Raw genomic sequence first — 60948 nt, forward strand, 5'->3', positions numbered from 1 at the left:
TTTTTCGGTGCTTAATTTCTGTGTATCCTAAATAATAAATCTATGTGAATATTTGTTATACATTCATCTCCATTGATATGTGCATTTTGAAAACCTAGGTCTGATTTTAGTGATTGTTTTCAAATGGTAACGGAAGAATGAATTCGCCGGTTTTGGTGAAATTGAGAGAAAGTGTGTGTGTTATGAAGGTGCGAAAAGGACGGCGAGGGTTTGACGGTCCGATTTGATGGTAAAAGTGGAGATTGTAATCAATGGCTGATATTGTGACACGTGTCTCGCGCGTGAGGACAGTGTACCCTATGCGTGTGGCTCCCACTATGTATTTGAAATGGAAATAGGAAGCATCGTGCCTTCGACCCATGCTTGGTGTATCTCATTTTCTTGTGCCAATGAATAAATGATACACCATCCAAAATAATTCATGTATTTCTAAATAAGTGTTGACAGTAAAAAATTTTTATTAAAAAATCTTTATTTATTTCGAGTTAAAATATATTTATCCAATTATTCGATTTAAAATTTATTTATTCAGGAGTATTAGTTTTACTTTTATATTTATGTAAGTTTTATTTGATTCTTACTTGCTTTTCAAAAAAAAAAAAAAAAAAGTTTTATTTGATTCTATTTATTTAATAAATAAATGACTAAGAGTCAATAATACATTTCTTTTTTGAAAAGTTATAAGTTTAATGATATTTAATATTTAAATTTTGTAAAAAAATATTATTTTGTGACAAATATAAATAGTAAGATTGTTAATGACAACTAGTGATAGAGCAAATGTCTCAAGGATAAGTAAAATATTTTATACAAATACAACCATATAACCACTTGTTAAAAATTCAATGTACAAAGTAATTACTTATTATAAAATTTGAATTTGCAACCTCTTAATTAACCACTATTTAACATATAGGTAAACCAAAGGCATTTGATTATTTGTGAATATAAAACTTTGACAAAACAATTGAAAACGAACACATACATAAAATGGAAAAAGTAACAAACAATATATCTTTAAGCGGTGAAAAATGAGACGAACCGTTCCTAATCTATAAGAACGAATACAATAACATATGATTACATCGCGAGGTATTTGACCTCTATATGATACATTTTACAAACATTGCATTCGTTTTAAAAGATAAACTTTCATTACATCGAAAGTTGACAGACATGCATACCATTTCATAATATCCATCTATAAATGATCTAATCTGTCATTTACTTAATCATAATCTTTACTGAACTCAACAACTTGAATGCAACGTTTTTTGAAATATGCCAAGAATGACTTCAAGTAATATCCTTAAAATGGACAAATGCACAGCGGAAGATTTCTTTCATACCTGAGAATAAACATGTTTTAAAGTGTCAACCAAAAGGTTGGTGAGTTCATTAGTTTATCATAATCATTCATTTTCATCATTTTAATAGACCACAAAAATTTCATTTCCAGTTCTCATAAATATACGTCTCATGCATAGAGACAAAAATCATTCATATGGTGAACACCTGGTAACCGACATTAACAAGATGCATATAAGAATATCCCCTATCATTCCGAAAAATCCTTCGGACATGATAAAAACAACATCGAAGTACTAAAGCATCCGGTACTTTGGATGGGGTTCGTTAGGCCCAATAGATCTATCTTTAGGATTCGCGTCAATTAGTAGACTGGTTTACTAATTCTTAGGTTACCAAGCAAAAGGGGGATATTCGGCTTCGATCATTCACCCATATAATGTAGTTTCAATTACTTGCGTCTATTTCGTAAAACATTTATAAAAATTGCGCATATATTCTCAGCCCAAAAATATAAAGGGTAAAAAGGCAAATGAAACTCACAATACTGTATTTTGTAGTAAAAATACATATGACGACATTGAACAATGCATGGTTGGCCTCAGATTCACGAACCTATATCATTCGTATATATATATTAAAACATATACTTGTAATCGAATAAATTTATATATATTATGATTAATAATATACTAATTATCTTATATGTTATTTAAATAATTTTAATATATTTAATTCATATATTTTATATAACTAATTTTTATCATCCTTTATATTATGTTAATAATAAAATTTTATATTAGAATTTATATATGATGACAACATATGTTTATATATTAATTGTTACATTTTATATATACAGCTTAGTTACTATCATTTTAATAAAAAAAATAGAGATATGTAATATTAATGTTATTGTAATGTATTGTTATGTAAAAATATCTATTTGTCATAATACTAATAACGGTAAGTATGATAATAATAATGATAGTAATAATAGTAATAATAATAGTAGTAGTAATGTTTATTTTAGTATAAAGGGTAGTTTTAAATAAAAAAAGATAATTTACTTTAATAATATAATGATAATAATACTTATAATAGTAATGAATATGTTAATTTTAATACAAACACTTTTGTTAAAAAATAATCATTGTAAAAAATGATAATACTAATAATGGTGTTAATAATAATAATAATAATAATAATAATAATAATAATAATAATAATAATAATAATAATAATAATAGTAATAATAATAATAATAATAATAATAATAGTAATAATAATAGTAATAATAATAACAATGATAATAACTATAATTGTAATAATACATATGTTAATAATAATAATAACAACAATAATAATACTAATAATTATAAAATGGTACTAATACTAATGTTAATGATAATAATAATACTTTTAATATTTCTTAGTAATCACAAGTGATAGGAATATTAATCATATAATTAATATTAACATAATAACAACAATAATTAATAATAATAATAATAATAATAAAGATAATAATAATGATAAGTAACTACCTCAAAATAGGCTTAAAAGAAAATAAACTGCCCTCGACGGGACTCGAACTCAAGACCTCTCGTTCACCCACCAAACGCCCAACCGTTCCTCTGTTTCTTATTATCTGTTTCAACTCCTAACTAAAACTATATATCCCGTATATCTTCATCCTAGTCCCATATTTCTCGGCCCAATCACAATAACGAAATGGCAGCCCAACAGAAAAATATCGGCCCACTTAGCTAAATTTCGGCCCAACTGTAACATCCCGTTTTTCCCGTACATATTGAAAGGTACATACTTAATCATTTGTACGTTTGTAACTCGCTAGATTATGCGTAATTGTATAGATATACGTGTAGATATATATATATATATATATATATATATATATATATATATATATATATATATATATATATATATATACTTGTTAATGTGTGCATATACAAGTTTATACATGGGTTTTAATAGCGTTAAGTCTTGTGAGACTATTGTTGAGGGATAGGCGAATATAGGAAGCGGGATTTAAGTGTAAGAATTAAATAAAATCGAAATGTGTTTTAGGTTGTCGAACTGTTCAGGCATAGGCTAATGCCGCGCCGCGACGATCTGGGCCGCGACGCGACAAACAAAGGAAACCTGGATCAGAAGTTGAGTTAAGAAGGGTCTATTTTCCTTTTATACGCTGCGCCGCGAAGATTAAGGCCGCGCCGCGACAGTTCTGCTGAACTGGTGTCGGACTTAGCTCATTTTAAGGGAATTTAAGGGGCAAATTGGTAATTTGACGTGTAAGTCTGATGGGAGCATTAAATCTCAACTACTTGTTCATTTAATGCAATTTCTTTTCTCTTTTCTTTCCATTTTCTCTCCCAAAACACAAAACCCATTTAGATTAAACTTAAGATTTGGAGTTGGAGACTTGTGAATCAAACCTAGGAGCAAGAATTAAAGTTGTTCTCCTTGTTACTAGCTACAAGAGGATAGTCTTGGTAAGTTCTAACTTTATGTTTTAAGTTTTAATTGGTTAATGGCTAGGGTTTTGGTTACTAGAGACTTGTATGACCCATTTGAGGGTAAAATGGGTGAATTTGGGTTATGTTGTTGTAATGAAACCCTACTAGCCACAATCTAGGGTTTTGGTCTTGTGATTTAAGGTTGTAAGTGTCAAATGGTGTTGTTAGTCACTAATACACTTTTAGATTAATGAAAGAAGTGTTAATGGGTGAGTTTGACTTGATTGTGAGTCTAAGTAATTAAAATGGGTCAAAAATGTACTAGTTGACCTAATTGGGTGAAATGGGTATGAAATGCCATAAGTTTGTGTTAGTTGAAGTTGGTAGATTTTAATTCACTAGCTTTAGTGATTAAAGTCGGGTCTTGGCCTTTTAAGGGCGGTTTTGGTGTGGTTGAGTCATTTAATGCGAATCGGGTCATTAAATGCTCAAGTATGTGTAATGTGGTTAATTCCACAAGTTGTGTAATTGAATGTGTACTTATATAATAGGTACTTTGCTTTGAAGCCTTCGGAAGCATTAAATCACCACCGAAGTGTTAAGGTGAGTGGAATAATTATATGCGTGCATATATGATGTATTTATTTGTGTAGTATGAGTTGTGAAGTGTCGAGGTGTTAAGACACCACTTCTCACGTGACGGGTGAAGCATCGAGGTGTTAAGATGCCACCTAGGGGTGAAGTGTCGAGGTGTTAAGGCACCACTCCGTAGAATAGATGGGTGAAGCATCGAGGTGTTAAGATGCCACTCGGGGTGAAGTATCGAAGTGTTAAGATGCCACCCGTGGGGTTAGTGTACGAGGTGTTAAGTGCACTAATGGTTGTTATGAACTCCAACGGTCTTTAAACACCGTTCCCTCATTCGATTGGTTAACCATGGTTGTGTGTGGATTGTAGCATATTATATTGTTTAAACTATATGCTATTGTTATGCTAGCTCGTATGGTGGAAGGTTTGGTAATATACTTGGGAAGGTATGATTATTTATATTGCTAGCATGTATGCGGTAAATGTGCAAGTGATTGCAAGTAAGTAGGTTGTATATGTAAACGTATAATTGTTGCACTCACTAAGCATTAGCTTACCCCTCTCGTTGTTTATCTTTTTAGATGCAGGTGTGGACAAGGGCAAGGGGGTTGTTGGGCACTAGGTGTCCTTTGATGATGTTATGCTAGAGCTTTTGGAAGTTGGCCTAGCGTTTTGAGTAGTTTAGTCCCAAACCATGCTCGATGTGTTGTTTGTCTTAAAACTATCATTTTTGTAATGGTCAAACTTGTATCACATTCGTTAATGGCCTTTGTGCCTTTTGTAAACACTAAACTTGTCGTATGTTTTAACGAAACGTGTGGAATGGTTTACATATTTAATTGGCGCGTAAATGTGTATTATTTAAAAAAAAATATTACCGTATGAAATACGGGTTGGGTTGTTTCAAGTGGTATCAGAGCATAGTCTAAGGAATTTAGGTGACTTGAGATAGGTGCCTAGACTTAGACTTTATTGTGTATGCGCTTTTATGCGGGACTTGTAGGACTTCGGGTCGAATCGGGAATTGTTAGTGCTTAGGTTTATGTGATTCAACCTTGCACTAATTGTCTCGTGTTGTAGTTGTAATCATCAAGCGAGATGGACGTTGTACTAGCGAGTTAATGCGATGTGCTCGCGTAGCAATGACTAGCTACCATTGTTACGGGCACAAATCGTGTCAAACAAGCGATGTACGACGATTGTCGAGCAAAATGGGGCGGTATGATGTATATGTGTATATGTATGTGTCATGTCTTTCGTTTCGTTGTTTAAATCTTTTCCGTTTTATAGAATGAAGATGAGAAACGGACACGACACCGAAAATGGGGGCACTAGTGAGGACCCCGAATTCACGGCCAAGGTTGAGGCCATTTTTCAACGTCAAAAGGCGGAATACCTTGTGGATATCAAGAAGATGTTCCTAGATTCAATCGACGAACAATTAGTCGGTGTGGTAAGAGAACTAGTTAAGGCCGTCCTACATGAAGATAATTTGGGCACCTACTTTTGAGGGCGAAAGAGGCCCGTTAAAGAGTGTCCGGTGAATATCCGATATGGAGGGGGCCTTTCGAACTTGTGAATGCCCGATTGATAAAAAGACAAGGTATGGTTGTAGCATGCTAAGAGGTGATGCGAAGCTATGGTGGGATGCAAAAATCCAAGTTTATGACGAAGAACAATGCATGGATTTTACTTGGGATGAATTCAAAACGGAGTTTTTCCAAGAGTACCGAACTTCGGCCGACCTTACTAGACTTAAGGACGAGTTGCGTTCCTTGAGGCAAGGTTCGATGGATTTGAATACTCTTAAATCCGTTTACTTGTCAAAAACTCAATTTTGCCCGGAGTATGTTGGGAATGATAAGATGTTGAAGGAAGACTTTTACCGAATCTTGAATGACAACTATCAAGAAAAGATTAGTGTGAACGTGGTGAAGAGTTTTGATGAGTTGTTTGATATGGCCAAAGGGTTCGAGTCGCTCATCTTGAGAAAGAGTGGCTTTACCTTCGACAAAAAGAAGTTTGAAGCTACTAGTCTTTCGAACTTTTCTAACAAGAAGCACAAGAAGGGCTCCGAGAGTGTTGGTAGTGTTAAGAAGGGTGCTTCCGGTGATTTTACTTATGCTTGCTACATTTGTGGGCAAAGGGGGCACATGGCTCGTGAGTGCCCAAAACAATCATCCACAACCAAGCTCACTTGTTTTAATTGAGGTAAAGAAGGGCATAAGAAGCCGGAGTGTCCCGACTTGCGCAATGATAATGTTAAGAGGTTAGAGAAGGCTGCGGGTACGGCCCGGGGGCGAAACTATTTGATGACCAATGACGAAGCCAAACAATCAAGTGAAGTCGTCTCAGGTACTTTCATGGTTAACTCTAATCCGGCACGGATATTATTCGATAGCGGTGCTAATTTGTCTTTTATGTCACCTCGATTTGTGCCTAAACTTAATAAGCCATTAACTAAGTTAAGTCGTCCGGTAGAAGTCGAAATAGCGGACGGCAAGACGGTGCTAGTGGTCGACGTGTGTAAAAATTGTGATGTTGTGTTTGGTGCCGAAAACTTTAAGATAGATCTCATTCCGATGACCTTGGGCGATTTCGATATTGTTGTGGGTATGGATTGGCTCGATCATAATAGAGCCGATATTGCATGCCATGAAAAATTTATTCGTGTGAAGACCCCAAGTGGGGGAGAGTTAATTATTCACGGCGATAAACGAGGAAGACTTGTGCCGATATGTTCTTTTGCACGGGCACGTCGTTCTCTTGTTAGTGGTGGCATGGATTTTCTTGCCCATGTTGTTGATACTCGTGATGAGCCACCACCTATACGTGAAATTCCGGTGGTTGGTAAATTCGAAGACGTTTTTCCGGACGAGTTACCGGGTGTTCCGGCGGAAAGACAAGTAGAATTTCGCATTGAGTTGGTTCCGGGAGCTACTCCCATTGCTAAAACTCCTTATCGTTTAGCGTCAATAGAAATGCAAGAGTTGAATGCCACTGGTAAGGCGTCTGCGCCATACAGTCCCAACAACTTATGCTGAGGCGCTTAATGAATGCCACGACTATATGCGGAGTGGCGAAGATAATGACATCCCAACAGCTAGCTCATGCAACGAGAGGAAGGACGATGATGATCGTTCGCGCGATCAAAATCGTGGTAACAACTCTCGCGAAAGGTATCCTAGCGGTGGTCCTATCAGGAATGATAAAGGGAAATCAAGTGGCAATTATCGAAACAATAATCAGCGCGACATCAATAATCAGAACTATGCGCTACTCAAAAGTTTGTCCAAAACGCCCAAGGAAATTTTGGCAACGGAGCCAGTATGCGCGACCTTCGCGGTTCCAACTCCGCTTACAGAATTTGGCAAGCGGGACAAAACAAAGTATTGTGAATTTCATGACGATTATGGTCACGACACCAATCGGTGTAAAAACTTGATGGAACGGGTTCTGGAAGCGCTTCGCGCGGGCAAATTGGATCACCTAAAACCACCTAAAAAGGACAAGGGAAAGGCCGCAGAAGAGGCTTCGAAGTCTAAGACTTTCGCGTGGCAGAAAGTTGACAAAGCGAAAAATGCCGACTTAACCATTAACATGGTTGACGCAGAGAAAATCAACCAGCGAAGAAAGTACAACGATCACCAGGATTGGGAGCTTCTCCCGATCACTTTCCCTCCTGTAATGTCAATTGATTCTATTAATGAGCCCATTATCATCAAGTGTCGCATCCCCGATTGCGGAATCCAGGTTAAGCGCATGCATATTGACACTGGCAGCGGTGTCGATATTATGTATGAGCATTGTTATCGTTTCCTTCCGGCAGAAGTCAAAGCGCAGTTACGCCAGCCTGATATTACGCTATCAGGGTTTTCTGGAGAAAACTCGTGGCCGCTAGGCCGAATAGAGTTAATGATAGAGCTTGCGGATGACAGGAACCCGCAGATGATCAGGCGTGAATTGGTCGATTTTTATGTGGTTCGTTCAACTTCACGATATAACGCACTGCTAGGGAGAAACTTCATACGGCGTTTCAACATCATACCATCGGTAGTGCATGGCTTGATCAAGTTTCCCACAATAGGAGGCGTTGCCACGGTTGCGTTACATCACACAACCGAGTTGTGTGGCTCAGTTGCGCCTATAAGCACTCCTAGCGTGGGAGAACAACTGGCAAATTGTGCAGTCATAGCAAATCGCTTGCATCCGGATAAGCGAATTAAAATCGGCGCAGGCTTGTCAGCCGAAACAAAGGCCAAATTGCATGGAATTTTGTCCGTAAGCGCAGATGTTTTCGCGTGGCGTGAGTCAGACATGACTGGGGTTCCGCGTGATATTGCGGAACATAAGTTAAATGTTAATCCATCATTGACACCCGTTAGGCAAAAGAAGCGGCATATGGCTCTAGATCGCAGTGATTGGTTGTGCGCAGAGGTGGACAACCTTGTCAAAGCAGGCATTCTACGGGAAGTGCGTTATCAGACATGGGTTGCAAATCCTGTATTGGTAAAAAAGGCTGACGGTAACTGGAGGATGTGCGTTGATTTCAAAGATATTAATAAGGCATGTCCCAAGGACAATTACCCTCCCCCGGAGATAGACTGGAATGTAGAATCACTGTCGGGATTTAGGTACAAGTGTTTTTTGGACGCATACAAGGGTTATCACCAAATCTTAATGGCTGCGGAAGATGAGGACAAGACTGCTTTTCATACGCCGCAGGGTATTTATTGTTACACAAAGATGCCTTTCGGTTTAAAGAATGCTGGCGCGACCTATCAGCGTGTAATTGACGCAGCATTCAAGCACCAAATTGGTAGAAATCTTGAAGCGTACGTCGACGACTTGGTAATTAAAAGTAACACCGAAGAAGACATGCTCACGGACATCCTAGAAACGTTTGCATCTCTGCGCAGGATCAACATGAAGCTTAACCCGCTTAAATGTAGTTTTGGGGAAGAGGAAGGCAAGTTTTTAGGTCATGTGGTGACAGCGCGGGGTATCAAGGCCAATCCCAAAAAGATTGAAGCCATTGATAATTTGCCATCTCCAAAGACAAAGAAAGATGTGCAGAGTCTAACGGGGAAGCTTGCGGCTATCACGCGGTTTCTGTCGAAAGCCGCAGAACGACAGTTACCATTCTTCAATACTTTGAAAAATTGTTTGAAGAAAAAAGACTTCGTATGGACTCAGGAAGCAGAATCAGCCTTTCAGGAGATGAAAAAGGTGCTTGCAAAATTACCAACACTTACTGCGCCAGTATCAGGAGAAACGCTAACGCTGTACCTCGCGGCATCGAAGGAAGCTGTCAGCTCAGTCCTCATCGCGGATCGCGGAAAGGTAATCCATTAATTTACATGCTTTATTTATATCGCAGAAATTTAACGACTGAGGTTTTTTCTCAGACGCAAATGCCGGTCTACTTCGTAAGCAAGACGCTGACATCAAGCGAAGTAAACTACTCACCAATAGAAAAGCTTGTATATGCGCTGGTCCATACGGCGCGGCGTTTGCGCCGATATTTTCAAGCACATCCAATCGTGGTTCTAACTGATCAACCAATCAAACAGGTTGGTAAACACCTACTTTGCGGCAATGACCGGGGTTACCGCATTGACTAACGCAATCATTTTTCTTTCAGGTGTTATACAAGCCTGAGATTTCTGGCCGAATGGCTAAGTGGGCAGTTGAATTAGGTGAACATGAAATAAATTTCTCTTCACGCAGTGCAGTTAAGGGTCAAATACTCGCTGATTACCTAGCAGAATTACCTGCGGATGTCGAGGCATCAGCAGAACATCAGGATCCACCTGCACCAACTTTGTCACCATGGGAATTGTACACCGATGGTGCGTGCAGCGCATCTGGTGCAGGTGCGGGTGTAATTTTAACAGGCCCGGATGGCGAAGAGCATACATACGCACTGCGGTTTAATTTTGCTGTTACAAACAACGAAGCAGAGTATGAGGCTCTGTTAGCAGGTATGCGCATTGCGCATAAGTTAAATGTTAAAATTTTACACGCTTATGTGGATTCAAAGCTAGTATGCAATCAAGTCAGCGGAGATTTCGAAGCGCATGACATAGCCATGCAGCAATATCTATCGCTTGTTCACAACCTCACTGACCAGTTTGAAGCTTTTCAAATCTCCCACGTAATGCGGGGGCAAAATAAGAAAGCGGATGCGCTAAGCAAACTGGCTGCCTTGGCTTTTGATCATATGGGAAAGAAAGTTCTAATAGAAGAACTCAATGCGAAATCCATTGTTATGATGCCTTTAGTGGCACCAGTTGAGGAATCAAACTCAACATGGATGACGCCCATTGTGGCTTTTCTGCGGAATGGCACTTCTCCTGCAGATTCCGCTGACGCAAAGAAAGTCCGCGTTAAGGCACCGCTGTATGCCCTTGAGGGTAACGTCCTATATCGAAAGAATTATTTGGGACCGCACTTAAGGTGCATTGGCCCGAAAGAGGCGGAGGAAGTTGTACGCGAGGTGCATGAGGGTGCATACGCACTCCATTCGGGGCACATGTCCATTGTGTCAAAAATAATGCGGCTAGGATATTATTGACCCACCATGTACGCGGATACTGCGCGCATAGTTAAGCAATGTGAATCATGCCAAATACATGCACCAATTAGCAGAGCACCTGCGCATCCAATGATACCAGTCTCCTCACCGTGGCCATTCTGCAAATGGGCAATCGACATAGTCGGACCATTCCCAAAAGGCCGAGGTAATTTTATCATTTATTTTCTAAACATGTTACATACATCAGTACCTTACGCACATTCTGCACACGCAGGAAACATCAAATTCTTGATTGTTGCAATCGACTATTTCACAAAGTGGGTTGAAGCGAGACCGCTGGTAGCAATCTCAGGAAAAAGGGTGCGAAATTTTGTATGGGAAGATATCGTCTGTCGATTTGGTATACCAAACGAAATTGTTAGCGATAACGGTACACAGTTCGCGGGTGACCCTTTTCACAGCTGGTGCACGGAGCTTAATATTAAGCAAACTTTTACATCTGTTGCGCATCCGCAGGCGAATGGCCAGTGCGAAGTCACCAACCTGGATATAGTAACTGGAATCAAAGCTAGGTTGGGTCATGGTCGCGTTGGTTGGGTGGATGAACTACCGAAGGTTTTATGGGCACATAGAACAACACCCAAAGCAAGCACTGGTGAGACCCCGTTCAGTTTGGTCTATGGATCAGAAGCTGTTGTACCCGCAGAAATTGGGGTACCAACGTTCCGCATACAAAATTTTGATGAGCAAAATAACTCTGAAGCTTTGCGGGAAAATCTTAATTTGCTGGAAGAGCGCAGACTCTCTGCGGCTGTCAACGAAGCAAATAACAAGCAAAAAATTGCAAAGTACTATAATCAGCGTGTGCGTTCGCGCTCTTACAAGTGCGGTGACTTGGTTTGGCGTCAGAACGACGCAAGTCATGCGGAGGATACTGGGAAACTGGGCCCCCGTTGGGAAGGTCCATACAGGGTAGCGAAGGCAAGCAATACGGGGCGTACCATCTCGAGACATTAGATGGAAAACCTGTGAAACGCACTTGGCATGCGACGTTATTGAAAAAATGTTATATGTAGCTAGGTGGACCTGATCACTCCAGTTTATTGTAGCACATTATTTTTTCTATGTATTTTCCGTCCGTTTGGATGTGTCGCGGTTGTAATTGTGATTAATGCCAATTAAATATTTACTCGCGCATACTTTTGTTGTTTAAATCTTTTTTGTATGCGGTTCCTGCCTACTTAAGGGGTGTCCTCTAGCCCCCGTGCGGCAGAAGCCTATTTGGTTACAACGCTAGACGCTAACGGCAGGTAAAGGGAATTGGTTTTCCCCTAGCCAAGCGCCACACAGACTAGATGGCTGCAAAGTCGACTTAAAAAATTACAAGCATTGGTTTGCTTGTGCGTAATTACTCTCGCATTGGTTTGCTTGAGGAACTCAAAGCTAAAAACATTGGCTTGTTTTTAGTTGCGTTGCTTACCATACAGGTATAGTGCACCTCTAGTACATGACAAAGCGATAACGCAGTAGCTTTCGAGTCTAAATTATTAAAGGGTAATTGTTAAAGTATTGATTTATTTTACGCAGTAATACCCGCATACGCATGAGTTTTGGTTAACTATGCGCATGGGCATGCGGTTCACCTTTTGTTTTGATTCGCGATATATAAATAAACAAACTACGCATGCATAACAGTAAAATACATATACATTGAATTAAGTGGTAATTGTTTCAAATGCCTGCCCATCACGGGACCTATGGCTCAAAAATTGTATTCACAATTGCCTGCCTAAGCATAGGACTTACGGCGCAAACTATTACAACAAACTAAAACTCCTCCTTGAGGAACCCATCAATCGACATATTAGGGTCCGTGGAAAACGCATTAATTAGGGGGATCGGGATGGCAGTGATGGCTTCTTCCGCTTCCATGAGCACCGCAGCCGTACCCTCCTTCAATTTTTTCTGCACGACGTCGGGGTACGGCGGTGTGATTCCGCAGGCTTGGATCACCTCTAGCACTGCCTTGTTAATTTCGTGGTCTTTAACCGCGTCAACATAGGCGTTAAACTTGTCGGACACAGGCTCGGAATCCATTACTTTCTGCGCAATGGTGGGAAGAGCGGTGCGGAGTTTTGTCAAGTCCGCCTCCGCTAGCTCGCGACCTGTAACTGCGTCATCCTTTTCCCTCGTCACCCTTTCCAGCTCCACCCGCAGACGCTCCGCCTCCCCCTTGGACTGGTCAACCGCACCAACCAGCTCGCGGTTTTTCTTTCTCTCTTCAATCAGTGCAGTTTTGGTTTCCGCCGCGGTTAACTTCACCGCCTTGCGCGCTTCTTCTGCGGCGTCCCTGTTTTTCTTCACCTGATCAACCCCCGCTTGCAGCAGCCCTAGCTCTGTTTCTTTCCGCAAGGCCACTTGATACAAGTTAGTCGAACGGCGGGCTTGATCTGCAACCATGCCAAAAAAGACAAGGCCGTTTTGGACGAAGGCGTTGAGCGCCTGATTAAAAGGCAGTGCGGCTAGTTGGTTGCGGAACTCAGCCGGGAAGATTTGTTGGAGGAAGGCGGACTGCTCTGCGGTGTTTTCCGCTGATAACTGGGTGAGCTGCGCCAGGTTTGCCAATCGGAAGTTACCGTGTGGCGGGGTTGGTGTGGACTCGGAGTCCAGGTGTATCGTCTTATCCTTTGACTCGGCAGTAGCTTTGAGGTCCGGATTGACCCGCGGTGGGGTGTGATGAGTTTCTTCCGCATGCCCTGCGTATTAATAAGTGGTTATATAAATGCAAACTTAAATGTGCGGTATGCGCGAAAGCTGAACTCTTACCAGATGGGGGAGGTAGATCCGCAGAACGGGGTTCGATGGGAATGAAGTTATCGTTCCGCTTGTCCTCCCTCTGTTTAGGAGTGAGTTTCTTCTTCTTCTGTTGGGATTGGGAGGCTTCGGCGGCCTTGCGCTTATTGCCGGAGGTGGCAGGCGCATTCTCGCCAGTCTTCTCCTGCTCTAACGGTTGGTTCACATCCTGTTTGCGGAAGGCGATGCCCGCAATCTCCTCCGCAGTCAGTACTCTCTTCATCTTCATCTCTGCAAACATGCACGCATGCGTTAGAACACATAAATAGCAAACTGTTGTTAGTACGTGATTATACTATTCCTACCCTTTCCATCCGGTCCGACTATGGCTGGACGCACATCCTCCCATGGCCAGTGTGCGGATATCTTCCCTAGCCGCAACATCACGTTCCCGTTTGACCGGTGCACCAGCTGTGCGTTAGCGCACTCTGCTAACAGCTTTGTTTCCTCGTCATCAAGGACCGGGGTTTTGTTCACATCCTTTTCCACCTTCTCGCACCATATAAGCGTTTGTGGAAAAGCGGTACCAACTACAGTTTGGTCAATGAAAAAGAAAGATTCTTTCCAGTTACCCGCATTCGACTTTGGGGTTTTGGTGAAATTTTGTCGGGCGAAGAAGGTGAACCAGGATTTGTGGTGATTGGCTAGGCGGTATAGATGACAGAAAACTTTAACCAACGGTACCCTGTCGATTGCGGCGCACCACATTTCAAAAAGAACTATTTTGCCTATGGCATACGGGTGTAGTTGCCCTAATCCCACTCTGAAGTGATCTAATACGCCTAAGAAGTAGTCAGAGGGAGGAACCCTAAAGTTACCATGCTTGAACGCATGTTCATAGATGGCCACTTTCTTCTCCGGTGGCTCGTGAGCACGCTGATGGGGTAGGGGTGGCACCGGATTGTACTTGGCTAAGGGAGGATACTGTTTCACTAAGTAATCTATGTGCTTCTGCTCTATAACAGACTCTACGCTATCTACATACGTCTCGTTAGCTTTAGTCATTTTCTAGGAGTAATCGGATGAATACTAACCTTTAAATGGTGGCCGGAATGTTCGATTTTTGATCGGAATTCAAATTGGCAGCGTAACGAGGAAGCTTGAAGCAGGAAAGTGGAAATGAGCTGCAAAATGGGGTATTTATAGGGAAGATTGGATGGAGTGGTGTGATCGTGGCTGTACACGTGTTACGCAATCGACGACCAACACTTTATTTATGCGTTTGGATGCCAGTTGGGTATGATTACATGTACGCGCGTGGTTGGCACGCGCCTGACACACTGCCACTTTATGTCATGTCCGCCGAATGGGCTTCTGCGATTGTGACAGGCATTTAATGGCATCGAGGCGCACGCGGAATATTAAATGCTAGTTGTTTTCTTGTTTTTTCTTTCGCTTAATAGTTTTATATCATACACCTCGCGCCATATAACATCAAACTGGGGGGACATAATGATACCGCAACCCGCAGGCGCACCGCAAATGTATGCGGACAATCACTATTGTGCGTATGCGCGTTCTTGTGTGCGGTATGCGGCGTGCGAATGCCTTTGTTCCCGGTACGGCGGTTGCTTAGCTGTCAAGTAAATATCTTTTCCATAATTATATCCGTGATTCGGGGGAGTCAGTTATGGATGAGATTATCATGATCTGGGACGGTTCTAGAATTAGGGTTTGCCTATAAATACAAACCCTAATGATCATTCACCGAACACAGCACATTACGTAACCATCACATACGATACACATTACGCAGCATCATTCAGCATCTTTTCAAGGTTAACAGGTTAGTCTTTTGTAAGCTAGTACCTACGACCTTATTTGGGGCCTCTTGATCGACGACCGTTATCGGAGGTGGACTTAATCACTTGGCCACCCCGCCGACATCATCATGTCGGCCAGGGTTATTCACGGTAGCCGGACCGGAGAGCCACGTTCTAAGATCCTTAAACCCCTCTTTATGTATTGAGCAGGCATATTAAACCCCACGGTTAAAATATGCATGATCATAAATCAAACCCAAGAGTTGCTTGAAGAGGGTTTCATTCGACCGAGTTCCTCGCCATGGGGTGCTCCGGTTTTGTTGTGAAAAAGAAAGATGGAAGTATGCGGATGTGCATCAATTATAGGGAGTTGAATAAAGTGACGATCAAGAATCGTTATCCATTGCCTCGGATTAATGATTTGTTTGACCAACTCCAAGGTGCGACATATTTTTCTAAGATTGACTTACGGTCCGGCTATAATCAAGTGCGGGTCCGTGAGGAAGACATAGAGAAAACGGCTTTTCGAAAGCGTTATGGGCACTTTGAGTTTGTAGTTATGCCTTTTGGTCTTACGAATGCACCGGCGGCATTCATGGATCTTATGAACCGAGTGTGCCAACCTATGTTGGACAAGTCGGTAATTGTGTTCATTGACGACATACTTGTTTATTCTAAGAGTATGAAGGAACATGAACACCATTTGCGTGAAGTGTTGAAGACATTGCGAAAGGAGAAATTGTATGCTAAGTTCTCCAAATGTGAATTTTGGCTAAGGGAAGTTCAATTCCTTGGCCATATTGTGAATCAAGAAGGTATTCAAGTAGATCCGGGGAAGATAGAAACGGTGAAGAGTTGGGGAAAACCGACTACGCCTACGGAAATCTGAAGCTTTCTCGGATTGGCCGGTTATTATCGTCGGTTCATCCAAGATTTTTCTAAGATTGCTTCTCCTTTGACTAAATTGACGAGGAAGAACGTAAGGTTCAATTGGGAGAACGAGCAATAAATCGCTTTTCAATTGTTAAAAGAGAAATTGTGTCAAGCTCCGGTGTTAGTGTTGCCGGAAGGGGTAGAAGACATGACCGTTTATTGTGATGCTTCTTTACATGGGCTCGGGTGTGTTTTGATGCAAAGAGGTAAAGTCATCGCTTACGCCTCTCGACAATTAAAAGAACACGAAAAGAGATACCCGACTCACGATCTTGAATTGGCGGCGGTGGTTCATGCGTTGAAAATTTGGCACCACTACTTGTATGGTGTCAAGTGTACGATTTATTCGGACCATAAGAGTTTGAAACATCTCTTTACACAACGAGATTTGAATTATCGTCAACGTAGGTGGATGGATGTGGTAAAGGATTATGATTGTGAGATACTTTACCATCCGGGAAAGGCGAACGTGGTCGCGGATGCGTTGAGTCCAAAGAGTCAACATCCGACGATACGAGTAGGATCGTTACGCATGATTATTACTAACGATTTTCTTGTAAAGCTTGGTGAGATTCAAATAGAAGCGTATGTTCACAACAAGCATGAAGAGCGGATTGTGGGGCAAACGGAGTTCATTACTATGGGCTCGCGTGGTTTGTTGTCGTTTCAAGGAAGAGTGTGGGTACCTAAGATGGGTGGTAACCGACAAGTGCTACTAGATGAAGCACATAAGTCAAAGTATTCCATTCATCCGGGTGCAACAAAGATGTACTATGACTTGAAGAAAGATTATTGGTGGCCCGGCATGAAACGTGATGTGGTTAAGTATGTTGACCAATGCGTCACGTGTTTGCAAGTTAAAGCCGAACACCAAAAGCCGTACGGTAAGTTACAACCCTTGGAAGTCCCGAAATGGAAATGGGAGCACATTACCATGGACTTCATTACTAAGTTACCGAAGACGGCGAGAACCCAATATGATACGATTTGGGTGATAGTTGATCGATTGACGAAAAGTGCTTTGTTTCTTCCCATTCGGGAAATGATATCATCGGAGACTTTATCCAAGTTGTTTATCAAGGAGGTGATATCGAGATATGGGGTTCCTATATCTATTGTTTCGGATCGAGATACTCGTTTTACGTCCCGGTTTTGGAACAAGTTTCATGAAGATATGGGTACTCAATTGAAAATGAGTACGGCGTATCATCCTCAAACGGACGGTCAAACCGAGTGTACGAACCAAACGTTGGAGGATATGTTAAGGGCGTGTATTATTAACTTTGGTGGAAGTTGGGATGAACACTTACCATTGGTGGAATTCTCGTACAATAATAGTTACCACACTAGTAATGGAATGCCACCTTATGAGATGCTTTATGGGCGTAAGTGTCGAACTCCCATTTGTTGGGGAGAAGTGGGTCAAAGGGAAATCGGGAGTTCCGATTTGGTCTTGGAGACAAATAGTAAGATTGAAATGATTCGGGCTCGACTTAAAGCGGCACAAGATAGACAAAAGTCTTATGCCGATAAGGGTAGGAGAACGATTGAGTTTCAAGAAGGTGACATGGTGATGCTTAAGGTTTCTCCATGGAAGGGTGTTATTCGGTTTCGAAAGCGAGGAAAGTTAGCCCCTCGGTTTATTGGTCCTTTCAAGGTTTTGGCACGTGTTGGTGAGGTTGCTTATCGACTAGAGTTACCCGAAGAACTTGCGGGAATCCATAACACGTTTCATGTTTCCCATCTTCGTAAGTGTCTTGCGGATGACTCGACTTGGGTGCCTTTAGATGAGATTACTTTGAATAACAAGTTAGAATATGCGGAAGAACCGATTGCGATCCTTGATGAAAAGGTTAAGATGTTGCGAAACAAGGAAGTTAGAACCTTCAAAGTGCAGTGGCGACATCGAAAGCGTTCCGAGTTTACGTGGGAATCCGAAGAGTTTGTTTTGGTTTATCTCCCGGCTTGTCATGCGGATTGGATCGCGAGGACGCGCTCTGATTCAAGTGGGGGAGAGTTGTAACATCCCGTTTTTCCCGTACATATTGAAAGGTATATACTTAATCATTTGTACGTTTGTAACTCGCTAGATTATGCGTAATTGTATAGATATACGTGTAGATATATATATATATATATATATATATATATATATATATATATATATATATATATATATATATATATATATATATATATATACTTGTTAATGTGTGCATATACAAGTTTATACATGGGTTTTGATAGCGTTAAGTCTTGTGAGACTATTGTTGAGGGATAGGCGAATATAGGAATCGGGATTTAAGTGTAAGAATTAAATAAAATCAAAATGTGTTTTAGGTTGTCGAACTGTTCAGGCATAGGCTAATGCTGCACCGCGACGATCTGGGCCGCGACGCGACAAACAAAGGAAACCTGGATCAGGAGTTGAGTTAAGAAGGGTCTATTTTCCTTTTATACGCCGCGCCGCGACGATTAAGGCCGCGCCGCGACAGTTCTGCTGAACTGGTGTCGGACTTAGCTCATTTTAAGGGAATTTAAGGGGCAAATTGGTAATTTGACGTGTAAGTCTGATGGGAGCATTAAATCTCAGCCACTTGTTCATTTAATGCAATTTCTTTTCTCTTTTCTTTCCATTTTCTCTCCCAAAACACAAAACCCATTTAGATTAAACTTAAGATTTGGAGTTGGAGACTTGTGAATCAAACCTAGGAGCAAGAATTAAAGTTGTTCTCCTTGTTACTAGCTACAAGAGGATAGTCTTGGTAAGTTCTAACTTTATATTTTAAGTTTTAATTGGTTAATGGCTAGGGTTTTGGTTACTAGAGACTTGTATGACCCATTTGAGGGTAAAATGGGTGAATTTGGGTTATGTTGTTGTAATGAAACCATACTAGCCACAATCTAGGGTTTTGGTCTTGTGATTTAAGGTTGTAAGTGTCAAATGGTGTTGTTAGTCACTAATACACTTTTAGATTAATGAAAGAAGTGTTAATGGGTGAGTTTGACTTGATTGTGAGTCTAAGTAATTAAAATGGGTCAAAAATGTACTAGTTGACCTAATTAGGTGAAATGGGTATGAAATGCCATAAGTTTGTGTTAGTTGAAGTTGGTAGATTTTAATTCACTAGCTTTAGTGATTAAAGTCGGGTCTTGGCCTTTTAAGGGCGGTTTTGGTGTGGTTGAGTCATTTAATGCAAATCGGGTCATTAAATGCTCAAGTATGTGTAATGTGGTTAATTCCACAAGTTGTGTAATTGAATGTGTACTTATATAATAGGTACTTTGCTTTGAAGCCTTCGGAAGCATTAAATCACCACCGAAGTGTTAAGGTGAGTGGAATAATTATATGCGTGCATATATGATGTATTTATTTGTGTAGTATGAGTTGTGAAGTGTCGAGGTTTTAAGACACCACTTCTCACGTGAGGGGTGAAGCATCGAGGTGTTAAGATGCCACCTAGGGGTGAAGTGTCGAGGTGTTAAGGCACCACTCCGTAGAATAGATGGGTGAAGCATCGAGGTGTTAAGATGCCACTCGGGGTGAAGTATCGAAGTGTTAAGATGCCACCCGTGGGGTTAGTGTACGAGGTGTTAAGTGCACTAATGGTTGTTATGAACTCCAACAGTCTTTAAACACCGTTCCCTCGTTCGATTGGTTAACCATGGTTGTGTGTGGACTGTAGCATATTATATTGTTTAAACTATATGCTATTGTTATGCTAGCTCGTATGGTGGAAGGTTTGGTAATATACTTGGGATGATATGATTATTTATATTGCTAGCATGTATGCGCTAAATGTGCAAGTGATTGCAAGTAAGTAGGTTGTATATGTAAACGTATAATTGTTGCACTCACTAAGCATTAGCTTACCCCTCTCGTTGTTTTTCTTTTTAGATGTAGGTGTGGACAAGGGTAAGGGGGTTGTTGGGCACTAGGTGTCCTTTGATGATGTTATGCTGGAGCTTTTGGAAGTTGGCCTAGCGTTTTGGGTAGTTTAGTCCCAAACCATGCTCGATGTGTTGTTTGGGTTAAAACTATCATTTTTGTAACGGTCAAACTTGTATCACATTCGTTAATGGCCTTTGTGCCTTTTGTAAACACTAAACTTGTCGTATGTTTTAACGAAACGTGTGGAATGGTTTACATATTTAATTGGCACGTAAATGTGTATTATTTAAAAAAAAATTTTACCGTATGAAATACGGGTTGGGTTGTTTCACCAACAACGTATTTTTTTCCAAGTCTAATTTATACAAGCCCAACACATGTTTTAATTTAAACTGAATGATAAATTATTGGCTTGTGGGGTTCTTGGTGTCGGTAATAAGGGAAACAGAAACAATTACGGCATATATCATTATCATAATTGCTATACATCGCCTTCTTAATCATCATCTCATCTACATCTTTCTTATTCACCCTCTTCCGTATGTATGTTACTGTAAATCATCATCTTTATTGCTCGAACAAAATAGAATGATACAGTAGCGAACAACAATAACCCTGGTGCAGGTCGAAAACAGAAAAGAAAAAAAAAACGTTGCAACAGAAAAATAATTACGCGAAGTGGGTGGCTATGGTGTTGGAGATCGATAGAAACAGAAAGTAATGCAGCTGTAGGTGGAGTCTTGGATTGGAGACATTGATTTAAATCATTAAATTGATTTAAGCAATTGGTGGTGCGGTGTTGGGTAGAAACAGAAGTAACCGTACAGCAGTAACGGTGTGTGGTCGTTTATCATGAAGAAGAAATAGAAGAGAGAAAGAAGCAACAAAGGTGGTTTTGAGGAAGAGAGGGTAGTGATGCCAGTGGCGGAACCAGCATGGGGGGGGCAGATGCCCCCAGTCGATTTGCAATTTTTAGTGTAAAAATTTTGGGTTTTTCGATTTTGCACCCAGTGAAAAAAATATTTTGCCCCAAAACCACCATATTTTGCCCCAAAACCTCCGTATTTTGCTCCAAAACCTTCAAATTTTGCCTAAAAACCTCCACATTTTGCTCAAAAATCACCATATTTTTCCCCAAAACCTCTATATTTTACCAAAAAAAAATTGATACGCTTTAAAAATTTTTTCGCCCCGGGTGAAAAAAATTCCTGTTTTCGCCACTGAGTGATGGTAGTTAACCCAGCTGCTACCGTGATATTCATGTTGGTAATTTAAGGAATTGAGGGTGGTAAGGGTGGTGTCATGGGTTTTAAGTGGTGATTGTGGTGTGGTTTCGAAACAGAAACGATTGCAGCAAAATAATCGAAGGTGGTGGTGATTTCTTGGAGGTGATGGGTGAAGAAGAAAAGGGTGTTGGAGATTGGTTCTTGATGAAAAAGAATGATGATGTTTGTTGTTAACGAAAACGAGAAGGGAAGAATTCTAACATCGGGTTATACGGTTTAATGGGTTTTGATGGTTTGTTTCTCATGAGGTGTGAAGTGGTGGTTCGTTGTTCTTGGTGAGTATGGCCGATGGTATGAGCCAAGGTGGTTCTTCGGCTACAACTGAGAATGAAATGTGATTATGATAGGTGGTGATGGTTCTTAAAGTAGAAGTAGAAAGCAAGAAAAGAAAGGAAATAGAAAAAAAAAAAAAAAACTAAGTGGGTTTGAAGTGGTGTTCGTATGAAACAAGAGGTAGAAGTTATTCATGGTGGTTTGATGAGATGCAAAATATATATATGCATATATAATGATACTCTGTAAAATATTACTTGCAAAACAAAAAAGTAAACTTAAATACTATAATAATAATAAGTATCAACATTATTTTCAATGAATCAATCAAAAGCAAACATAGTAACCATCCTCGTGACAATTTGTTGGGTGTATACTACCGACAGTTTTAACAGACAGCTTCATAAAAATCCCATATTTTTAAATTAACTATATTTATTTATTTTGGTTATTATGGTATAAAATTAGATCATAAATTATTAAATAAAAATTACATTAATTATTTACCCCCAACCCCTAAGTAAAAAATAATCACTCCTAAAATATAAATTTTTTTAAAATTAAACAAATAGTTCCTAATTATATTTTTAATAAGCCTATAGTTTATATAACTCATTTTCGTATCACCGTTTATTTTAAAATTACGTAAATTTGAATTTAACTTGCTTAATATCAATCAAAACATCAAACGAGTATTACAATTATTTAATATTTATTTTTAATATACATTATTTATATATATCTATGTTTTTAAATAATAATTATTATGATATGCTATTTTTATTTTATTTTACTTAAATAATAACAACATAAAATATTTCAAATTATATTTCTAATTATCATTTATATATATACATACACACATATCTATTTACAATTAATTGTTCGTGAATCGTCGAAAGCAGCCGAAGGTCAATTGAATATGTGAAACAGTTCAAACTTTTTGAGACTCAACTTTACAGACTTTGCTTATCGTGTAGAAATCATATAAAGATTAAGTTTAAATTTGGTCGAAAATTTCCGGGTCGTCAAAAAAAATGGTAATAATCGACCACGAGATCTTGAAATGAGAGTAATTGTCGTGTTAGAATAGTCCTAATAAAAAAACATTATAGTCCGAATAAGAAAACATTATTAGTTTATATATTGATCTGAAATCTATTACGGAGTATCTATTACTCCTATCTATTACGGACTATGATATAATATGAATATATTAAGCTTTTCATAAGTCATAACTTTGATTCAAAAGATAAATAAACCTATAAAAAGAGAGGTACAGGTCCAACTAACCCACCAGCCAATGAGAGAGTCAACTTTGGGAAAAGGGAAAGTTACCCAAGTATCAAAAACTAAAAGCATGAATTTATATCTTCACAACTTTGCATGTATGTGTTATATTAAAATGTTGTTCGCCTGTTAAATTCTCAGCATCTAGCCACTCACCAACTTTGTTGATTTTAAATGAAATCATTACTTTACTTGTTTTTTTAACGTCAATATCGACATCACTGAGAGAGAACTTAACCACCTTCGTGATCATATACCACTCATACACGCGTTAGGAGGTTAGGAGGAAACCCAAAGCGCAACAACCATGGCGGTACGGTTGAAGGTTGGAAGAACTCCCTCCAAAAAGCTAATTGTTGGCAGGCCCTTGGAATCGATCATGCACCTACTCGTTGAAGACAAACAGACCACCCCTCGTATACCGCTTCGATGATATTACTTTAATTGTTATAGTATCGTTCTAAAGTATATATATTAAATTAAATATAATAATATATTAAAAAGTATTAATCAAAAAGCTCATTTAAGAGGATAGAAAGTCAAACAAGTTTTTGTTATGAAATACACAGGATATCAACTATTGATCATGCATATTTTAACCGAGGGGTCTTAACATGCTTGCTCAACGTAAAGGAGGGGTTTAAGGATCTTAGAACGTGGCTCTCCGGTCCGGCTACCGTGAATAACCCTGGCCGACATGATGATGTCGGCGGGGTGGCCAAGTGATTAAGTCCACCTTCGATGACGTCCGTCGATCAGAAGGCCCCAAGCAAGGTTGTAGGTACCAGTTAATAAAGAACTAACCTGTTAACCTTTAGAAGATGATAGAGGATGTAAGTTACGTAGGATGTGTGGTAGAAGATGGCTACGTAACGTGGTATGTTGCTAACGACGATTAGGGTTTGTATTTATAGGCAAACCCTAATTCTAGAACCGTCATAGGATAGTGATAATCGTTTCCATAACCATCTCCCCCGAATCACGGATATAATTATGGAAAAGATATTTGCTTGTTAGCTAAGCAACCGCCGTAAAGGGACCAGATACGGATCCGCATGCCGCATGACGCATGAGAGCACCCCGCATACGCACCATAGCGCATGCCCGTGTGTATGTTACATGCGCATGCGGGCTGCGGTATCATTAAGTCCCCCCAGTTTGATGTTATATGACGCAAGTCATATGATATCAAACTATTAAGCGAAAAAGAGAAAACAAAAGGACGACGAGCATTTAATGTCCTCGCGTGCGCCTCGATGCCTGTCACAATCGCAGAAGCCCATTCGGCTGACAAGACATAAAGTAACAGTGCCGCAGGCGCGTGCGAACCACGCGCGTGTTTGTAATCATTCTTAACTGACACCACGCGCGATCAGCAAATGCTACCCGTCGATTGCATTACACGTGTATGGCCACGATCACACCATTCCAACCCACGCTCCCCCAATCTTGCCTATAAATAGCCCCAAATCACACACATTTTCACTTTTCCGGTGTCAAGCTTCCCAAATACGCTCACGCCTCCAAATCCTATCAATTCCGATCAACTCCGTCATATTCCGATCGTCATTTAAAGGTCAGTCGTTCTCCATTCATCTAAAAATGACCAAAGCTAATGAAACTTTCGTAGAGAATGTAGAGTCCAACATAGGCCAGAAAAACATCGACCACTTAGTTAAGCAATACCCCCTTCTAGCGGGTTACAATCCGGTACCACCACTGCCTAGCCAGCGAGCCCATCAGCCACCAGAGAATAAGGTGGTGATCTACGAACATGCTTTTAAGCATGGTAATTTTAGGGTTCCACCCTCCGACTTCTTTTTAGGCGTACTAGATCATTTCAAAGTAGGGCTAGGGCAATTGCACCCGTATGCTATAGGCAAAATCGTTCTATTCGAGATGTGGTGTGTTGCACTCAACACAGTACCATTGGTGAAGGTTTTTTGCCACCTATTCCGCTTAGCCAGCCACCATAAATCTTGGTTCACCTTCTTCGCACGCCAAAATTTCACAAAAACCCCGAAATCGAATGCGGGAAGTTGGAAAGAAACTTTTTTCTTCGTCGACCAGACCGTAGTAGGCACTGGCTTCCCGCAGACGCTCATTTGGTGCGAGAAGGTAGAAAAAGATGTGAACAAGATGCCAGCGTTGGATGACGAGGAGAAAAAGTTGTTGAAGCAGTGCGTCAACGCACAAATGGTGCACCGTTCGTATGGTAATGTTATGCTGCGGTTGGGGAAGATCTCCGCGTATTGGCCTTGGGAGGATGTGCGGCCGGCCATAGTTGGCCCCGATGGAAAGGGTAGGAATAGCATAAACGCGTACTTACATAAATTTTTGTATATTTTCTAACGCAGACGTTTATTGTTTGCAGAGATGAGGATGAAGAAGGTGCTTACCGCGGAGGAGATTGCTGGGATCTCTTTCCGCAAGCAGGATGTGGACAAACAGCTAGAGCAGGCAGCTGCTAGCGAACATGTGGAGGAAACGCCGGCAGAGTCAGGCAATAAACGCAAGGCGGCTGGGACGTCCGAGGCTCAGAAGAAGAAGAAGATGACTCCTAAGCAGCTGGAGGACATGCGCAACGACAATTTTGTTGCCATCGAGCCGCGGTCCGCAGACCTACCTCCCCCCATTAATGGTGAGCGTTTATTTTTTCGCATGTATACCGCGTAGAAAAATCTGCGTACTAATCTGAGTATTTTGCAGAGCATGTGGAGGAGACGCAGCCAACAACACCGCGGGTCAACCCCGAGCTGGAGGCCACTGCCACATCCAAAGACAAGGCGATACCCGTCGAGTCTGAGTCTACATTACCTCCTCCGCAAGGCAGCTTCCGTGTTGCCAACCTCCGCCAACTTTGCCAGTCCTCCGCAGAAAATGCTGCGGAGCAATCTGCATTCTTGCAGCAAATCTTCCCAGCAGAGTTCCGCGAGCAACTGGCCGCGCTGCCGTTTAACCAGGCGCTCAACGCCTTTGTCCAGAACGGGCTGGTATTCTTTGGGATGTTTGCGGATCAAGCCCGTCGATCCTCCAGCCTATACGATGTTGCACTGCGCAAAGAGGTGGAGTTGGGTTTGCTGCAGGCGGGTGTAGATCAGGTCAAGAAGGACAGGGACGCTGCTGAGGAGGCCCGCAAAGCTGTTGAATTGACTGCGGCCGAAACCAAGACCCTCTTGATTCAAGAAAGAAAAAAGAATCAAGAGCTTGTGGGTGCGGTTGATCAGGCAAAGGGGGAAACTGAGCGAGTGAGGCTGGAGTTGGAAAAGGTGACGAGGGAGAGGGACGATGCGGTTACCAACCGCGAGCTGGCCGAGGCAGATATGACAAAGCTGCGCACCGCACTCCCCGCAATTGCGCAGAAAGTGATGGACTCCGAGCCCGTGTCCGACCGGTTTAATGCCTATGTCGATGCGGTCAAGGACCATGAGGTGAACAAGGCTGTGCGGGAAGTGATCCAGGCATGCGGCCTAACTCCACCGTTCCCCGACATTGTCCAAAAGAAATTAAAGGAGGGAACGGCCGCGGCGCTGCTGGAGGCGGAAGAGGCAATCAAGTCCATCCCTATCCCTTTGATCAATGCGTTTGCGGCTGACCCGACGATGCCGCTTGATGGGTTTTTGAAGGAGGATTACTAGAGTAGTTTGTGCCGTAAGCCCTAATCTTAGGCAGGTAATTGTAAATGTATTTTGGAGCCCTAAGTCCCATGTTGGGCAGGCATGTGAAACAATTACTTATGTAATAATTTATTTGGATGTGTATATATGTTTGTCTGTTATGCATGCGTGATGTCCTTGTTTATATATCGCGAATCAAAAAAAATTATGAACCGCATGCGCATGCGCATAGTTAACCACAACTTATGCGTATGCGGATGGTACTGCGTAAAATAAACCAATATTTTAACTTACCTTTAATAATTTAGACTCAAAAGCTACTGCGCTATTGCTTTGTCATGTACTAGAGGTGCACTATTAGTTGTATGGTAAGCAAACGCAACTAAAAACAAACCAATGTTTTTATGCTTAGGAGTTCCTCAAGCAAACCAATGCGAGAGCGATTACGCACAAGCAAACCAATGCTTGTATTTTTTTTTTTAAAGTCGACTTTGCAGCCATCTAGTCTGCGTGGCGCTTGGCTAGGGGAAAACCAATTCCCTTCGCCTGCCGTTATTGTCTAGCCTTGTAACCAAACAGGCTTCTGCCGCACGGGGGCTAGAGGACACCCCTTAAGTAGGCAGGAACCGCATACAAAAAATATAAATGGACAACAAAAGTATGCGCATGTAATTATTTTTATTTGGCATTAATTATGATTACAACTGCGACATATCCGAAAGGATGAAAAATACAAAAAATAATGTGCTAAACAAATTGGAGTGATCAAGTCCATCTAGCTACATGTAACATTTTTTCAATAACGTCGCATGCTAAGTGCGTTTCACAGGTTTGCCATCTAATGTCTCTAGATGGTATGCCCCGGTGTTGCTTGCTTTTGCTACCCTGTATGGGCCCTCCCAACGAGGTCCCAGTTTCCCAGTATCTTCCGCATGACTTGCATCGTTCTGGCGCCAAACCAAATCACCGCACTTATAAGTGCGTGAACGCACACGCTGATTGTAATACTTTGCGATTTTCTGCTTGTTATTTGCTTCGTTAACAGCCGCAGAGAGTCTGCGTTCTTCAAGCAGATTAAGATTTTCCCGCAGAGCTTCAGAGTTATTTTGCTCATCAAAGTTTTGTATGCGGAACGTTGGTACCCCAATCTCTGCGGGTACAACAGCTTCTGACCCATAAACCAAACTAAACGGAGTCTCACCAGTGCTTGCTTTGGGTGTGGTTCTATGCGCCCATAAAACCTTTGGAAGCTCATCCACCCAACCAACGCGGTCATGACCCAACCTTGCCTTGATTCCAGCAACTATATCTCGGTTGGTAACTTCGCACTGGCCATTCGCCTGCGGATGCGCAACTGAAGTAAAAGTTTGCTTAATATTAAGCTCCGCACACCAACTGCGAAAAGGATCGCCGGCAAATTGTGTACCGTTATCACTAACAATTTCATTGGGTATGCCGAATCGACAGACAATGTCTTCCCATACAAAATTCCGCACTCTTTTCCCTGAAATTGTTGCCAGCGGTTTCGCTTCGACCCACTTCGTGAAGTAATCGATTGCAACAATTAAGAATTTGACATTTCCTGCGTGTGCAGAGTATGCGTAAGATAATGACGTAAGTAGCATATTTAGCAAATGAATGGCAATATTACCTTGGCCTTTGGGGAATGGTCCGACTATGTCGATCGCCCATTTGCAGAATGGCCATGGTGAGGAGACCGGTATCATTGGATGCGCAGGTGCCCTGCTGATAGGTGCATGTATTTGGCATGATTCGCATTGCTTGACAATACGCGCCGTGTCTGCGTACATAGTAGGCCAATAATAACCTAACCGCATGATTTTTGACACAATGGACCTGTGTCCCGAATGAAGGGCGCATGCACCCTCATGCACCTCGCGTATAACTTCCTCTGCCTCTTTCGGACCTATGCACCTTAAATGCGGTCCCAAATAGTTTTTTCGATACAAGACGTCAACCTCAAGGGCATAAAGCGGTGCCTTTGTGCGGACTTTCTTCGCATCAGAGGAGTCCGCGGGTGAAGTGCCGTCCCGTAAAAAAGCGATGATGGGCGTCATCCACGTTGGGCTTGATTCCTCAACCGGTGCCACTAGAGGCATCATGACAATAGATTTTGCGTTGAGTTCCCCTATTAGAATTTTCTTACCCATATGATCAAAAGCCAAGGCAGCTAGTTTGCTTAGCGCATCCGCCTTCTTATTTTGCCCCCGCATTACGTGCGAGATTTGAAAAGCCTCGAACTGGTCAGCGAGATTATGAACAAGCGATAAATATTGCTGCATAGCAATGTCGTGCGCTTCGAAGTCTCCGCAGACTTGATTGCATACTAGCTTTGAATCCACGTAAGCGTGCAAGATTTTAACATTTAACTTATGCGCGATGCGCATACCTGCTAGCAGAGCCTCATACTCTGCTTCATTGTTTGTGACAGCAAAATTAAACCGCAGTGCGTACGTATGTTTCTCACCGCCTGGACCTGTCAAAATTACACCTGCGCCTGCGCCAGATGCGCTACACGCACCATCGGTGTATAATTCCCATGGTGATAGAACAGGTGCGGGCGGATCTTGATGTTCTGCTGACGCTTCGACATCCGCAGGTATTTCTGCTAGGTAGTCAGCAAGTATTTGACCCTTAACCGCACTGCGTGAAGAAAAGTTTATTTCATGTTCTCCCAATTCGACTGCCCACTTGGCCATTCGGCCAGAAATCTCGGGCTTGTACAGTACTTGTTTGATTGGCTGATCAGTTAGAACCACAATCGGATGTGCTTGAAAGTATCGGCGCAAACGCCGCGCTGTATGGACAAGCGCATATACTAGCTTCTCTATTGGCGAGTAGTTTACTTCGCTTGATGTCAGCGTCTTGCTTACGAAGTAGACCGGCATTTGTGTCTTTTCGCGGTCTGCGATGAGAACTGAACTGATTGCTTCCTTTGATGCCGCAAGGTACAGCGTTAACGTCTCCCCAGGGACTGGCGCAGTAAGTGTTGGTAACTCTGCAAGCACCTTTTTCATCTCCTGAAAGGCTGATTCTGCTTCCTGAGTCCAGACAAAATCCTTTTTCTTCAAACAGTTTTTCAAAGTGTTAAAGAATGGTAGCTGACGCTCTGCGGCTTTTGACAAAAACCGCGTGATTGCTGCGAGCTTCCCAGTGAGACTCTGCACATCTTTCTTTGTTTTCGGAGATGGTAAATTATCAATAGCTTCAATCTTTTTGGGATTAGCCTTGATACCCCGCGCTGTCACCACATGACCTAGAAACTTGCCTTCCTCCTCTCCAAAGCTACATTTAAGCGAATTAAGCTTCATGTTGATCCTTCGCAGAGACGCAAACGTTTCTAGGATGTCTGCGAGCATGTCTTCTTCGGTGTTGCTTTTGATTACCAAGTCATCGACATACGCTTCAAGATTTCTGCCAATTTGAGGCTTGAATGCTGCGACAATTACACGCTGATAGGTCGTGCCCGCGTTCTTCAAGCCGAAAGGCATCTTTGTGTAACAATAAATACCCTGCGGCGTATGAAAAGCAGTCTTGTCTTCGTCTTCCGCAGCCATTAGAATTTGGTGATAACCTTTGTATGCGTCCAGAAAGCACTTATATCTGAATCCAGACAAAGATTCAACCTTCCAGTCTATCTCCGGGAGAGGGTAATTGTCTTTAGGACATGCTTTGTTAATGTCTTTAAAATCAACGCACATTCGCCAGTTACCATCAGCCTTTTTCACCAACACCGGATTGGCAACCCATGTTTGATAACGCACTTCGCGTAGAATGTTTGCTTTGACAAGGTTGTCTACTTCTGCGCATAGCCAATCACTGCGGTCTAAAGCCATATGCCGCTTCTTTTGTCTAACAGGTGTGAGCGATGGATTAACATTCAATTTATGTTCCGCAATGTCCCGCGGGACACCTGTCATATCTGATTCGCGCCATGCGAAAACATCTGCGTTTGCGGACAATATACCATGTAACTTAGCCTTGGTTTCAGCTGATAAACCTGCGCCGATTTTTATACCCTTATCTGGATGCAAGCGATTAGCAATGACCGCACTGCTTGCAATCTGCTCCCCGACGCTAGGGATGTTAATTTGCACAACTGACGCACATATCTCAATCGTTTGATGTGACGCCATTGTGGCAACTCCTCCCTTAGTAGGAAACTTAATCAAACCGTGCACTACCGAAGGTATGATGTTAAAACGCCGTATGAAATTTCTTCCCAGTAGCGCATTATATCGCGAAGTCGAGCGAACCACATAAAAGTCAACTAATTCGTTCCTTATTAACTGCGGATTCTTGTCATCTTCGAGCTCTATTAATAACTCTATCCGTCCCACGGGCCATGAGCTTTCTCCGGAAAAACCAGACAGCGTGATATCAGACGGACGTAGCTGCGCCTTCACGTGTTCAGGAAGAAATTGATAGCAATGCTCGTACATAATGTCAACGCCGCTCCCAGTGTCGACATGCATGCGCTTGACCTGCACCCCGCAAGAAGGAATGCAGCACTTGATAATGATAGGTTCATTCACCCTGTCAATTGACATCACAGGAGGGAAAGTGATTGGAAGAAGTTCCCAATCCTGATGATCGTTATACTTTCTTCGCTGACCTAATTTCTCTGCGTCAACCATGTTAATGGTTAAATCAGCATTTTTGGCCTTATCCACTTTCTGCCACGCGAAGGTTTTAGTTTTTGACCCCTCTTCTGTGGCTTTCCCTTTATCTTTCTTTGGCGGTTTGAGGTGATCCAACTTACCCGCACGGAGCGCCTCCAGTACCCGTTCCATCAAGTTTTTACACCTATTCGTATCGTGCCCGTAATCATCGTGAAATTCACAATACTTTGTCTTATCCCGCTTACCAAATTCTGTAAGCGGAGTTGGGACCGCGAAGGTCGCGCATACTGGCTCCGTCGCCAAAATTTCTTTGGGCGTTTTGGATAAGCTTTTAAGAAGCGCATAGTTCTGATTGTTGATGCCGCGCTGATTATTGCTTCGATAATTGCCATTAGATCTCCCCTTTTCACTTCTGATAGGACCGCCACTATGGTAACGCCCGCGAGAATTATTTCCGCGGTTTTGATCTCGTGAGCGGTCATCATCATCCTTTTTTTCATTTCGCGAGCTGCTTGTGGGAACATCGTTATCTTCGCCACTCCGCATATAATCGTGACATTCTTTAAGCGCCTCAGCGTAAGTTGTTGGCACCGTATGACGCAAACGCTTGACTAGCGTTGGGTGCCGTTCTGAATTGATGCCATGTATGAGTCCTGATATCTGTTGTTCTGGCTTGAGATCTGGAATGCGCAAACATTCATTAGTATACCTTGTGAGATACTCTCCCAAAGATTCCTTGGATTTCTGCGTAATATCATGGCATTCAATGTGAGTGCGCTTGCGTGGTCTTTGATTCTGATACTGCAATAAAAATTTTGTTCGCAGATCCATGAATCCGGCAATACTGCCCGCCGGGAGTTTATTGAACCATTCGCGAGCAATGCCCTGCAAGGTCATTGGAAATATTTGGCACGCAACCGGATCCACCCAACCTTGAGTGCGCATTGCACCCTCAAAGCGCTGTAAAAAGTCATCCGGATCGGACAAACCATTATAAGTACCTAGCGTACCAGGTATCTTTGGTGCTGCTGGAAACGGATATGCAGTTATGTGCGGAGGAAATTTGTCAAAAGTAGTCGGTAGCTCGAAAGGTGGTTTAACAGGATCCCCTTTTAAACCCGCAAAGAAACGCCGCATCATGTCCTGAACGAAGTCAGGCTGCGAAAATAAGTGAACCATGTCAGGGGGTGCGGCCTGCATAAATTGCCCTGCAAGATTAGCCTGCCCCTGAATATTTTGCCAAGGTTGACCCTGCATCTGCGGATATACCCACGGCTGCGGTGTTGGAAAAGAGGGATTACTTGAAGATGCCGAATACACAGGTTGTAAGGGGAGCGAGACCTGTGGCGCAGATGCCTGCGAAAACTGAGGATACACACTCAAGAGCCCAACCGTTTGCGCTGTGCTTTGTTGTTGCGCTGTTATTGGCGCCCAATGAGAGTTTGCGTCTGGAATGACACCAAATCCCCAGCTGTTAAGTAACGCCTGCGCATCCGCAGGGGTTAAGAATTGAGAAACTGGGCGCGGTGGTTGCCAAGGTTGCAGGGGTGTAAACGACGAGTTTTGCTGAATAGTCTGCGTCTGCAGAGGTATCGAAACAGTGGTACTGTAAATAGGTACCTGGCCGCAGCAAACTACATGTGGTCCCATGGTTTCGCCACCAGCGTTTATCGGGATAACCCTTGGATCCACCGATGAAAAATCCAACCGCGTGGTTGTGACTGGTGAGTTTGCTCTTGGCGGTGTAACCTCATCCGGATATATCGGCTTAAACCGCTGAAAGGGTTCGCCAGATACAGGTGGGGGGTACATTGTGTACCCTGCTTGAGCAGCCGCCTCCGTAGTCAAAACTGGCGTTTGCTGACTACCAGACGGCGCGTGTTGAATTGCTGTTTGAGTATGCTCCGATGATTCCTCGGAAGTCATGATACTGTTAAAAAGAAAAAATTCAAAAAATTCTGTAAATAGCGAATCATAATTCAAAACCTAAAAAGAAAGAACAATTAAACAGTTTTGAATTAATTCGACTCTCAATGAAAGCACCACTTGATCATGCATATTTTAACCGAGGGGTCTTAACATGCTTGCTCAACGTAAAGGAGGGGTTTAAGGATCTTAGAACGTGGCTCTCCGGTCCGGCTACCGTGAATAACCCTGGCCGACATGATGATGTCGGCGGGGTGGCCAAGTGATTAAGTCCACCTTCGATGACGTCCGTCGATCAGAAGGCCCCAAGCAAGGTTGTAGGTACCAGTTAATAAAGAACTAACCTGTTAACCTTTAGAAGATGATAGAGGATGTAAGTTACGTAGGATGTGTGGTAGAAGATGGCTACGTAACGTGGTATGTTGCTAACGACGATTAGGGTTTGTATTTATAGGCAAACCCTAATTCTAGAACCGTCATAGGATAGTGATAATCGTTTCCATAACCATCTCCCCCGAATCACGGATATAATTATGGAAAAGATATTTGCTTGTTAGCTAAGCAACCGCCGTAAAGGGACCAGATATGAATCCGCATGCCGCATGACGCATGAGAGCACCCCGCATACGCACCATAGCGCATGCCCGTGTGTATGTTACATGCGCATGCGGGCTGCGGTATCATTAACTATTCTAAATCACAATTAGTAGGATAGAAATTTGCAATGTGCAATAGTGACATAATATTTTAACCATGGTACATAACTTTTTACTGTAGATTACTAGTTACTACGGAGTAATAAAAAGAGAACTTCTCTTCACATAAATAAATGCAGCAAAAAAATTATATAACCTTACCGACTTTTGCAAAGATTGCTGCTTTATTGCATTTTTGCAAACAAAAAGGTTAATTTGTGACGAAAAAGTAGGCGTGTGATGGTTAAAAATAATGACAAAATTACAATAAAACAAATCAACTACTATGAGGCTTTGTTAACTTGGTGACGGTTTTAACCATCCCTTTCGCAATCTTCCAAAACCAAAACAAATTCATCAACGCCAATGCGGATGGGATTAACATCAAGGTGTAAAATCCGAGTGGATAGTAAACTAACTTCACCTGCAAGAAAATAAAAAATAAAGAACAGATGTGACAAAATGAGCGGGTTGAGTAACGCAAAAATATGTAAACTTTTGGTAGGGGTCTAAATGGGTCAAGCTGACCCAAAGCTCTTTGGTCACAAAAACTAAAAAAATAAAATAAAAAAAGTAATAGTGTGTAAAATGATTTCAGAAGTTATATTCTTTCAATATTGACCCAGAACATATACAGATTGATTAGCAGTTTTACCCATTAAAATGTATTTCGGGTGACTTTTGAGCCATTTTCTTCTAAGATTTTTGGTTTTGTTTTTCATTTAGATAAAAATAGCCCGAATCAAAAGTGTCATCTTTACAACAAGGGCTTGAAACTATTTACCTGATCAAAATGCGTATAGATATGGTAGAAAAAGTAGACGAACAAAATGATCCTAGCAACCTGCACAAACACAAATCCGTGTCTCTTTATGTACTAAAATCGCAAGAACAGTAATAAAATGAGTTATATAACTATTATAACACAAATGTCTATTTGTGTATTAACTATATAGAGACTTAGGGTACGATAGACGTTACCAACCACCCTACAAACATTGCAATGCCGTTTAACATGTAAAGGGTGGAGTTCTTCTTATTGGCAACATCCAAATACCTGAATATGCAAATGTAACTATCAATTTTTGGGATTTAAATGTTAAGAAATAAAGTTTGAAAGTGCTTTTTTGGGCCGATTATTACCATCTTAGATTCACAAACGGAGTAGTGATCTCCGTGAAAAGAACGATAAGGATGTAAAACTGAACTTGGCCACTTATGAGAGATTGAACAATGGCGAACAACGAGAGCCCATGGTGCAAAAACTGTCAAAACAAGAAGATATTAAAATTAAAATTAATATATATAAATACTAAAAAAGGATAGGAATGTTTTAAAGGGTACTTACATATTCAGCACCACCTAAAGTAGGATATGTCCATACAATCATCCCGAAATCCGACAAGAAATAACCAATGGATATCTGCCACATACAAGAAGAAAAATGCACATAAGCACATACCCTTTTTTTCAATGATATTAATACGTGGGTCCCACAAGTACAGTTGTAAACGAAAGAGGCTCACAATCACATTTTGATTTCAACAATCCATAAAATGAAGACGTTATGTTGAGTGTTTGGTGATTGGTTCTGATGTCAAGTTTAAGCATTAGTTCTGTCTGTTGTTGTTTTGGGTTGTAATTGCTCCCTGTGACCCTGTTGCTTTACTGTTTTGGGTAGGTCTTGTGCCTAACCCATGTTCATCTTTATATGCTTATATTCCATTTTATTTGTCAAAAAAAAAAAAAAAAAAAAAAAAAAAAAAAATTTAAGACGTTATATGGTCTAAAAATATGGACGAGAAAAAATGGGTGGGTTGGGTAACATGTCAAAATATATCATATTGGGTTGACTGGCATTTGTCCACTTACTATTTTACTAAGCAATGTGTTAAACATTATGATGGGAACTATACTAGTAAACATATGTATAAAATGTTAATAAACCGTTTTAAGATGTTGAGGAAATGTGACTAACATGTTCAGCAATTTTCAACACATTCGACCCATTTCGTTTCAGGTAAGCTAATACACTTTTGAGTAAAATGGGTTGAAATTGCCACCTCTTTCAGAGCGCCTATAAAAAAAGACATACCCCAAGTAGAGTGTCGGATGAGGCAGACGATCGATTAATAATCAACTCTTTTCGGTCGTGTTCATCAAAAAGATTCGAAAAGACCAAAAAGTAAAGAGAACCAATGGCTGCAAAAATTGCATGAAACGTCGAAAAGCCCCTAAAGCCGTAAATTAAGATTAAGTTAGCTCATAAAACGATAATAATAAGCTCTAGAAAACAGAACCATTCAAGCTGAAAACGAATATAACCGGTTTTTCCATTCAAGTTTCTTCTTTTTATCAAGTTTGATAAAGCCTTCATAGACCAAGGGGCTAATTATGCCTGTCAATTCATAAACCTTCAAAACAAAAACAAATCCACTTAGAATTATAGAAAATACAGCACATCAAGATATATATTATCAAATAGAACTTGGTAGACGATTAAAGAACTTAGATTTTAAACTAAAATGTTATGGTTCTGATAATTGCAACTTGACACTAAGTATCTTCCAAGCGATAATCTGATTGTTTTGATGTTTGCTTTGAAGGTGATTATCAATTAGGATTGGCATCGGTCCGGGTACTGGCCGGGTATAAGTAATCCCCGACCCGAAACCGATTAAGAAAACTCGTCCCATACTCGGACTCATACCCAGTAGCGGATCTGGGAATCTTAGTCATGGGTGTCACTAGTTACAAACTCAAAATGGTGTCACTCAAAAAAAAAATTACACCATCTAATGTATCACTAGTTAAAAGCCCAAAAAAATTTCCAATGCATCGCGTATTTCACTTGTACGGGTATTTTTGCCATCTCTATTATCGATTATCTGATTATCACAACTATAGCTTTTAAAGTGTGATTATAGATTAGACATTTTTTTTTTTACCAACAATTATATGCTACTCTACTTATAGTTTCAACTTAGAAATCAAGCAGTATACTCATTGGGCAACACATTGTAAATTATAATTGGAAATTAATATACCATCATAAAAGGTATACTAGGACAACCCAAAAGAAAAATACACAAAATTAAAAGCAAGACTACTTACAGTTCTACACATAATAATTCCTCCAATAACTGCAGATAACCACAAGATTTGTTTACTTGAAGTAGCATGATCAGATATAGTTTCATAAGCAGAAACAGCATATTCCAAATTTCTTCCTTCCATAATTCTTTTTTTTTTTTTTTTTTTTCAGTGATTCCACCAAAAAAAACCAAAACTGCTCAAAAAACACACTTTAAACAAAATTAGCAGACACCCACTTCAAGATTTGCAAAATTAAATGAACCCAAAACAAAAAGTTGCAAACTTTATGAGAAATAAACACAAAAACTTACCGGGGATGTATGAAAAGATACACAAAGTAAATGATTAATGTGAAAGAAACTATAAACCCTGAGTGAATTTATGAAGATGGTAAAGTATTTGGGGAATTGATAACGGTAGGAAGTAGATATTATTAAGTTATTGTACGCTCATAATAAGTTAAGTTTGATACACAAACAAACGGAAATTATTTTACTCATAAATGGTGTGTGTGTTTGAAATAATTTTGAACTGGGGGTGGTGATGTGGATAAAGAGAGAACTCGAAGGCAGGCCAAATGGGTGATGTTAGCTGGATATTTACAAACCGCACAAGTCCTTTGACTTCAATTATATTTTTTATTTTTTTGAGGATGGATGGATTGCGATATTTCACCATTCTTAAAAATATTTAATCATCAATAAATATATTAAAAAATATGCAATAATAAGTTGTAATACAAGTAATCAATAAGTATCTCTGATGTAGTATAATGTAGCATTATTAAATCCTACAATACAAGTCAAACATTTACGTTCTTCGTATTAAAATATGTCTAAACATCACGAAAGTCGGGATGAAAAGATGAGAGCGACCGAGGACAGCCCAGCTGCCAACAATGCTCTCGAGTATTAATGTATAGTAATTAATTAATTATCTTATTAAAAGTGATAAACAAATTTACTAATTGTATGTGTATATTCACAAGTAATTAAATAAATCTAATGAATTAGCAAATCGAATTTTATCTGCGGCCGATCATGTATTATCCGTGGCGGATAGTGCATACGCATCATAGGTCCACGACTCGTTGACAGGTATACCTTTTTACACTATAACCATGTCTGCGGGTAAAATTCTTTAGTTTTGATCACCCATCACAATATCACAGTTCACAAATTTTGCTCACCCGTTATCACCCTATTGCAAACTACATAGAACATTCATGAGCTTTACTTAAAAAATAAACATACCACATATTATCTGTTGGAAGCTTCGACGAGCCCAACACACCACTATAGAGGATCTAGACTATACTAGACTCACTACACCAACACTTTGACGTTGGTTAGCCTTTAATTTTATAAATCCTTAGTGCACAATGTACTTAGGCGACAGTGTCGACCATATATCTTTAGGCGGTATAACCGACCATGTATTACTTAGGCGGCAGAGCCGACCATATAATAAGAACAACAAAAGTGCACTAAGAACTTAAACACAAACTAAGGCTTGATCGGGAAACTTAACAAAAACACTTATATTAAATTACAATTACAATATTACTTACAAGTTTTATCTTCTCTACTTTCGCTAACTCACACTCTTCTTCTCTTCTTCACAACTCACTTCTTATTTCACTCTCACAACTTCACACAACACAAATGAAATCTCCTCCCATATTTATACTACTCCATGGAACATTCTAGAACCTAGATATTTCCATGGATATATAAATATCTAGATATTTCTACAACCTACAAATATCTAGATTTTTCTTTTACATTTCAATTCTAGATTTTTCTCTCATATTCTAATATCTAGATATTTTCTTATACATATTAATATCTAGATATTTTACCCATATACATTTACTAATTCCATATTATTCTAAATTTGCATTGTATTTTAACACTCCCCCTCAATGCAAATTTTCTTCCAACGATGTCTTGCAGACCATTCCAAGTGCTTCTCTGAATTTTGTAAACTTCGGTTTACTTAGGCTCTTGGTGAATATATCTGCTACCTGTTCATCTGTCTTTGTTGGCACCATCTTGATCTCCCCTTCAAGGACCTTCTCGCGAACATAGTGATAGTGTACTTCTATATGTTTTGTTCTTGCGTGAAAGACTGGATTCTCTGCTAGACGTATAGCTGATAGGTTATCGCAGAAAAGCTCTACTTGATAGTATGTTGATTGATGAAGATCTTCCATTAGTTGTTTCAACCATGTAATTTCTTGTGTTGCTGACGATGCCGATCGATATTCTACTTCAGTGCTTGACAAGGATACTGTTGGTTGTCTCTTGCTGCACCATGATATTACTCCTGATCCAAGACTAAACATGTATCCAGTTGTTGACCGTCGTGTATCATAGTCTCCAGCGTAATCGGCATCACAATATCCAGTCACGTGACATTCTTTTGTTTTCTTGTACAAAATGCCAAAGTTAATAGTGCCTTTAACATACCTTAAGATGCGTCGTACAACATCAAGGTGAGGCTTCTTCGGATTGCTCATGTATCGACTAACCACTCCAACTGCATAAGATATGTCTGGCCGGCTTAGTGTGAGATAAATAAGACTTCCGACCATCTTTCGATACATGGTAACATCTTGAAGACTTTTTCCTTCATCTGCTCGTAGTTTTGTATTCGGATCCATCGGAGTTGAGATAGGTTTGCAATTAAGCATTCCGTACTTTTGTAAAAGATCTCGCGCATATTTCTGTTGTCCCAAAAATAATCCTTCTCTTTTCTGCTATATTTCGAGTCCAAGAAAATGTTTGAGTTCTCCAAGCTCCTTCATATGAAATCTGATAGACAGATTCTCTCTTGTTCTTTGAATCTCCTCATAGTGATCTCCCGTGATGATTAAGTCATCCACGTATACTAGCACTATGGCTAGTTTTCCTTGATCTTGTTTCACAAATAAACTAGAATCTGAAGGAGCAACTGTGAAATCACTTTTTACTAAAAACTCGCCAATCTTCCCGTACCAAGCTCTTGGAACCTGCTTCAAGCCGTATAGTGCTTTCTTTAATTTGCAGACATGGTCAGGATGGGACTTGTTCTCAAAGCCTCTTGGTTGCTCCATATAAATTTCTTTGTCAAGTTCTCCATGTAAGAAAGCATTCTTGACATCCATCTGCCACAGCTTCCAAGATTTGCTAGCGACTAAAGCTAGTAGAGCTCGAATTGTTGTGATCTTCGCCACTGGACTAAACGTTTCTTCATAATCCAGCCCATATTGTTGAGAAAAACCTCTAGCAACAAGTCGAGATTTATACCTTTCAATGGAGCCATCTGATCGAGTCTTCACCTTGTAAACCCATTTACAAGATATTGTTTTTACATCTTTTAGCTTTGGAACTAAACTCCATGTCTGGTTTTCTTTTAGTGCATTAATTTCTTCTTCCATCGCTTTCTGCCATTCTTGACTTTGTGCTGCTTCTTCATAAGTGGAAGGCTCAATATGTATTAATTCATCCACATGAGCAGCATTGGCATACCTCGGATTAGGTTGCCTCGGCCTTGTTGATCTCCGTAATTCTTGCACATGCTCCTCGGCATCCATTTGGCTTGGACGAACCTCTTCGAATGTAGATTGATGTACCCCAGTTTTCCATGGACTCGTTTCCTTAGAGTACGATCCATCTCCTTCTTTAATTGGATCCGATATGTGCTCTTTATGTTCTTCTTTCTCTTCTGGAACTTCTTCTAATCCATGAAATTCTGGAAGCTCTATCTTTTGAGGTGACCACCATGAAGAAGCTTCATCAAATACCACATTTCTTGAAGTATGACACTTCCCAGTATTTGGATCACAACATCTCCATCCTTTTCTTGATTCATCATAACCGACAAAAATGCATCGAATTGCCTTCTTATCAAATTTGCTTCGTAAATGATCTGGCACGAAGACATAGCATACACATCCAAAAACCTTGAGATGGTTGACGGTTGGCTTGATCTTCCATAATCTTTCATATGGTGAAATATATCCCAACTTTGTTTGTGGGAGTCTGTTAATCACGTATGAAGCCGTCCTCATACATTCGGCCCAAAATTTTCCTGGTACATTCTTACCATGAAGCATACTTCGACAGGTTTCAGCAAGATGACGATTCTTACGTTCTGCCACTCCATTCTGTTGTGGAGTATTAGGGCAAGTTAATTGCCTTCTGATCTTGTGCTTCTCAAGATACATATTGAACTCAGTCGATAAATATTCTCCTCCATTATCTGTGCGTAAGCATCGAATCTTAGTATTGAGCTCACTTTCTACCTTGTTCTTGAACTCTTTAAACTTCTGAAAAGTCTCCGACTTTTCCTTCATGAAGTAAACCCATACATACTTTGAGAAGTCATCAATGAATGTCACCATATACTTCATACCTCCAAGTGATGTTTGTTTCACTGGGCCGAAGACATCTGATTGTATGAGCTCTAGTGGTGTCTTGGACTGATGCGCTGACTCCTTGAATGGCAATTGGTGAGCTTTGCCAAATTGACATCCAGCACATATTGTATCTGTTCGGATATCAATTTGAGGAAGCCCATTTACTATGCGTTTTACCATCATCTCCTTTAACTTGTTGTAGCCCACATGCCCAAGACGTTCATGCCAAAGATCAGCCGTCTCATTTTTTTTGAGTCTTATCCACATAAGCTGTTTCAGCAGATAATACATAGACCGATTCTATTCTTCTTCCATGCATAACTGGATTGCCAACCACCTTTACTCTCTTGAATACGGACACATCTTCTGGTCCAAAGAGCACATAATTCCCTTCTGCTGTCAATTGTGGTACTGATAGTAAATTCTTCTTTAGGCCAGGGACATGATACACCTTCTCGAGTTGGAGCTTATGAGAGTCGCCTTCATTTGGAATTATTGTCTTTCCAATGTGAGAAATAGACAACCTTGAATTGTCGGCTGTCAACACGACTCTCTTTCCTTTGTAATCCTCCATTTCTTGCAGCTTCGTCTCATCATTGGTCATATGATTTGAGCACCCAGAATCAATGATCCAATCATCTTTGTAGTTTATTTTTGACTTTAAGGTTGCTGCAAGAGCTTGATCATCCATGTCAGCTTCAACGGAGAGTCCTGCTTCTGCATCCCATGTTTCCTCATTAATGGTTGCTTCGAATGTGACCTCTTTCTTCTCATCTCTTGCGGCGGCCACATTTTCTTCGAAAGTTCGCCTTCTGGGGAATCTACATTCTCGAGCAAAATGACCCTTCTTGCCACAATTGAAGCATTCACCATTGTTTCTCTTATCATTTTCCCCGTATTGTTGGCGATGATCTCTTCTTCCTTGTTGAGCTCCCCCTGAAGCGTTGCCTTTTGATTTTGGGTGACCCTTCCACCCATATGTCTTACTTTCTTTCATCGCCTCTTGTCTTCGAGATGTTGCTTTCTTTTTATTGGTGAAGAGTGCATCTTCTCCGTCTTTTACGGTTACTTCATTCATCTGCTTGGCTAATGCCTCTTGATTTGCCAATAGATTCTCCAGCTCTATTAATGATGGTTGAGTAGGCCATCCTCTCACAGCGGCTATAAATCCATTATACTCGGATCTTAAGCCGTGGATGATAATTCTCTTCATCCTTGCATCACTCACTTTCTCTTCAGGAGCAAGTTGAGATATCTCACGGCAAATTGATTTCACCTTGGTGAAGTACTGAGAAATAGACAGACTTCCTTGTGAGATACCCGCGAGCTCATTTTCCAAGAGCTGGAGGCGTGCTTCATTCTTCTTTGAAAATAATTTTTCAAAAGTTTCCCAAGCTGCCTTTGGTGTTTTCTCGTCACGGATGTGCTCCAATAGATCCTCCTCGATTGTAGTCTTCAATATAAATAAAGCCTTCCCGGCCTTGATGTTCCATTTTCTCAAGGCTTCAGCATTTTCTTTCGGTGGAGGCGTTGTGTCACTGCCAGCAACTATTTTCCATAAATCCTGTCCTTGTAGGTAGGACTCTATGCAAGTCCGCCAATAACCATAGTTGTGGTTATTGAGACTCTTGATTCCACTGCTCGTACTTGCAAGATCTGCCATCATGACGTCCAACGTCCAATAAGCTTGGTCCCTGACCGATGAGCTTTCACAGTTCCTAACTGTGCTCCGACAGAATCTCCCTTAGAGCCTTGGTGAAAACAAGTCGATGTAAACGTCCAACGTTTACCGATTTCCTCCACTTGAAATGGTCCCGAACGACCCGCTCTGATACCAATTGTTGGAAGCTTCGACGAGCCCAACACACCACTATAGAGGATCTAGACTATACTAGACTCACTACACCAACACTTTGACGTTGGTTAGCCTTTAATTTTATAAATCCTTAGTGCACAATGTACTTAGGCGACAGTGTCGACCATATATCTTTAGGCGGTATAACCGACCATGTATTACTTAGGCGGCAGAGCCGACCATATAATAAGAACAACAAAAGTGCACTAAGAACTTAAACACAAACTAAGGCTTGATCGGGAAACTTAACAAAAACACTTATATTAAATTACAATTACAATATTACTTACAAGCTTTATCTTCTCTACTTTCGCTAACTCACACTCTTCTTCTCTTCTTCACAACTCACTTCTTATTTCACTCTCACAACTTCACACAACACAAATGAAATCTCCTCCCATATTTATACTACTCCATGGAACATTCTAGAACCTAGATATTTCCATGGATATATAAATATCTAGATATTTCTACAACCTACAAATATCTAGATTTTTCTTTTACATTTCAATTCTAGATTTTTCTCTCATATTCTAATATCTAGATATTTTCTTATACATATTAATATCTAGATATTTTACCCATATACATTTACTAATTCCATATTATTCTAAATTTGCATTGTATTTTAACACTCCCCCTCAATGCAAATTTTCTTCCAACGATGTCTTGCAGACCATTCCAAGTGCTTCTCTGAATTTTGTAAACTTCGGTTTACTTAGGCTCTTGGTGAATATATCTGCTACCTGTTCATCTGTCTTTGTTGGCACCATCTTGATCTCCCCTTCAAGGACCTTCTCGCGAACATAGTGATAGTGTACTTCTATATGTTTTGTTCTTGCGTGAAAGACTGGATTCTCTGCTAGACGTATAGCTGATAGGTTATCGCAGAAAAGCTCTACTTGATAGTATGTTGATTGATGAAGATCTTCCATTAGTTGTTTCAACCATGTAATTTCTTGTGTTGCTGACGATGCCGATCGATATTCTACTTCAGTGCTTGACAAGGATACTGTTGGTTGTCTCTTGCTGCACCATGATATTACTCCTGATCCAAGACTAAACATGTATCCAGTTGTTGACCGTCGTGTATCATAGTCTCCAGCGTAATCGGCATCACAATATCCAGTCACGTGACATTCTTTTGTTTTCTTGTACAAAATGCCAAAGTTAATAGTGCCTTTAACATACCTTAAGATGCGTCGTACAACATCAAGGTGAGGCTTCTTCGGATTGCTCATGTATCGACTAACCACTCCAACTGCATAAGATATGTCTGGCCGGCTTAGTGTGAGATAAATAAGACTTCCGACCATCTTTCGATACATGGTAACATCTTGAAGACTTTTTCCTTCATCTGCTCGTAGTTTTGTATTCGGATCCATCGGAGTTGAGATAGGTTTGCAATTAAGCATTCCGTACTTTTGTAAAAGATCTCGCGCATATTTCTGTTGTCCCAAAAATAATCCTTCTCTTTTCTGCTATATTTCGAGTCCAAGAAAATGTTTGAGTTCTCCAAGCTCCTTCATATGAAATCTGATAGACAGATTCTCTCTTGTTCTTTGAATCTCCTCATAGTGATCTCCCGTGATGATTAAGTCATCCACGTATACTAGCACTATGGCTAGTTTTCCTTGATCTTGTTTCACAAATAAACTAGAATCTGAAGGAGCAACTGTGAAATCACTTTTTACTAAAAACTCGCCAATCTTCCCGTACCAAGCTCTTGGAACCTGCTTCAAGCCGTATAGTGCTTTCTTTAATTTGCAGACATGGTCAGGATGGGACTTGTTCTCAAAGCCTCTTGGTTGCTCCATATAAATTTCTTTGTCAAGTTCTCCATGTAAGAAAGCATTCTTGACATCCATCTGCCACAGCTTCCAAGATTTGCTAGCGACTAAAGCTAGTAGAGCTCGAATTGTTGTGATCTTCGCCACTGGACTAAACGTTTCTTCATAATCCAGCCCATATTGTTGAGAAAAACCTCTAGCAACAAGTCGAGATTTATACCTTTCAATGGAGCCATCTGATCGAGTCTTCACCTTGTAAACCCATTTACAAGATATTGTTTTTACATCTTTTAGCTTTGGAACTAAACTCCATGTCTGGTTTTCTTTTAGTGCATTAATTTCTTCTTCCATCGCTTTCTGCCATTCTTGACTTTGTGCTGCTTCTTCATAAGTGGAAGGCTCAATATGTATTAATTCATCCACATGAGCAGCATTGGCATACCTCGGATTAGGTTGCCTCGGCCTTGTTGATCTCCGTAATTCTTGCACATGCTCCTCGGCATCCATTTGGCTTGGACGAACCTCTTCGAATGTAGATTGATGTACCCCAGTTTTCCATGGACTCGTTTCCTTAGAGTACGATCCATCTCCTTCTTTAATTGGATCCGATATGTGCTCTTTATGTTCTTCTTTCTCTTCTGGAACTTCTTCTAATCCATGAAATTCTGGAAGCTCTATCTTTTGAGGTGACCACCATGAAGAAGCTTCATCAAATACCACATTTCTTGAAGTATGACACTTCCCAGTATTTGGATCACAACATCTCCATCCTTTTCTTGATTCATCATAACCGACAAAAATGCATCGAATTGCCTTCTTATCAAATTTGCTTCGTAAATGATCTGGCACGAAGACATAGCATACACATCCAAAAACCTTGAGATGGTTGACGGTTGGCTTGATCTTCCATAATCTTTCATATGGTGAAATATATCCCAACTTTGTTTGTGGGAGTCTGTTAATCACGTATGAAGCCGTCCTCATACATTCGGCCCAAAATTTTCCTGGTACATTCTTACCATGAAGCATACTTCGACAGGTTTCAGCAAGATGACGATTCTTACGTTCTGCCACTCCATTCTGTTGTGGAGTATTAGGGCAAGTTAATTGCCTTCTGATCTTGTGCTTCTCAAGATACATATTGAACTCAGTCGATAAATATTCTCCTCCATTATCTGTGCGTAAGCATCGAATCTTAGTATTGAGCTCACTTTCTACCTTGTTCTTGAACTCTTTAAACTTCTGAAAAGTCTCCGACTTTTCCTTCATGAAGTAAACCCATACATACTTTGAGAAGTCATCAATGAATGTCACCATATACTTCATACCTCCAAGTGATGTTTGTTTCACTGGGCCGAAGACATCTGATTGTATGAGCTCTAGTGGTGTCTTGGACTGATGCGCTGACTCCTTGAATGGCAATTGGTGAGCTTTGCCAAATTGACATCCAGCACATATTGTATCTGTTCGGATATCAATTTGAGGAAGCCCATTTACTATGCGTTTTACCATCATCTCCTTTAACTTGTTGTAGCCCACATGCCCAAGACGTTCATGCCAAAGATCAGCCGTCTCATTTTTTTTGAGTCTTATCCACATAAGCTGTTCCAGCAGATAATACATAGACCGATTCTATTCTTCTTCCATGCATAACTGGATTGCCAACCACCTTTACTCTCTTGAATACGGACACATCTTCTGGTCCAAAGAGCACATAATTCCCTTCTGCTGTCAATTGTGGTACTGATAGTAAATTCTTCTTTAGGCCAGGGACATGATACACCTTCTCGAGTTGGAGCTTATGAGAGTCGCCTTCATTTGGAATTATTGTCTTTCCAATGTGAGAAATAGACAACCTTGAATTGTCGGCTGTCAACACGACTCTCTTTCCTTTGTAATCCTCCATTTCTTGCAGCTTCGTCTCATCATTGGTCATATGATTTGAGCACCCAGAATCAATGATCCAATCATCTTTGTAGTTTATTTTTGACTTTAAGGTTGCTGCAAGAGCTTGATCATCCATGTCAGCTTCAACGGAGAGTCCTGCTTCTGCATCCCATGTTTCCTCATTAATGGTTGCTTCGAATGTGACCTCTTTCTTCTCATCTCTTGCGGCGGCCACATTTTCTTCGAAAGTTCGCCTTCTGGGGAATCTACATTCTCGAGCAAAATGACCCTTCTTGCCACAATTGAAGCATTCACCATTGTTTCTCTTATCATTTTCCCCGTATTGTTGGCGATGATCTCTTCTTCCTTGTTGAGCTCCCCCTGAAGCGTTGCCTTTTGATTTTGGGTGACCCTTCCACCCATATGTCTTACTTTCTTTCATCGCCTCTTGTCTTCGAGATGTTGCTTTCTTTTTATTGGTGAAGAGTGCATCTTCTCCGTCTTTTACGGTTACTTCATTCATCTGCTTGGCTAATGCCTCTTGATTTGCCAATAGATTCTCCAGCTCTATTAATGATGGTTGAGTAGGCCATCCTCTCACAGCGGCTATAAATCCATTATACTCGGATCTTAAGCCGTGGATGATAATTCTCTTCATCCTTGCATCACTCACTTTCTCTTCAGGAGCAAGTTGAGATATCTCACGGCAAATTGATTTCACCTTGGTGAAGTACTGAGAAATAGACAGACTTCCTTGTGAGATACCCGCGAGCTCATTTTCCAAGAGCTGGAGGCGTGCTTCATTCTTCTTTGAAAATAATTTTTCAAAAGTTTCCCAAGCTGCCTTTGGTGTTTTCTCGTCACGGATGTGCTCCAATAGATCCTCCTCGATTGTAGTCTTCAATATAAATAAAGCCTTCCCGGCCTTGATGTTCCATTTTCTCAAGGCTTCAGCATTTTCTTTCGGTGGAGGCGTTGTGTCACTGCCAGCAACTATTTTCCATAAATCCTGTCCTTGTAGGTAGGACTCTATGCAAGTCCGCCAATAACCATAGTTGTGGTTATTGAGACTCTTGATTCCACTGCTCGTACTTGCAAGATCTGCCATCATGACGTCCAACGTCCAATAAGCTTGGTCCCTGACCGATGAGCTTTCACAGTTCCTAACTGTGCTCCGACAGAATCTCCCTTAGAGCCTTGGTGAAAACAAGTCGATGTAAACGTCCAACGTTTACCGATTTCCTCCACTTGAAATGGTCCCGAACGACCCGCTCTGATACCAATTGTTGGAAGCTTCGACGAGCCCAACACACCACTATAGAGGATCTAGACTATACTAGACTCACTACACCAACACTTTGACGTTGGTTAGCCTTTAATTTTATAAATCCTTAGTGCACAATGTACTTAGGCGACAGTGTCGACCATATATCTTTAGGCGGTATAACCGACCATGTATTACTTAGGCGGCAGAGCCGACCATATAATAAGAACAACAAAAGTGCACTAAGAACTTAAACACAAACTAAGGCTTGATCGGGAAACTTAACAAAAACACTTATATTAAATTACAATTACAATATTACTTACAAGCTTTATCTTCTCTACTTTCGCTAACTCACACTCTTCTTCTCTTCTTCACAACTCACTTCTTATTTCACTCTCACAACTTCACACAACACAAATGAAATCTCCTCCCATATTTATACTACTCCATGGAACATTCTAGAACCTAGATATTTCCATGGATATATAAATATCTAGATATTTCTACAACCTACAAATATCTAGATTTTTCTTTTACATTTCAATTCTAGATTTTTCTCTCATATTCTAATATCTAGATATTTTCTTATACATATTAATATCTAGATATTTTACCCATATACATTTACTAATTCCATATTATTCTAAATTTGCATTGTATTTTAACATTATCTGTGTATAGTAATGTTCATCACTTTATACTCATCACACCTAAGATGTAGTGTTGTGGAACTCATCATATTAATTGTTTTTGGACTATGGTTGTAGTTTTGAACATATCACATAGACTTCATGTAATTTTGTCATTACTTTGGAGGTGGCCGTTATAAACAAAAGATAATTAATTAATGAAACTTATAATTAATGGCTAATATAGCTCTAGCTTTTCGTTTTTGAAATAAGTGGTTGACCGGCTATACATACTAATTAATGTAGTACGTAGCATTATTCATTGTACTATAAACTACAAAACTTTAGAAAAAAAGGTACGGAGTAATAAATTATTCGTCTCATTATTTTAACTTTTGAGAACAAACACAACCATAACATATACATAAAAATAATCAATCACTCTTATGCTCTTCCAACTTGGTAAAAGTTTTAATCATCCCTCTAACAATCTTCCAAAACCACAAGTTCCTCAAAGCCAACCACTTGTGGAACGATGAACTTGCTGTAAAATCTCATAGGACACCTGTAACGTCACACAATAATGGCTGGTCACAGAAAGTGTTGTACTTAGAATTTCTTTGTTCCGATCACTTTCAAGTTTATGATCGATTGTTCGAGCTTACTTGATGAAAATGTGTATACTATGGTAGAAGAACCTGCTTGAACTCGAAACAGTTTAGACAATGTCACACCAAGGTGTATTTGAATAACTAGTCATATGTTTCAATGTTTGCTTACTTATGAACATACGTACGCTTGTATTTGACCCTTAGTAACCAACTTATATTGTAAATCGGAATGTACCCTTAGTTACATAATAGTGCGTAGGTTTTTGTAAATCTTGGTATGTTTTAACTAGGAATGTTTCTAAAGTTCAAGTAGGTGTCGTAAAATCGGGATCGAGAAAGAAGGCAAAGAAGCTTCCACTTCGGATTCTTATAAGCTTAAAGATAATGTTGAAGACTTGAATTACGGTGATGCGATTCAAAATTTACTTTTAGGTACTCAAGATGATACAAAGTTGGCTCGTCAGGTGTGGTTATAGGCTTGGCAGATCGTGGATTAATCTCCCCCTTAACGGGCACTTTGATTGGAGACATATCCTCAAATGTTCTCTCATTTAAGATTGAAAATCGTTCCGGTAAAGATATTCGTCAGGAGATTATTAATGGTGAATTGGAAAAGGTGGAACCTTAGTTTAGTTGTTTTGTTGCGTCTTGTAGTTGTTATATATTTGTTGTAGGTTAGTTTTTTTTGGTTCATTTGCTCCTAATTGTTCGGTTGTGTTTGGTTTAGCGTAGGTGATGGTCGGTATAAATGATTAGTTTGTATGCCGTTTTCTATATACGAGTATCATCGAGTTTTCTATTGTATCTTTAAACAAAAACGCTTTATTTTCGAATACTTTTTCGATTTATATAAGTTTTTGTGATTTTAAAAAAGTAACTAACTTATTTCGCGAATAAGCCCTTTTAAACTATAATAATAACCGCTATATCCATTTCAACATTGTTTTGAAACCACTTTGTTTTTGTTTTTATTAAAAAAATTGCCACTTTGTGGTCAATTTATGCTTATGGAATAAGACAGGTGAAAGCATATCAAATAATCTTCCAAAAAGAAGGATCAGCAAAAACTTAACATTTCTAAATCCTTTATTAACTTATTATTTCTTTTTATTTCTTCCCTTCAAAGCATCAATTACACAACCTACAACTCAAAATCCCTTCTACTTCTACTCATGAAATATTCATTATTTTCTACAGTAAGCCATGATGCCTAACCATACAATTTCCTTACTTTTATTTCTAAGTTTCTATACTTTAACCACAACCACCATTTATGCCATCCCACCACCACCACCAATCCAGTGCACATCCGAAACCAACGACTGCACACTCCACAACTCCTACGGCATATGGGGCGACAGAAAAGACTGTCGTGCCTCAAAAACCATCTACCCAAAAACACAAGACCAACTCCTTTCAATTGTAGCAGACGCCACAAAAAACAAATATAAATTAAAAGTAGTCTCAAAATTCTCACACACCATACCAAAATTTGCTTGTCCTGCACCCTCTAACTCATCCCTTCTCATTAGTACCGAAAATTACAACTCCAACATTGATGTTGATGTTGTAAAACTCACAGTGACGGCTGACGCAGGAGTTGGTCTTAGGGACTTGATAAATAAAGTGGAAGATGTTGGTTTGAGCCTTGTGGCTGCACCTTATTGGGAAGGTGTTAGTGTAAGTGGGTTAATAAGTACTGGTGCTCATGGTAGTTCTTGGTGGGGTAATGGAGGAAGTGTTCATGATCATGTGGTTAGTATTGATATGGTGGTTCCTGCTACTCAAAGTGAAGGGTTTGCAAAGATTATGCATTTGGATGTAACAAATGATAACCTTTTCAATGCAGCCAAAGTTTCATTAGGCACATTGGGCATCATCTCCAAGGCATGTTTTTTTTTTTCTTCTTCTTTGTAGGTACATAAATAAAATAAATTATAATAGATCCTACCATCTAATATAATGTTCAGACCTTGGCTAGATCCTACCAATCTATTTAAACTATCAATTGGAACAAAGTTCGCGCGATAGTTGTTTAGTGATTGGGGGATATGCAGCATAAAACGATGGTCATGAGTTCAATCCCTGCCCCATAGTCCTTAAAGCATGGGTTACCGATTTTCCTCTCACATGTTGACCGTGGGACCGGTCGCCGGTCGGTGTGAGGATGCCAGATGATCGATTTACCCTAGTAACACAAGATAATCAATGAATAGATATAAAAAACTTGTTTTTGTTGTATAAACAATCAAATTATCTTCTATAACATACAATTAACTTTCCTACATATTAAACCTTTTTTATCTTCTACTGATATAGTTTATTTAATAATCTATTTCATAATAATAAAATGATTATAATTATAATGTATAACATCTACAGACATAATATAAGGTTGTTGCTATTAAATTTGAAATGGGCCATTGACTCTTAGAAATAAAGTATGTGAGATTATCTTTCTTTCTTCTCTTTTCTTTTTTGTTTATCACTTATATAATAAGAATCCATTAATTTAACACTACATGTGCCCTAACTTATGGATTTGATGGACTGGTGTCACATGTCATCAGTCACTATAACAGGATTCCGCCACTGTACCCATTGTTTTATGTTAAGGGTGCACTTGTTATATAGACGGATTTGATAATGTTTATTGATTCGATGCAAAAAAGTTGAAAGAAAAGGAATTCGGATCTTAAATTTTCATATATCAATTGAACATTACTTTCACTACATTTGGTATCATAAAGTACATTTGGTATCATAATAAGAATCCATTAATTTAACACTACATGTGCCCTAACTTATGGATTTGATGGACTGGTGTCACATGTCATCAGTCACTATAACAGGATTCCGCCACTGTACTCATTGTTTTATGTTAAGGGTGCACTTGTTATATAGACGGATTTGATAACGTTTATTGATTCGATGCAAAAAAGTTGAAAGAAAAGGAATTCGGATCTTAAACTTTCATATATCAACTGAACATTACTTTCACTACATTTGGTATCATAAAGTACGTTACGCCCAATCATGTATCTTATTCCATCCATTTGGAAATCGTTTAAGATGCGCAGACAAATAAAATCCGTCATCTCTAGCTAACCAATAACAATTTGCATTTCCATATGACTTTGCTTTCATGCAATTCTTTGTAACTACATCATACTGAAAAACTGTTGGGGTGACCTTCACCCCTTTCCCACATCGGTTGGAGAGGCAAAAACAAAGGCCCTTATATGTGACTTGATACCTCTTCCTCACAGCCCTTATATGTGGCTTGATACTTCTTCCTCACATGACGCGTTTTAAACCCGTGAGGGCAGTTGAGTCGCTGGTGGCTCGCTGTTCCCAAAGCGGACAATACCTGACTTCTGTCTACGTTGCCATCAAAAACATCAAAAAAAGCGCTTCTTGAATTCGTATTGAAATGAGCATAAAAAAGAGTCTTTAAAGTAAAACTCAAACAAAACCCCCAATGTGTATAACCACTTACGCCAATTGTACGATCTCCTAGATCGTCATTTTTTGATTGTATATGAACTACAAAAGGAGCATTCATCCCGTTGTAGATGAACATGTCATAATGCTCTGCGATGCAACCGTTATCAGGTACTTGGGATGCAATTGGATTCACATTTGTAGATTTTGCTTGTGATGTAATAACAAGGATAAGAAACAAGAAAACTAAGCTCTTCATATTGAATTTATGAAGAAAAATTAGAATATATGGGTATATATATGTTATGAGAATCGACCCTATTGCAAAGATATATATAGCAAAAAATGTGAGTTAGTCAATTGAAAAAAAGAAATGATAATTTTGCTTTTGATAACTTTTAGGAAACTGAAAATAAAGTAATTATACAAATATCATGGTTTTAGTGACTTTACATTTTCTAAGGGTGCGCTAGATAAAACAAATGATTAGGCGCTGAATGATTTATAATCTGAATGATTAAAAGGTTCTGAATAAAAGTGGTTTCGAATGACAAAGTTAATCAACAATATATATGAATGAGGTAATATCACTTTATTAATGTTTTAAATGAATAAAAACTCAATATACTTGTTTGATAAGAATTCATTATTTGATTTAAGTAAGATATCAGTAAATTTTAGGTGTATCTAGATGCCGAACCATTCAGCATGAAATGTTATTCATAGATCAGAAAAAAACGTGCTGAATGTTGAATAAACATTGAACCATTCAATTAATAGGTAAACAAACACACCCTAAGATATGATTATCCACGATATACAATTCACTATGTGAACTTTAGAAATGTGTGCATGAGTTAATGATATTTGTTAAAGGGTTGACTACATCTTTTTAGATTAAAAAGAAGTTCAATTTAATAAACAATCAATGTAAGTAACGTATCAGTTATGAGATAATCGACATTAGATTTGTTCCCACTTGGCACTAGAGATTTGTTCCCAATTGATTCACACGGACAATTGACAATGGGAGGTTGTGGCACCCTCAGCTCCAGCACGGGTGTTACAAGTCGCCTAAACTGATTTATCCTTTTACTCATAGAATTAGGGGTGAGCAAGTAACCAAATCAACCGAACCGTAACCCTGTTAACTAAAAACGCCGAAGAGAAATAACCCGAGCGGAATGTATAACCATAGTTTTGGTTAGCGTTTTCGGATTAACCGAAATTTGCTAGTCAATTATGAAAATAATTGATACCCGACAATATGCAGGTAACACTAAGATTGGAGAAAGGGTTCAAAAGAAGCATAAGCTTCAATTTCACAGACGACAATGGTGTAGAGGATGCATTCATGACTCATGCCAAGGCTCACGAGTTTGGGGATATAACATGGTATTCCTCCAAACACACGGCGGTTTACAGGCACGATGATCGTGTTTCGTTAACCACAAAAGGAGACGGTACTAACGACTTCCTTGGTTTTCAGTCCGCTCTCGTTGCCGTCTCTAAATCTACACGAGCAACTGGTACATTTCGAACTTCTCCATCTTTTGTCATTTTGAAGTAATGTCCCATAATCGAATACAGTCATATATTTTAGGAAAATTGTCAAAAAAAGTAGCATTATATATAAATTTGCAATTCGGGTACCTAAAACATAAATGTGATTGCAGTGGCGGAACTAGGAATTGTAGTCACTGGTGTCACTGGTTAAAACATCAAAAAAGCCTACTAGATGTCTTATTTCAATTGTGTCAACAGTAAAAATGTACACTATCCACTGATGTCACTAGTTAAAAACCCAAAAAAATTTCCACTACATCGCGTAATTCAGTAGTGTCCCGTACAACCAGTGGAACTAGAGTAGATCCGCCCCGATTGCTTATATAATTATAATTATATTTAGGAAAACGACGTTAAAAAAGAAAATTTCTAATAAAGTGATATGATGTTTTATCATGATAATTGAAGATGATGCATACACCATCCGTGGCGAAACTTGAACCCGAATACAGATGGGTCAGGTGTAAAAGTTTAATTTTAGTCAGCAGGGATAAACTCCAAAAAATAAACTTTATTGTTTAGTAATTTTTTTCCCGTTATATTCAAGTGGGCCGGATAAGGGTACACTATATTCCGCCACTATACAATACACTTATTTTTGTCCTAAATCACTAAAATAATTTTTCAAATAATTTTTGGAACTGTTTTACCATTTCTCTAATAATTATTTTCTTCCAGTGCATTATTTTCATCTAACGGTAAAATGGTCAAGGAAATTATTTTAGCATTGTATTGTAAAAAGAAGTTAGTCTATAAACCACCTCATAGTACACTGGTGTTTGTAGAACAACGATATTGTTAGAAAAAACACTCTTACAAAGAGAATTATTTCAAGATAGCCTAGTGGTAGTTGAGACACTCGTAATATTCTCACATAAGATTTCATGTTCAAGCTTAAGTAGCAACATATATTGGGTGGTCATGGGAAATGTTCATGGGATAATCCATTTAAGGCGTGTTTGATAAAAATGAATGATTTAGCGCTGTTCATAATCTGAATGATTCGAAGGTTCTGAATGAATTTGCTTCAGAATGACAATAAACTGTTTGAAATTATTTTTAACGAATAATGTAAATAATGTAAAATTATCTTATTAATCCTTGACATGAATAAAAACAACAATATAGTTGTTTAGTAAGTATTATTGATATAAATTAAAGAGAATATTCAATGAAAATTAGGTGACTAATGGTTAAGAGAGAATTCCAGCTCTGAATGGTTCAACACTGAATGTTGAACCATTCAACATCATTTGTCATAAAGAGATTAGAAGCAAACGCGCTGAATGCTGAACAATTCCATTTCATTAAGAGGCAAAAAAACACACCCTTAGTCCACTTACTAGTTTACTTTTCTAAAGCGGGTAACATAGTAATATGTTTAATCTATTAACAGAGAAACAACTGGAAAAGACGAAAAATGTGAAGGGGAAATGTGCAATGGCAAGTACTTTCATAGGCTACAAGAAACTAATAGCAAATGGGTTAAAAAACAACTTACTATTCACCGGGTATCCAGTAATTGGACGCCAAGGGAAAATGCAAACATCTGGTTCATGTTTGTATTCACCGTCTAGCGACATTGTAAGCGCTTGTGCTTGGGACCCACGTATCGATGGATTATCATTTTACGAAAGCACATCCATTTTTCCTGCAGACAAGTTCAAGGACTTCATTCTAGATGTTAAAAGGTTACGAGACTTCAACCCTGACAACTATTGTGGTATAGACATATACAACGGATTTCTTATACGTTTTATCAAGGCATCAACTGCGTTTTTAGGCCAAGATGTTGATTCAGTAGTGATCGACTTCAACTACTATCGAGCTGACTTAGCAACAACGCCGAGACTAAATCAAGACGTGATGGAGGAAATTGAACAAATGGCGTTTTTTAAGTACAATGCAAGGCCACATTGGGCTAAAAATAGGAAAATTGCATTTGCAAAAGTGGATAAAAAGTACAAGAATTTTAGTAAGTTTGTTGCAGCTAAATTGAAAATGGACCCACAAAATATATTCTCTAGTGATTGGTCTGATGCGTTGTTGTTTGGAAGTGAATTAGAGAAATATGATGGGTGTGGTTTAGAAGGTGAATGTGTATGCTCAGAACATAGACATTGTAGTCCAACCAATGGCTATTTTTGTGAGTTTGGACTTGTTTATAAAGAAGCAAGAGTTTGTAGATACTTACAATCATCTCAAATTTGATTCTTATATATTTTTATAAATATAAATAAATATAGTATGCCCTCTCGATAACAACATATTTGAATATTTTGGGGGTGTCATGAGAAAGCAGAGCAGATACTACAACGAAAATGTACTCAAGCCATCAAAGTGTACATCAACTGTAAGAAGCCATTATGAAATATTTTGAAGGTTCACCCGCGATAACTCTAAGCTGTTCACAAAACGAGTAGTCGCTCTGAGATTAGTCAGGTCGCAAAGCGAGTCAGAAACTCATGTAAATAAAAAAAACTACAAGATTGAATGCTATGAAATATATCGATTTAGATCTACTTGATCTGCTAGAACTAAGATGTAATCAAACTTGAAAGTGTCTAGCTTTTGGTTTACTTAAACCATTATACTTTAGGAATTTGAATATTGGTTACATGACATATTTATATGTGAAATTAAATTTCTATATTTATTCAAGTAGAAATATTTGAAAGTCAAAGAGCATAAAGCGTTTGTAACTAGTTTTGATTAAATCAAATATAGTTGGAATCTATATAATACATAGTATGAGTATTTTTTTGTGACCTTTTAACACCACATTTTTTGTGATCTTTTAACACCACTTCTTAGAATTAATGAAAGGAAGAATACTGGCTTTCGAATTATTGCCTTGTGTTATGGTTTTGTTGCATACGATCATAAAGTCGAGGGTTCTGTAACTTTGAAGATTTCATAAACAGCTGAAAATCAAGATCTCCTAGCCCTATGCTTCTAGCCTTCTTGAATGCCTGCATTGAAGTATTAAAAAATAACAATAGATAATAAATAAATAGGTTCATTAAAACTGCAATAGATGATGCTAAAATTGGATGTGCTTTTAAGTGTTGCAAACATATGACGAGTTAAAATTTACTTACCAAGAATTCAACTCATTTGATGCCCTTTGCGATACGAATAAAAAATGCCCCTCGTCAATTTTGTAACCAAAACAACACACTTTGTTTTACAGTTTTGAACATAGTCTACAGTATAGTACGTATTTTTATACCAAATTTGTATCTAGTCTATATAAAAACAATCAAATTTCAAACCCTATGAACAAAATACCAAAACCTTGATATATCAATATCAATTTCCATAAAAAGGGACACAATTAGATTTTACCAAACTTAGATAAGTAAGGTATATTTACACAGTTAAGGTGTTTGTTTGCAATTTTACAAAAGAAGAGGGTCTATAGTGAAAGTTTATGAATAATAAAAGGGGTCAATTGTCTACATTTTTACTAAATAAAAAGTGGGTCATTTTCAGTCATCTTCTGCCGTTCATCCCTAGTTCCCTACAACTAAACTTCCTCTATTGAGAAACTGAAATATGTAGTACTCGCATAATTTTTGTTGTTTTTTCTTTATATTGTAAAAAAATAATTTTACTAACTAAAATATATTTTATCTATCAAATAGTTTATAACTTTATGAAGGTTATTAAAGCTAACTTTTCATTAAGTGTCAAATTTAATTTCTTTTTTTTTTTTCGGCGAAGAAAGATTATATTAAAAAGGTCGCTTCATCAAAACAATGAAGGACAAACAAAGTACAAAGACGGAGACTAGCTCGGCCTTAAACTTGAAAAAAACAAAGCAAGTACTAAAAACATAAAAGAGAGGGGTTTTGCTCCCATACATACGAGTGTAATCCGTGACAATAATTGAGGTTCGTCGCCCATAGGAAAACTTTCAATTTGATGTTGCGTACAATAACCGACCGACATGTGAACTTGTTGTTGAATATGATGTCGTTTCTCGCCATCCAAATTGCCCAAATAGTTGCGGGTCCAATCAACTTCCAAAATTTTGAAGCTTTGATCCCCATACCGTAATACCAATCGAACGAAAAAGCTTCAATCGTTCCCGGAATAACCCATCTAAGATTCCACCATCTAAACAAATCCGTCCAAATATTGAAAGACCATTGACAGTGTAACAAAAGGTGATTGACACTTTCGATATTATCCACGCACCACACACACGAGGTAGATTGATTGATGGGTAAAATATGCCTTTTAGATAAAACCTCCCTAACGGGAATACTATTGCGAATTGACAACCAATGAAATAATAAGATCTTGGGAGGAACTTTGTTACCCCATATCACCTTAGGCCAAATTGGATAAACAAAATCTGTTGAGTGAACAATAACATTGATGGCATCAGCAACCGTATAAACATTGCTTGGGTTGAAAGGACCCGTTCATATACATTATAAACGATTCACAATAGTTGATTACATCGCGAGGTATTTGACCTCTATATGATACATTTTACAAACATTGCATTCGTTTTTAAAAGACAAACTTTCTAAAGTTGACGGCATGCACACCATTTCATAATACATCCAACTATAATTGGCTTAATAATAATCTTGATGAACTCAATGACTCGAATGCAACGTCTTTCAAAATATGCCATGAATGACTCCAAGTAATATCCTTAAAATGAGCTAATGCACAGCGGAAGATTTCTTTAATACCTGAGAATAAACATGCTTTAAAGTGTCAACCAAAAGGTTGGTGAGTTCACAGGTTTATCATAACAATCATTTCAATATATTAATAGACCACAAGATTTCCGTTTATAAATATATGTACACTCGCAAGTGTATAAAAGTATTCTATAAGTTGTAGGCACCCGGTAACAAGCCTTAACGTTCATATTTTACCCTCTGAAGTACACCAGATCAGGTGTGTTTAAAATAACCTCGAAGTACTAAAGCATCCCATAGTCAAGATGGGGTTTGTCAGGCTCAATAGATTTATCTTTAGGATTCGCGCCTACCGTACATAGACAAGTAGTTTAATGTTACCAAGCTAAGGGTATATTTCTGGTTTAAACCCACGTAGAATTAGTTTTAGTACTTGTGCCTATTTCGTAAAACATTTATAAAATCAGCGCATGTATTCTCAGTCCCAAAAATATATATAAAAGGGAGCAAATGAAACTCACAATACTGTATTTCGTAGTAAAAATACATATAACGTCATTTAATAAGTGCAAGGTTGGCCTCGGATTCACGAAGGTATCAATATTGAGATTCAATATTGCAGGAAAGTACGTAGACGCAACGGAGATGATAAACACTAGATTGACCTCACGAGCATACCCATGAACCATACCCATCACCTCCATAGCTATAACCCATAATTTCCTTAGCTTCGACTCATTCAAAAAAACTATTTTGAAATCACTCGGACAGCACTCCGTCGTAATATTTTATGTATACTAATAATATCTTGAAATAATACAGAGCAAATATATATATATATATATATATATATATATATATATATATATATATATATATATATATATATATATATATATATATATATATATATATATATCAATTGAGAGAGTTTAGAGAAATATATTTTCAAGTTTCTATGAAATAATGAAACCTATTGAATTCTATTTATAATAGATTTTTGAATTATAAAAATGAATTATTAAAGTATGAATTATTAAAGTGAATTATTAAAGTATGAATTATTAAATTGAATTATTAAAGTATGAATTATTAAAGTGAATTATTAAAGTTTGAATTATTAAAGTGAATTATTAAAATATGAATTATTAAAGTTAAAGTAAAGTAAAAGTAAAGTAAAGGTAAAGTTAAAGTATAGTAAAAGTATAAAAAACTATGTATGTATAATACGCGTATAAATATATATAATATTAATTTAAATCGTTATATATATTTAATGAAATAAAATATAAATATCGTTATATTTATTATACTGGTTAAGTAATGAGTTGTCAAAAGTGATTCTAGATATTTATAAAAGTTATATACGTTTTAATAATAAAGTTCTTTTTAAACTGAAAACGTCTTTGTACGTTTGAAAATAGATTAATAGAATATTATGGAAACCAATTCTCCACTAACTTTTGTCTAACTTTCGTAAATGACACTTTTTGTTTTTATTTATAAATAGCTTTACAAATTATTCTGAATATCGTTAAGAGGAATAGATTTTCTCAAATCATAGTGGACCTCTCAACAGAGACTTGTAATTATAATTCAATGTTTCTGATAATTCAATCATTTAATATATTTTTTTCGTAGAAAATCAT

At 39.1% G+C, this 60948-nt stretch overlaps 4 protein-coding genes across 4 annotated transcripts in view; 2 read left to right on the forward strand and 2 right to left on the reverse strand.

Annotated features, from left to right (window-relative positions):
• Positions 1 to 197, reverse strand: part of LOC139877055 (calcium uniporter protein 6, mitochondrial-like) — a 2913-nt gene extending 2716 nt beyond the window's left edge. The window contains exon 1 of the mRNA XM_071864455.1: positions 1 to 197. This exon is cut by the window's left edge and continues 422 nt beyond it. Coding sequence (XP_071720556.1) covers position 1 — 1 coding nt within the window. The 5' untranslated portion in view covers positions 2 to 197.
• Positions 198 to 24809: 24612 nt separating this feature from the next.
• On the forward strand, positions 24810 to 26898 carry LOC139874519 (uncharacterized). The gene is made up of 3 exons (XM_071861943.1): positions 24810 to 24996; positions 25582 to 25848; positions 25917 to 26898. The coding sequence occupies exons 1-3, from the start codon at positions 24810 to 24812 to the stop codon at positions 26843 to 26845; spliced, it is 1383 nt and encodes a 460-aa protein (XP_071718044.1). The 3' UTR covers positions 26846 to 26898.
• Positions 26899 to 34081: 7183 nt separating this feature from the next.
• Positions 34082 to 37728, reverse strand: LOC139876864 (uncharacterized). Its single transcript, XM_071864253.1, has 9 exons — positions 37496 to 37728; positions 37203 to 37377; positions 36414 to 36502; positions 36184 to 36322; positions 35437 to 35511; positions 35232 to 35353; positions 35070 to 35145; positions 34873 to 34932; positions 34082 to 34512 (listed from the first exon to the last, which is right to left on the reverse strand). The coding sequence occupies exons 2-9, from the start codon at positions 37323 to 37325 to the stop codon at positions 34366 to 34368; spliced, it is 831 nt and encodes a 276-aa protein (XP_071720354.1). The 5' UTR covers positions 37326 to 37377; positions 37496 to 37728; the 3' UTR covers positions 34082 to 34365.
• Positions 37729 to 50831: 13103 nt separating this feature from the next.
• On the forward strand, positions 50832 to 56846 carry LOC139874520 (L-gulonolactone oxidase 3). The gene is made up of 3 exons (XM_071861944.1): positions 50832 to 51512; positions 54343 to 54598; positions 56032 to 56846. Exons 1-3 carry the CDS (start codon positions 50832 to 50834, stop codon positions 56844 to 56846), a joined length of 1752 nt encoding a protein of 583 aa, XP_071718045.1.
• Positions 56847 to 60948: the final 4102 nt, after the last annotated feature.

Source organism: Rutidosis leptorrhynchoides, chromosome 11, assembly GCF_046630445.1.
Source record: "Rutidosis leptorrhynchoides isolate AG116_Rl617_1_P2 chromosome 11, CSIRO_AGI_Rlap_v1, whole genome shotgun sequence".
Taxonomy (NCBI): Eukaryota; Viridiplantae; Streptophyta; class Magnoliopsida; order Asterales; family Asteraceae; genus Rutidosis; species Rutidosis leptorrhynchoides.

Excerpts from the sequence above, each read along its gene's own strand:
- LOC139874519 (XM_071861943.1), top strand. The coding sequence starts at position 24,810 with ATGACCAAAGCTAATGAAACTTTCGTAGAGAATGTAGAGTCCAACATA. Across the intron at positions 24,997-25,581 it reads CGAACATGCTTTTAAGCATG|AGATGAGGATGAAGAAGGTG; the intron begins GTAATTTTAGGG and ends TATTGTTTGCAG. Across the intron at positions 25,849-25,916 it reads CCTACCTCCCCCCATTAATG|AGCATGTGGAGGAGACGCAG; the intron begins GTGAGCGTTTAT and ends AGTATTTTGCAG.
- LOC139876864 (XM_071864253.1), bottom strand. The coding sequence starts at position 37,325 with ATGGAAGGAAGAAATTTGGAATATGCTGTTTCTGCTTATGAAACTATA. Across the intron at positions 35,512-36,183 it reads CATCCGACACTCTACTTGGG|ATATCCATTGGTTATTTCTT; the intron begins GTATGTCTTTTT and ends TGTATGTGGCAG. Across the intron at positions 35,146-35,231 it reads CCGTTTGTGAATCTAAGATG|GTATTTGGATGTTGCCAATA; the intron begins GTAATAATCGGC and ends TTGCATATTCAG.
- LOC139874520 (XM_071861944.1), top strand. The coding sequence starts at position 50,832 with ATGCCTAACCATACAATTTCCTTACTTTTATTTCTAAGTTTCTATACT. Across the intron at positions 51,513-54,342 it reads CATTGGGCATCATCTCCAAG|GTAACACTAAGATTGGAGAA; the intron begins GCATGTTTTTTT and ends GACAATATGCAG. Across the intron at positions 54,599-56,031 it reads TAAATCTACACGAGCAACTG|AGAAACAACTGGAAAAGACG; the intron begins GTACATTTCGAA and ends ATCTATTAACAG.